General features: G+C 32.5%; 3 protein-coding genes and 3 pseudogenes across 3 annotated transcripts; 1 reads left to right on the top strand and 5 right to left on the bottom strand.

Annotated features, from left to right (window-relative positions):
* Positions 1 to 6,192: 6,192 nt before the first annotated feature.
* Positions 6,193 to 21,883, bottom strand: LOC123206146 (annotated as a pseudogene).
* Positions 21,884 to 32,773: 10,890 nt separating this feature from the next.
* Positions 32,774 to 33,705, bottom strand: LOC123206153 (annotated as a pseudogene).
* Positions 33,686 to 38,252, bottom strand: LOC123206152 (annotated as a pseudogene).
* A 3,273-nt stretch (positions 38,253 to 41,525) lies between these two features.
* LOC123206147 lies at positions 41,526 to 42,433 on the top strand. The gene is made up of 3 exons (XM_044623279.1): positions 41,526 to 41,598; positions 41,670 to 41,884; positions 41,991 to 42,433. Exons 1-3 carry the CDS (start codon positions 41,532 to 41,534, stop codon positions 42,162 to 42,164), a joined length of 456 nt encoding a protein of 151 aa, XP_044479214.1. The 5' UTR covers positions 41,526 to 41,531; the 3' UTR covers positions 42,165 to 42,433.
* A 3,605-nt stretch (positions 42,434 to 46,038) lies between these two features.
* On the bottom strand, positions 46,039 to 56,601 carry LOC123206151 (sodium/calcium exchanger NCL-like). The gene is made up of 11 exons (XM_044623284.1): positions 56,598 to 56,601; positions 55,402 to 55,752; positions 53,901 to 54,086; positions 52,915 to 53,096; positions 52,126 to 52,217; positions 50,762 to 50,822; positions 50,305 to 50,635; positions 48,367 to 48,552; positions 47,359 to 47,540; positions 46,437 to 46,775; positions 46,039 to 46,341 (listed from the first exon to the last, which is right to left on the bottom strand). The coding sequence occupies exons 1-11, from the start codon at positions 56,599 to 56,601 to the stop codon at positions 46,060 to 46,062; spliced, it is 2,196 nt and encodes a 731-aa protein (XP_044479219.1). The 3' UTR covers positions 46,039 to 46,059.
* Positions 56,602 to 58,079: 1,478 nt separating this feature from the next.
* LOC123206161 (sodium/calcium exchanger NCL-like) lies at positions 58,080 to 63,459 on the bottom strand. Its single transcript, XM_044623290.1, has 8 exons — positions 63,118 to 63,459; positions 61,334 to 61,417; positions 61,055 to 61,240; positions 60,050 to 60,231; positions 59,327 to 59,472; positions 58,898 to 59,171; positions 58,514 to 58,813; positions 58,080 to 58,419 (listed from the first exon to the last, which is right to left on the bottom strand). Exons 1-8 carry the CDS (start codon positions 63,428 to 63,430, stop codon positions 58,165 to 58,167), a joined length of 1,740 nt encoding a protein of 579 aa, XP_044479225.1. The 5' UTR covers positions 63,431 to 63,459; the 3' UTR covers positions 58,080 to 58,164.
* Between the last annotated feature and the right edge of the window lie 202 nt (positions 63,460 to 63,661).

Here is a 63,661-nt window from a genome sequence, read left to right as displayed (position 1 = left end):
GCCAAGTGGGGGCAAGTAGCGGGCGGGCGGGCGGGCGGGCGGTGTGGGGTGTGGAGGGATGCGTACGTCAAATCACTGCAAGGTTGCTTGGAAATAGGAAAGTTCTGATGGTGGATCAAGACTCAGGACTTTCACACGAAAACGGCAGTCTCTGACAACGATCTTTCTGTTTTCTTCTGCCCCTTTGTTGTTTTTTTCGCATGCTTTCTTTGGTGCGTCAAGGACTGGTGTGAATTATTATTTTTTTTCAAAAATAAAATATCATCATTAGGTTTAAAATTAATATTTATAGGTAATTATTATATTTAATTAAAAATAATATTATTTAAGTACTTATATTACTGTTACCAAATTATAAAATTAATTACTCAAATTATTTTTTAAAATAGCGGTCTTATTGTTTATATTTTTTAAATATTTTTATATTATTTATTATTTTTATTAAAAATAAAAATATTTTTTTCATAAAAATTTAATAAAAAATATTAAAATTATAACTTAATTAAGATTATAAACTTTTAATACACAAATAGTTAAGGTATTTAAATTACACTAAATCAATTAGTATACATGGATATACAAAAGAAAATAGTTAAGAAAAATACTGTTATACCAAAGGAAGTATTTAAAAAAGAATATTATAAAATAAATTGATGTGTTATAATGTAATTAAGTATTACTTTATCTTTTATTTAAAATCATCTATACACATGAAGACATATCATCTGTATCTAAATTATACATTAAAAATGTTAATGCATAGCCTTTTTGTGTGTGTGTGTGTGTATATATATGTGTATATATATATATATATATATATTAAAAAAAATATGGTTTTTAAATAAGTTGATGTATTATCATGTAATTAGGTATTACTTTATCTTCCTTCATTACTGTATAAATAGTTGTTCCTTTTAAAACCCTCTTTAGCAACACTATTTATGACCTTAGTGTTAAATGCTAGCATGCGCATAATTCGATTCTAACTGTGAAGTTGAATCAAACTATTAAAAAACTACAACTTTGTTTGATTGATAAATTATTTAAAAGCAGTTTTTAATTTGGATTTCGATTTTAGTGATTTTTAAATTGAACTAAATTATAAACTATATATTATATATATATATATATATATATATATATATATATATAGATATCTATATATAGATATATATCTATATATATATATCTATATATATCTATATTGGACAAAATTTTTTAATAAACAATTAGGTATAGAATTTGTTTTTTACATATTTATTTTATCATTTTTTTACATGTATATTTTATATATGTTTTATATTTATTTTATATATTTATATTATGTCATAAAAATTATAATTCAACTAATTTTATTAAATAATATATATTTAAAAGTGAATAATTTTAATAAATTTAAATTGTAATTCAAACCATATTTTATCAGTTTGGTTTGAACCGTAAAATAATTTGGTTTTCAAAATTTTTTTTAGTTTAATTTGAAAAAACTTTTAAATCACAACAAACCCAATCATACACACCCAAGTTTGGTATCTTTTATGTTACTAAGTACTTAGGTAGCAAGATCTTTCCTCTTCCTTTAAGCTTTTTTATATTTTACTAGTTACCACTCTTAAGAAATTTTGTACTTCATCCAAGTTAGTGCAAAGCACACGCAGCTGATACCTAAAATTTTAAAGCATCAAAGAGCAGCTACCAGCTTCCTTAATTGGGCCCTTTACCATTCCTTTTGTCCCATCAAAATAGAATAAGATAAATGTTTATTCCAATTGGGCAAGACTTGTCCCCACCCAAGGTAGATAGTGTGAAATGCTAAAATTTGTATATTTCAACTTTTAAAAATTTAAATATCTATCATAAAATAATTTTTATTCAAATTTTCCTTTTATAAAATTCAATACTCCACTGGTTTTGTTAACATTTGATGTAGATGAAAATTAATTTATGAAAAATTTTTTAACACAAAAAAGTAGAAGTCAATATGTGAAAGTGAAGCTACTACAACAACAACAAGTGAAGATGAAACAATAACCATAAAAATTTTTTACCTTCGATATTTTCAAAATTTATTTAAAAAATACAAAAAGAAAATAATAAATTTCAAGTTGCTTACAATTATTGTAAGCAAATTTATAAATTTAAGCAAAGAGGTGAATATGAGACATTCAAAAAGCACTTAGAGTCGAAGCATCAAAAAAAAAAAAAAAAGGACAAAATCGAGGCCAATCGATGTTGAATAAAATTTGGGGGAGGAAGAACTTCGCCGAAAAGACTGTAAAAATTTATATCACTTTCTATCCAAATTTTATCCTAATTTCAAAAACACACTTACGATAGATAAAAAACTCAAACACTTACCTATGAACTAACTTCTGTTATAATTTTTCATTAGAGGTAAAGGTAAAATCGTTATTTCACCCTTAAACCCTAAAAATTTATATCATTTTTCACCTTAATTTAGAAAATTAACATTTCCCCCAATTATTAGACTTTAAAAAATTGCAATTCACCCCCCTAAGGGTAATTTCTTCCATCTCTAATGATTAAAAAATTATAAGTTTTTTTTAAATTAAGAGAGAAAAATAATAGAAATGTTTAATGTTTTATAGTTTAATAGTAAAATAACTATTTTACTTTTTACTCTAACGAAAAATTCTAACTGAAATTACTCAATGGATAGGTATTCAGAGTTTCAATTAATATGAATATACTTTTGAGATTAGATTAAAACTTAAGTGAAAAGTACTCTTTTACTCTCCATGTATGTGTGCATATATATATATATATATATATATATATATATATATATATATACACACATAGAGAGAGAGAGAGAGAGAGAGAGAGAGCCGTCACACGAACCCTTGGTTTATTTAATGCCATTCAAATCATTAACTTCTCAAATGGGAAAAGATCGTACGACGGTTCAATCAATCAAAATTAGTTGTTTTACCTGTCATTGATGTTGATTGCTCCGTTATAATTATGGCACCCTGTTTCTTTAAGAGCAATACTATGTATATTTATTTTGGGTACACAAATATATACACACTCATATGTGTCATAATATGATTGGTTATTGTTTTATTCTTAATTCAAAATCATCCAATCACATGATGACACATATAAATATGTACACATTTGTGTATCCAAAGTGGGTACACATAGTTTTATTGTTTCTTTAATGCCTAGTCACCTGTAATTCTTCCTTCGTTGCTTTATTAATAGTTGTTCCTTTTAAAACCCTCTTTGATAGTATTGTTTCTGCCCTAAGCGTTAAATGCGATCACGTGGATAATTCAATTCAAATTATAAAGTTAAATCAAATTATTAAAAAATTATAATTTTATTTAATTTGATTTAGAAACATTTTTAAAAAGTAATTTTTAATTTAGATTTCAATTTTAGTGATTTTTCTACCAAACTAAATCGTAACTATATTTTTTGAAAATGCGTATATATAATTATTTTTGACAAAATTTTTCAATAAATAATTAAGTGTATAACTTGTTTTTTATATATTTATTTTGTTATTTCTTTATATGTATATTATATATATATACTCTATATTTATTTTATATATTTATATTATATTATAAAAAATTATAATTTTATTAAATAATATATTTTTAAAAATAAATAATTTTAATAGGTTTAAATCATAATTCAAAAAATATTTTTTTAATTTGATTTAAACCTTAAAATAGTTTGATTTTCAAACTTTTTTTAAGTCTCATTTGAAAAATAACCAACGAATAAGACACACCCAAATTTGGTATCTTCTTTGTTGCTATGTACTCAGTAGCAACGAATAATACATCTTTTAACAAATTCTGTACTTACTTCATTCAAGTTAGTGCAAAGCGCACGCACCTGACTACTGAAATTTGGAAGCATCCAAGACCAGCACCAGCTAACTTTATTGGCCAACCTTGACCAGTCCTTTTTGCCCCTTCAAAATAGGATAAGATAAACGGTTATTCCAATTGACCAAAAGGCTTGTTCCCACCCAAGACACAGAGTGTGAAATGTCAAAAGTTCAAAAGTTGTAATCTCTAACTTTAAATTTAAGTATTTATTCATAAAATAATTTCAATTAAATATTTCAGTTAGAATTAGGATAAAACCATTGTTTATTAAAAAATTTAAAAAATTAAAGTTTTATCATATTTTTTTTCTCAGGTTTAAAAATCTTATAATTTCTCTTTATCCAAAGTTTAAAAAACGATAATTTTTCTATAAAATTTTTTTCTCTTTTTTCTAACAATGATTTATCATCTCTAACCATCGATTGTTTTCCCTTTTGATTTCTTTATCTTTTTTCTCTGTCCACAAATTGACAAAAAAGTTTGAAAATCCATGATTATGTTACTCTATGTTATGTTTCAGTCAACATTAGTTTTGGGATCAATCACTAATTAAACCAAGATTTGGATTTAGTTAAGGAGATTGTATTCAAGTTAAACTATATGCTTGGATATAAAGGAAAATAAAGTAATCGAATTAAAATGCAACTAATTAAAAGTTGAGTAAATAAACTTTTAATCGAATTAGTTTTGTGATAACAAAATAATTGCTACTCGTTGTGAGCTGTAATTCTAATTACTCTACAAAGAGATAACTTATCTCTAGTGTCAATTATCCAAGTTGAAGGAATACATGCATTAACTTAGTATCTATCTTTCGATAGTTTACATGAGCCTACAATCATGTGCAAAGACTGATCCAAATTTTTATCACAAACATAAAATAACTATTAGTAATTTGGTAATCAGAATTTTGGAATATAACTATTTCTTCGTATGTAAGGGAATTCAGTTGTATTTAAATAGCTTATGATATAACTTTAGCATTAGGGCTTAACTTATTATATATTATGAAACATACTATATATTCATGAATAATATTAAATATATATATTTTTTATACATAAATTAGAGACATAAAATATGTATTATTATATAATTTGATATTATTTTATTTTTAATTTAAATTATTTAATCATATAATAATATATTATTTATATATATAAATTATATAAAAAAATAAATACAAATAGTTTTACTGAATATTTATATAAAACTTAATGTGACATGGAAATCTTGTTGCATGTATTATTTTCTAATCGCCTTTTTAAAAAATACCAGATAATTTCGCCGTAATTTGAAAGTCGTTGGCAGTAGGCACCCACTTAATTCATTATTTCATCTGATTCTTGCAAAACCCACCACTTTCCATAGCAAATTACCCTCTTTTTTTTTTTTAATGTGATCCTATTGTTTATATATATATATATATATATATATATATATTTATATTTTTTGTGTTTCAATTAAAAATAAAAATATTTTTATAATAAAATTTTAATAAAAAATATTAAAATTATATTTATAAATTTTTAATACATAAGTAAATAAGATATCTAAATTATGATAAAATAATGATACAAATGGATATATGAATAAAATGATTTTAATTATGTGGTTTTAATCGTTTGATCGAACCAACTAAACCAACCGAACATGAAACCAACGGCTTAAGTAACTTCTACTGCAAAATTTCTGAAAAATTTTTCCAGCACACCAAACCCAGGTTGCCCAGCAACCGTAAACAACTAAACCCATTCACATTCTTCAGAAAATTGAAGAACCATACGCATTGGGTTTTATTTCAGAAATTAAATTCAAATAAGAGTTTGGCACTTACCCCAAAAAAAAAAAAATTAAGAGATTGATGTGAGGAGAAGGGAGACTCAGTCTCACACCACAGCTGGCCTTGGCCCTTCTCTCTCTTCAAATAAAACAACTTGAGTCAGGTTTGGGTTTAGATGCACTGCATTTTGTTTACCAAATGAAATTACCCTAAAATTCAATGCAAATGCAATTTCTGGATCACCAGCTGTACGCAGCACCTTCCGATTTCGATCGTTTCACCACAGATTTTTTTTTTTTTAAGGCTTCCAAGACGAGACTTGTGTGCGATATCAACGTCGTTGAATAAAGAAAATGGTGAGGACTTATACGGCTCCGCTTTACGGTCTCTGCTCCAGTTCAGCTGATGAAGATTTTGCTGGAGTCACCACGCACCGGTCCGTGCGATTGATCGCCGATTTAATAATTTCTTTTTACTCCTATTATTTTAGGTGACTTAAAAGGTTTGACAACTTTCATTTTTCATAAAATTAAAACGGCGTCGTTCCATTAAGAAAGTAGCTTCATCATAAAAAATACATGTTTGCATTAAAATCAAAAACGATATTTTCACAAATGTAATGCATCTTCTTAACTATGCCCAACCTAAGACGTAATCAAGAACATAAACCAGTGCCAAGGAGAAAGGATGAAGCATGCAAGCAAGCAAACAAGTCCAAAGGGGGAAAGTGGTACGAAAACTGACAAAGCCACCCACCAGAATGCATACAACAGCAATAGCCAGCACTTCTGCTGAAAAATCCCAACTCAATCCTCTGATGTAGACGATAGCTAAGAAAACTGATAGATAAATCACGTTATCCGTTGACACAGTTGTGTATAACTGCGGCAGAAAACATCAGGAAAGCAAAATAATATAAGACCCTTTAATTACCTCAAGTTGCTTATGGAAAAATAGATAGAAATGAGTAACAAACCTCGATAAATGTTGATGAGGCGGTTCTCCTCCTCTTCTGACTGGCATAAATGAGCAATTGCACCACTGCACTAAACTTAGTTGCCATAGGGAGTGCAATGAATGAAACGAAGAATGGAGGGACACTTGTTGCATTGGAAAAGTTAGTGATAGCATCCACTAGAGGATGAGCGAATGCAGCAGCAATAATGGTTCCAATAAACAACCTTGATACTGCTTTCAAGTAGATCAACTGCAGGTTTTTAACAACGTCGGAATTTTCCTCTTCCTCTCCCAACAAATCATGCTCCCTCTTTGTTTTCTGAACATGATTTGCAATATGTCACAACCTTATAGCAATAAGCCATCCTGGACATAGATGCAGGGTCATCTTGTGCAACCTTACCTCGTAAAAGTCACTTATAAGTTTCGCTGACTCAGAACCAGGATTACCACATCTATTTCCTCGGAAGTACTTCATTGAGCCATTTTTCTATAGCTTTGATGAATTCATCCGAACCAATTTGATTGTCCAAATTTGTCTCCATCTGTATCAGTAACTTGTCAGCAGCATCACCCTTATCCAAGTTTATCTCGTCAAACTTAATTCCCATGATCAGTGCTTTGAATTCACCGACTGAAAGTTGTCCATCTTTGTTCTCATCAATCGAATCAAACGGTCTGTCAGATGAAGTCAGTGCCAATAAGAATATACTATGAGTGGCAGGAATTATTAATTGAAAAAAACATTTATCTTATTCTATTGTCATGGGAGAAAAGTAAATGGGTAAGTAGATCAGTTTTTGAGTTAAAAAAAAAACTGACCTCTTGATTGCTTCTTTGTTTAGTTCAAAAGCCTTCCCAAAGCATGCATTCTCAGATGTCTCAAAATTCTTGCTGTCACATACCTGTGCCTTGCATAAGCAAGACGCCGCTTCTGAATCCAAGGCCGAAAGACCTACATGACATGAACGAAAGGGAAGCCAAGTATCAATAACTACATAGAAAATTTGTTAAAAGCAGTAACCAGTAAAATAGAAAAAAGGTTAAAGAAAGAGGAAAGATCTTACCAGCTAACTAAAAGACACTGGCATTTAACACCAAGGTAAGAAACAATGCTGCTTAATACGGTTTTAAAAGGAACAACTATTGATAAGGCAATGAAAGAAGAAAATGTCCTCCAGCTATCAACATGATGACGCCTTCATAACTCATTTCTCCTAGATCAAGAATAACAGATTCTCAAGATTTGTATTTACACCATGCAAGAAAGCTTCACTTATATGGCCTTTTAAGATGAGATTCACTTGATTAATTTAATCTTCCAAACAAGTTATTACAAGAACCAAATAATATATCCTCACAGAATTTTCACTATGTCAACAAAAAGATTGGTGTGCCTCAATGGCATTAGTGCTTACATAAGATGGACGCATGAAATTCGCCACAGGTATCAAAGAATTCACAGGATGCTATAATTGTTGCGTAGAAGAATGGTTACCTGATAAAGGCAATAAGCAATGAACATTCAATACAGATACAATTAGAGCAATCAAAACAGCTAAGTTTCTTCCTGAAGTTGAATGGAGTATCTGTGGTATTTGAACAACAATAAATGGGATGACAGATATAGCCATTATCCTTGCAGTATAGCAAGTCCAAATATCCGTACTAACACCGGTTTCTGCAATCAAAGAGAATTTCTTTTTTCAATTTAGAAAATTTTAAATGGAATTTAATAAAAAAATCTCCACACTTAAAATAAAGCAGCAGGCATAGTTATATTAAGTCTGATTTCCCCACGAAAATTGAAACTAACTCACCCTAAGCACCATGCCCACCATTACCAGACCTCAACCTCTCCAGCCCTTACTCTCTGAACCTATATAGAGTATGAAGGTTTTACAGCCATTGGGACCTAGTTTCTTTCCTTGTAAAAATAACTATCGTCTCTTGTTGCTTAAATCAAATGTACATGAAGATATAGTCAATGTAATGTTTCAGTCCAAAATGCATGCACATAGTATCTATCCTGCTCATGAAAATTAAATTAATTTTAAGCAACTATCATTCAATTTCTGCGTTATAAATAGATGTGACTTTTCCTATACAGATACAGATTAAATTCCAAATTCATGTTTTTTTTTTAGGTGCATGTTCACCAGCCACTCCTCAAATCCTCATAAAAAGCTATAACGTACTGATTATGTCTTAAATTTCATCTCTCTTTCCCCTCCCTACCCCATCCTTCTCTTCCACTCTGTAGCTACTGCATTGCAGGCTCATAGCTTCTACAACATAAAGGGTTTCTATAATTTTAATAGAAACCCTTAGACTAGACCAAACTTTGAGGCAAGTCTTCTACAAATAAGAAATAGAATTCAAACATGCTACTGACTTGGCATATTCCAAGTTAACTGCTTAATCCAAACTAGATCAGTTATTCAGTCCATCAGTAAAGGACAATTCTGAGTAGACTTGCATACCAGTTAAGTTAAGTCCTTTTGTATTTTGACCATCTTTAGCAACTGAATGCTCAATGTCACATTTTCCAACTACAATACAGGATCCCCATATTACAGTAAGAAGCATGACAGTTGATCCAGCTAGCAATCCCATTCCCACCGAGACCTGACTTTGAGCAGATTCCTTAGTTCAAGAAAGTCCAGACACTGTAAAAAACAAGAGAATTAATCAGATGCAATCAACACATCAATCACCAGGTAAAAATGCAATATTTGAAAAGAATAATATTAAAAAGGGCACCCACAATACTTGAGCTGGCTAGTAATTCCATTCCTACTGATATCTGACGTTGAGATATTTCCTTTTTTTCACAGTCCAGAAGCTGCAACAAGCAAGAGAATTGACCATATGGAATCAAAAGATTAATCATAATTTTTTTTTTTTTGAGATTTCTCAGCTAAATATGCACTAACATTCCACATCAAATATTTCTACTACTTGATGCCATGTACAAAGTCTAACGTATCCTTATCAGTATTAAAAAGGAGGAGGTTGACATTGAAGTTCAATTTTTTGAGTTTCCGACGGGTGTATATGTTAATTACCCTATATATGTATATATGGATAACATTGTATGTATAAACAATGATATGACATTATGTGATTGAGTGTTATTTTGTCTCTATTTCAAAATCACTCAATTACATGAATGATATGTCACTGTTTGTATATAAAATTGTACACATTGTTTGTATATATAGTTTTTATGTTATGATGTTTTAGTAATGATAAATTGTGAAATAATTTTATATTGCTAACTTAGTATTACAATAAATATATATTTATTTTTTTTGTTCAATTGCACCATAAATATTTTTTATTTCATCACATTTTTCATATATTTAAATAAAATAATTAAAGAAAAGAGAGTTCAAAGTCTTGTACTGCTGGAGGTTGACCACCACTCTCTCAAGAGTTTGCACCATAAAACTCAGAACAAAGGAAAAGGTTACAAAAATCTCGCTCTTGTTAAGACCAATAACAAAGGAGAAGAAGAGGGTAATAGTGATTTAGACACTTGGAAATTTAGTAAAAAAATCTAGAAGTATACTTGCTAAGATGATAATTGTTGATGAGCAACCATTTTCATTGGTACAAAGACAAGATTTTAGAGTTTATATTAAAGCAATGCAACCATTATGGAACCGTATTTGGTGGTTCATGGTGGTTAGAAATTGTATGAAGATTTTCGTGAGTGAGAAGTTAATGCAGAAAGTTGAGATATTATTTGGGTACTTGATAAATGTGTTAGAACTTATGTTTGAATTTTATAAGCAAGTTTCTTCAAGTATGCAAATATAAGAAGATGAAGCTTCGAGCTCCTCTCAAGCCTTGGTTGTTATTGATTAGTCTAGTGTTGTTAGTTGTGAAGACAACATATCTATGTGTAGCATGGATCCTCACTGACCTCCTATCGGCCAACAATTCATCCTTGTTCAGGAGATAGGAGGGTAGGGTAGAGATTGGTAGACTCCAGTCATCAAAGAAGTGGCAAAAGAGAATTTGCAAATCCTAGGAGAAAAATAATCAATTTTCAAACTTTGGGTAAAGGGAAGGTGAGGAAAAAATTGTTAATTTTTAAAGATATGGGGAAAAATGTAATGAATTTATAATTTTTTCTAAATATTTTTATTAAATGACGATTTTAACTCTGACAATAACAATAAAATTTAACAAAAAAATAGACATTTAGATTTTCAATAGTTAACAGATGGAAAGTTGAGTTTGCACCAAACCATGGGTGAGACATAATCATTTGGCTATAAAACTATATACATAAATTTATATATAAATAATAATATATTATCATGTAATTAAGTAATTTTAAATTAAATATAAAACAATAATCAACCACATGATAATATATTATTATTTATATATAAATTTGTAAATATTATTTGCATATAATATTACTCTTTAATTTTGAAAGTTGATCATGTTTAGTCTTCTGTAATGTATCACAATTTTCTTTTGATTTTTTTTTGAAGTTATGATTTAGACAAAAAGAAAAAAGTGTGATTCCTATGTTTTCAATAGACTTACACCTAATCAGCACCATAAAACTCAAAATAGAGGATAAGGTTACAAAAATCTACCTGTTAATCATAAAAGAATAAAATTATATATAAATAATAAATAAAAATTAATTAAATTTTATATCAATTTTAAATTAAAAATAGAATAATATTTAATAATACGATTATTTATACAGAAATATGTACGCGTCATTCTCAAGCACAATTTTACTCAGCACAAAATCTAAACAGGTTAGTCAAGCAAGAGATTTTACCAATTATGGCGCTGGGAAGCGCGTCAAGCTTGGGAAGAACAATTTTTCCAAAACGGCTGGGACCAAGAATCTTCAACATCTCACTCCCGTCAAAAACACACTTGGATGCCACGAAAATGAGGTATCCATAAACGATAATCAAAAACAAGTTCCCCAATGCAGATGTTGAGCAGGGTATGAAGCCGTACGTCTGTTTACAGAGGAGCTCCGCCTCAAGGTATTGGGAATCACGGCTAGGGCTGACCCCACTGACGGCGGCTGCGGTGGAGAGAGGAGAGAACGATAGGAAGAGAAGGGAGAGGTGAAGCGTGTTGATGGTAGCCATCTTAGTTGACTTGATGCGAATTCTAAAGACTGAAGGCCGGCTTGTGCTTCTCGATATTTTGTCATAAAGGACAGATTAGATTATTATTTGACTTAAAAAATCTTCTTTTTACTATCAGGATAAATTAATTAAAATCTATTTTGAGAAATAAAATTATATGTATAAATAAATTGTATAAATTTATTTATATAAATTAAAATGAATCCTTGTAATTGAGTTTTTTTTCTTATTTCAAAATCACCAAATGAGATGTTACCATATCAATTTTTATAAATAATTTTATATAATTTTTTTAGGTCAAAGGACTTATTCCCATCCAAAGATTATTGTTTTCTCAAGTTCTCACGCTTTAACTTTGAAAAACTTTTATTCACTCATACGCTATTAAAATTAATCGAATCTATCAATTTTAAAATTGTATATTATTTTCCCTGGAACCCTAAAAAGTAATAGTTTCCCTCTTAGGTCAAGTTTTAAAAAATCACATTTTCTCCCTTGAGTTTATATTTCGATATTTGGCCACTCCCTTAGGCACCATCTTCAGCGATCTCTCTCTTTTTCTATGGCAGTCTCCCTTAGCGTCTTTCCTCCCTCCAGTGATATCTGAAACTTGTTTAGGAAGACAAGTGGTTTGGAAAAAAGAAGACGAGTCATTTGGGAAGAAGGAGACTACTCCTCTTCTTTTGGGAAGACAATTTGTCTTCCCGAACGAGAGTTGCACATTGTTGGAGGGAGGAGAGAAGCTGAGGGAGACCGCCAAAGGAAGAGAAACAGTCGAGAGAGAGAGATCGTCGATGATGGCATCAGAGAGACTGACCAGATTTGAAGTTAAACCCTAGGGAGAAATGTGATTTTTTAAAACTTGGTCTAATAGACAAATTATTAGTTTTTAAAGTTTAAAAGATAAAATAAAATAAAATTTTGATTTATTTTAATATTACAAGTAAAATAAAAATTTTACTCTTAAAACTAACAAACTTAACAACTCATGAGTGGGTAAAAAAGTTTTTCAAAATTAAATAGTAAAAACTTGAGAAAATAGCCATCCTCTACACCATTTATTTATAGATATAATACGTAGGGATGACAACGAGAACGGGTGGAAAGAGGATTGATATCCCAATTTTCATCTTCGTCCCTGGTCAGTCTCTATTATGAGGATGACAAATATTCTCAATTCTCTCCCCTCGAAAAAAAAAAAAAAAACTCTTCCACTAATAACAGTAATAACTTCCAACGGAGATTGGTAATGTTGGCTCATTAAATATAAATGTATTTTGAGTTTTGACTATTTTTTTTTCAATATTTTATCATGTAAAGTGTGTTAAAGGGTTAAGAGTGGCGTGGTTCAGTCTGATAGAGATTAGCCAGGCCCAAAAAACTCTTCATATGCTACCCTTCAAAGTCATTCAATGCTTTTCTGTTTGGCTTTCAAATCTGTTCCTAACATTTTAGTGCCATTCCAAGAAAAACTTATCAAAAGAGAAAGTTTTGTGCACAATTTCATACATAAAAAACGATATATTATCATGTAATTAGATAATTAAAAATTAAAAATAAAATAACATTCAATTACATTGTAATACATCATGTCACCATATCAAGTGATTCTACACTGTTGTCATACCTATTATACTGTATCATATGTGTGAGTGAACAATTGTATACCTATGTGGACAGAGGAGGAAAAGCTATGTTCAATTTAGCTTCCATCTTGTTTCTTAATAAAAATTATATCTTGTACTTGAGTAACCTGAAAAGTTTTGTAATGAGTTCTAGTAGCTTTAGTCTGAATTTATGTATATTCTATTTAGACTGAGAGATCTAACAAGTAGATTGGTTCAATTTGGTTAAAATTTAGTACAGATGGTTGGCATGAAGAGGTCATATCCCTTTCCTCTAGACAATCCACCAGGCATCTCATCTTTCCACTGCAAATTTCCTCCAATTGTTCATCCCAGAATCAGCCGATCAGATGACCCAGCTTCTTGTGGCAGTGCTGGTCAAACACTCAATTTGGAACCCTTTGGCACACTTTCCAGGTTAGCTTGACTTTGTTCCTAGATTGGGCCCTTATGTTTTTGTCGTAAATGTTGATTGCTTCCAAACTTGCCAAAGAAGGCTCTTCATGCTCAACTTTCATGTTGGAGCCTAATGATTCAAAGAAAAGCATCAGAGAAAATGGACTTTTTCTCACATTAGCTCCTCCCACAACAATTTCAATGTCTCCAGGTTCAAAATTAAGGCACTCACAACCTTATCTAGCTTTCCATAGCACTGAATTCTGTGATTTTGAATCACTACCTTATCAAGTGAGTCTAACTTAAAACGAGAACCCATTTACATTCTACTAATTTCACTTCTTTTCTAATTAAATTGAACTTAACTTTCTTGTTTCTTATATCATTTGTGAAAAAAGACCAAGCCACAGGCTGAGTGAATAATTGTAACGATGGTGAAGTAGGCGGAAGTGTTGATCTCAATTTGAAACTATAAATGTTTCTAACCTGTATCCATTTCTTTGGTAGGCCACTTTGTTATCTCTCTGAGATCATACCAAGTAAGACTTGTTTTCCTTTTTCTAAAACAATTTGACAAATGGGGTGGTATGGAAATTCTATAAATTTGCTTATGCAAGCTTGTGTGTAAAGGTAAAAAACCAAATCTTGGCCATGTGAGGGCAGAGAGAAGAGAAAGATGGGGAGATGTAGATTGGTTTATATATGCTTTTGTCTTCTCTTTGTTTTGGTGGGGTATCTAAATCTGACCCTTCAATAAAGTTATGATGGAAGTAGAAGGCCCCCATTGAAGTAGATAAGAGAACAAAAGTGGGAAAGTATCACAGAAAAAAAATGTTTATTTGGGTTGCAGAAATCCTGTTGAATAACTGTGAAATCATGCAACTATGTGTTATTTTCATCTTTCAACTAAATCCCCTAGTTATTAGTTCAATATCATAACAAGAGGCCTTCAAGATAACTCAATTTGAGATTTTAATTAAAATCTATTTATTTGTCTTTCAAAACATGATTTCCGGAGGAAGTTCATGATCATAAACTTGCTCAAAAAGGGTGTCTCAAAAGAGTAATGTTATGCATACATATTTTTTAGTACATAAATAGGTATATAGATGATGCATCATTATTTGATTAAATGTTACTTTATCTTTATATGAAAATCATCTAATCACATGATAAAATATCATCTATTTACTTATTTGTATACTCAAATATGTATATACATTCTTTTATTGATCTCAAAATCCCAACATTCCAGCTTATAAAAATCCTGAGGTTGCAATTAATCATTAGATATCAATCAAACACCCATATGGAGAAGTGGAGAAGGAACGAACCTCAATTTATGAACAAACAATGTTACGTGTACACACTTTTGAGTATATAATTGGGTTTGATTCAAAAAATTTTAATCATTTAATGACATATCATCTGTATACATAATTGTATATTAAAAAATGTTTATACAAAGCTATGACCAACCAAAAGCAAAATCAAGAACATAAACCAGCGCTAAGGAAAAGGGATAAAGGGCATTTGCAATTGAAGATTCCCGGAGAGGGAAGACCGGGGAAACTCCCAAAAGCACCCATCAAAATGCAAACATAAGTCCCATGTCAATCCTCTGATATAGACAAGAGCTAAGAAAACTGATAGGCAAAGGACATTATTCATTGCCACCGTTCCCTACAACTGCATAGGAAAAACTCGGAAATGGGAAAAAACTATAATGGCTTTTACGGCAATACAAAACTAATTTCTTCATGAACTAGTTAATCATGTAAAGGCCAAAGCTCTTGCAATAGTTGAAATTTTATAAATTTGCTTATGCAAGCTTGTGTGTGAAAGTAAAAAGCCAAATCTTGGCCATGTGAGGGCAGAGAGAAGAGAAAGATAGGGAGATGTAGATTGGTTTGTTTTGATGTTGAAATTTGATGGAAGCTAAGTTTGGTCGGTTATGCAAAGTGGGTTTGTTTATATTTTTGGTGTTGGTTATTGGTTGGCAACAATGAGAGTTTGTGGGGATGTTTATATATGCTTTTGTCTCTTTGTTTTTGTGGGGTATCTAAATCTGACCCTTCATTATAGTTATGATGGAAGTAGAAGGCCTCCATTGAATATGAGTAGATAAGAGAGAAAAAGTGGGAAAGTATCACAGAAAAAAAAAATGTTTATTTGGGTTGCGGAAATCCTGTTATGCAATTTTGTGTTATTTTCATCTTTCAACTAAATCCCCTAGTTATCAGTCATTAGATATCAATCAAAAACCTATATGGAGAAGTGCAGAAGGAAGGAATCACAATTTATGAATAAGCAATGTTATGTGCATATACTTTTGAGTGTATAATCGGGTTTGATTCAAGATTACTCAATTATTTAATGACACATTATCTGTATATTTAGATGTATACTAAAAAATGTGTATATAAAGCTATGACCAACGAAAAGCATAATCAAGAACATAACCAGTGCCAAGGGATAAAGGGCATTTGCAATTGAAGATCCCCAGAGAGGGAAGACTAGGAAACTCCCAAAAGCACCCATCAAAATGCAAACATAAGTCCCATGTCAATCCTCTAAGATAGACGAGCTAAGAAAACTGATAGGCATAGGACATTATTCATTGCCACTGCTCCATACAACTGCATAGGAAAACTTGGAAATGGGAAAAAACTATAATGGCATTTACAGCAATACAAAACTAGTTTCTTCATGAACTAGTTAAATCATGTAAAGGCTAAAACTCTTGCAATAGCTGAATGCGTAATGTTTTATGTCTAATTAAAAAGTTTGTAGCAAAAATGGCATGTGGGAATTGAGAGAAATGAGAAACAAACCTTGGAAAATGTTAATGAGGCAGTTCTGTTCTTCTTACCCTTGGCAAAAATGCTTGCTGATACTGCTTCACTTGAGTTGGTTGCCAAAGGCAATGCAATGCAATAAGTGAGATGAAGAATGAGGGTATAGTTGTTGCATCTGAAAAGTTGTCAACGTCATCTACAAGAGGGTCAGCAAAGCCTATAACAATCATTAAGCGCTCAAAGGTAATTTGGATGATAAAATATGTAGAATCCCAAAGGTTTTGGTTTGAAACTCATTGATATCATAATAAAATCAAAATTTTAATTTATTTGGTGTAGTAATTGTACGATCAATTACTAAACTTAAAGTTTTATCTGTTTGATATGGTTGATTTATCTTCAAAAAGATTTCTCATCAGTAAAATAAAAAGAAAAGAAAAAAACTTGAGGGTGTGCAAAATTATCTGAAAACTGAATCGAATCAGTTTCCAAATTAAAGAAATAATAAAAATATTTTATGTAAAAATTTCATGACAAAAAAAAGTGTACTCTTGTCGCAAATTCATTTTCATTCCTCATTACTAATGCCACTGATAGACAAAAAAAATAAGTTATTGCAAAAAAAAAAAAGTCTCTTTATAGTTCTATTTAATGAGATTTGCAGTAATCACATTAATATTAGCAAACCTAAGGTTGTAATAGAAAATGCATACTCTGTTTAATATCTTATAATTGTAATATTAATTTAAAAATCGGTTCAAAACCAAGTAATTGAAAAATCGGTTTGATTATTTGATAAATTCGGTTCAATTATCAACTGGTTAATGTGTAAATTTATATTAGTTTTGGTTTGCATTCTTCACCAAACCAAAAATTCGGTTTTGTTTATAAATCCGGTTAATCAGTTCGTTTATCCAAACTTGCACACCTCTAAAAAAAAGCATCAGCACTGCTTTAATAGAGGTCCACTAGGGGATTTCATGAGAACCAGGATCACCATATCTATTTCCTCCATGCACTTCATTGAGCCAATTTTCTATGCTTTTGGTGAATTCACCAAAATCAATTTGATTATCATTAGATATATTAAAATCTCTCAGTAATTTGTCAGCAGCATCATCCTCACCCATATTTATCTCATTGAACTTAAATCCTATAATCAGTGCTTCTGATTCCCTAGACTGAAAGTTTTGCATCTTTATTCTCATCAATCCGATTTAGAGACATTAATAGGATCAAATCGGTCCGAAACCCAACATAGAAAAGCCCGACCTGCTACTATAGTGGACCAGATGCATGGACTGTTCAAGCCGGGTTGAACTGTTGATGATTTAAAAAAAAATTAAATTTAAAAGATAAAAACATAAAATTAAGGTTAATCTACCGGTTAGACCTATTATTGTGAAACCCAATCCAACTCTATGTATATAAGACTGAACCGTAAACCTCATTCTTTCGTTACATCAGTTCAGTGTATATAATCTGTTATTGTGCAGGCCTTAGATCTGGTCCAGTGGGCTACACCAGCACCAACATACCCTATTAGAGCCTCTAATCCAATTATAAAAACTTGCCTTAAGAAGTCAGTGCAGATAAGAATATATTTTAAGTGGCAGGAATTATTAATTGGAAAAAAACATTTATCTGATTCGATTTTAAGGTGAGAAAATGGGAGTTGGAAAATGCAAACAGCCCTTTACACTTTACGTTAAAATCTAAAAAGATCTTTGTATAATGAGTCATGCTATATTCATAATATATATATCACTATGCAATGAAATATTATTACATCACATGGTTTTATTGTTTTATAATTATAATACATCTTCTTAACTATGCCCACCCCAAGACGTAATCAAGAACATAGACCAGTGCCAACGAGAAAGGATACAGCATGTAAGCAAGTAAACAAGTCCAAAGGGGGAAAGTGGTACGGACACTGGCAAAGACTCCCACCAGAATGCATACAACAGCAATTGCCAGCACTTCTGCTGAAAAATCCCAACTCAATCCTCTGATGTATACGATAGCTAAGAAGACTGATAGATAAATCACATTATCCGTTGACACAGTTGTGTATAACTGCAGCAGAATAATATAAGACCCTTTAATTACCTCAAGTTGCGTATGGAAAAATAGATAGAAATGAGTAACAAACCTTGATAAATGTTGATGAGGCGGTTCTGTTCCTATGGCTGGCATCAATGAGCAATGGTACCACTACGCTTAACTTTGTTGCCATAGGCAGTGCAATGAATGAAACGAAGAATGGAGGGATACTTGTTGCATTGGAAAAGTTAGTAACAGCATCCACTAGAGGATGAGCAAATGCAGCAGGAAGAATGGTGCTAATAATCAACATTGGTACTGCTTTAAAGTAGATCGACTTAGGATTTTCAACATCGCAGGTTTGATTCTCCTGATTTGTCTCCGCGCCTTCTAGTAACCAGCCAGCAGCACCATCTTCAACAGAACTCGACCCCTGATTCGAGCGCTGAACGACCTACACAACATGAATGAAAGGGAAGTCAAGCATCAGTAAATACATAGAAAATTTGGTAGAAGCAGTATCCAGTAAAATAGAAAAAGGGTTAAAGAAAGAAGGCTAAGTATATAGAAGATACCAAAACTATTATCTTTCCTTCTAAATATACCAATCAAGACATTAGCATTTAACACTAAGGTCAGAAACAATGCTGCTAAATAGGGTTTTAGAAGGAACAAATATTGATAAGGCAATGAAAGAAGAAAATGTCCTCCAGCTATCAACATGTTGATGCCTTCATAACTCATTTCTCCTAGATCAAGAATAACAGATTCTCAAGATTTGTCTTTACACCATGAAGAAAGCTTCATTTTTATGGCCTTATCAGATGAGATTCACTTCATTAATTTAATCTTTCTAACAAGTTATTACAAGAACCAAATAAAATATCATCACAGAATATACACTATGTCAACAAAAAGATTGGTGCACCTCAATGTCACCAGTTCTTACATAAGATGGACTCACGGAATTTGCCACAGGTATCAAAGAATTCACAGGATGCTATAATTGTTGCATAAAAGAATGGTTACCTGATAAAGGCAATAAGCAATGAACATCAATACAGATAGAATTAGAGCAATCAAAACTGCAAAGTCTCTTCCTGAAGTTGAATGGAGTATCTGTGGTATTTGAACAACAATAAATGGGATGACAGATACAACCATTATCCTTGCAGTATAGCACGTCCAGATATCCGTACTAACACCAGTTTCTGCAATCAAAGAGAATTTCTTTTTTCAATTTAGAAAATCTTCAATGGAATTTAATTAAAAAAAATCTCCACACTTAAAATAAAGCAGCAATCATAGTCATATCAAGTCTGTTTTCCCCACGAAAATTGAAACTAACTCACCCTAAGCACCATGACCAACATTACCAGCCCTCAACTTCTCCAGCCCTAACACCTGAAACTATATACAGTAAGAGGGCTCTACAGCCATGTTGGACCTTGTCTCTTTCCCTGTAAAAATAACTATCACTTTCTTGTTGCTTACAACCAATGTACATGAAGATATAGTCAATGTAATGTTCCGGTCCAGGATGTATCTATATAGGATCTCTCTGCCTCATGAAAATTATATTAGTTTCAAGCAACTATTTATTCAATTTCTGTGTTAAAAATGGATGTGGCTTTTTCTATACAGATATTATTTAAATTCCACATTCATTTGTGTTTTTTAGGTGCATGCTCATAAGCGACTCCTCAAATCCTCACAAACAACTATAACACACTGGTTGTGTCTTAAATTTCATCTCTCTTTCCCCTCCCTACCCCGTCCTTCTCCCCCACTTTGCAGCTACTGCATTGCAGGCTCATAGCTTCTACAACATAAAGAGTTTCTATAATTTTAATTGAAACCCTTAGACAAGAACAAACTTTGTGACAATTCTACCACAAATTAAAAATAGAATACAAAGATGCTACTGCCTTGGCATATTCCAAGTTAAGAGCCGGAGAACTGCTTAATCCAAACTAGATTGGTTATTCAGTCCATCAGTGAAGACTAGTAAAGGACAATTCTGAGTAAAGTTGTATACCAGTTAAGCTAAATCCTTTTGTATTTTGACCATCTTCAGCAACTGAACGCTCAATGTCATGTTTTCCAACTATGATACAGGATGCCCATATTACAGTAAGAAGCATGACAGTTGATCCTGCTAGCAACCCCATTCCCACCAAGACCCGACTTTGAGCAGATTCCTTAGTTCCAGAAAGTCCAGACACTGTAAAAAACAAGAGAATTAATCAGATGCAATCAACACATCAATCACCAGGTAAAAATGCAATATTTGAGAAGGAATATTATCTAAATACATTAGCTGGCTAGTAACCCCATTCCTACAAATATCTGACTTGAGATATTTCCGTCTTTTCGGAAAGTCGAGAGGCTGTAAAAATTTATGAGATTAATACTGCTAATCAAGGTTTGGGGTAGGGTGGGAGAACTCCTTTTTTTTTTTTTTTTTTCAATTGAAAGAATATTAACTAGGTAACAAAGAAACAGAAACGCCAAAACATCAAAACGTAGAAACAAAAACATTGAAACGTATTTTTTTAAAAATATAAGAACAGAAACAAGAGAAAATATACAAATATAAAAAATACAAGGGTTTTTTATAAATTCAATTTTTTTTTAAAAATATATTGTATCCTGTATTTAACTTTTTCCACTTCTTCCAAGAAGTATTTACAAACCTTCATTAATATAAATAAAATCAAAACCGATTAACATTATAAAAAATATATTCAACTTTTAAATTGAAAAGAAACATGACCATAAATCAATTAACTGCTTAAAATTAAATAAATAAAATTATAAACCAATGAGGTAGTACAAAAACTGCTTAAGTGTTTTCCCTATCTAGTAAAGTAATTTCAACAATAAAATCAATCACTTATTAGAAAGCTCCCATGTAGTTTGAAGCTCAGAGTCACAAAATGCAGAATAAACAAAGGCTTCTAAAGCACAACACAAATTCACAACTTTCAAAATCCAAATCTCATAAACAAGCCAAGAGTAACAACTCAATAACTCATCAGATCACAAAGATATAAACTTTGAAGCATAGCCACCAAGCAATTCTGCAATTGAGGTCTGTCACACTACACTAGAGCTGCTCGGCAAAATTCTGAATCGACAAGACAGAAAATGAAACACTATTCTAAATTAATGGCTAAATTAGCTAGGAACTCAATAAATGTTCTTGGTTGAAATTAAGCAGATGGAGACAACTGTTCTTAATTAATGGCGAACTAGATTAAGTGCACTGATGAAGATGGCTGTTCTAGACTTCGCCGAGATTTCGCGACGCCGGAGACGGAGAGGAGGTGGTTAGGTTTATGGTACTGTGAAATTGCAGAGTGAAAGGGGAACGAATTCTGCTCCCTTTTTTAGCTCAGGAAACGCGTTTCATGGTTTTATAAATAACCGAAACGGCCCCGAAACGCCAGAAACCGAAACTTTCCGCCAACCATGCAGTACCTGCTTCCTTGCTGATGACTATGCTCCAGTCAGCACCATAAAACTCAAAACAGATGATAAACAGATAACAAGGTTTCAAAAATGTAACCCTTAATCACAAAATCCAAACAAGTTAGCAAGACTCAAGTAAGAGTTTTTACCGAGAATGAGTATGGCGCTGGGAAGCGCATCCAGCTTGGGAAGAGCAATTTGTCCAAAACAACCAGGCCCAAGAACCTTCAACATCTCACTCCCGTAAAAAATACACTTGCATGCCACGAAAGTCAGGTATCCATAAACGCTGATCAAACACAAGTTCCCCAATGCAGTTGTGGAGCAGGGCATGAAGCCGTACGCCTGTTTGCAGAGGAGCGCCTCCTCAAGGTATTGGGAATCACGGCTAGGGCTGACCCCATTGACGGTGGTGGCGCAGAGAACAGAGAACGACATGAAGAAGAACGAGAAGTGACACCCGTAAGTGGCCATTTGTAGCTATTTTTCGAGTTGATATTTAATTAGCAAAGTTGCAAATCTATGGAAGTAATAGAACGACAAAAACGAAAATGTTAAAGAGTATGGTGTGAGGAGAAAGGAGATCGGTGTCAGTCTTCCTTGTTACCTCGGTGGTTTCTTGATTTGTGATTTGGCTTACAGACACCGTGTTCAAGGAGTATGACACCCTTTAGAAAAAGAAGTGACTACGATAGGTAGCACCATCCGTGTGCAAATAAAGATAACGTTCATGGCCCCGCATCATTCGAAATTCTCTGGTCACTATCGCCGATTTAGTAATTTCCTTGTACACCTATGGCTTTTAGGTAAATTAAAGGTTTACAACTTTTATGTTTTCATAAAATTAAAATTTTCATTTTTAAGAATTGAAGTTAAATGCGTATTGTTCTTCAATTTTTAATTTCCATAAATAAGAAAAATATACTATCAACTGATTGTTTCACTTAAGCAAGATCGTTTAGATTAAAAAAAAAATTTACATCATTTTATGTTAGAGAAACAGTATTGATTACTTAAGAAAATTTGGGATTTGATCAAACTTTCGGTGAGAATAATTTTTTGGCCTTTCATTTTACCTTAAAAAAAGTCTTCTTTTCACTAAGAAAAAAATTAATTTAAAATATCATATTTTGGAGATATTACTAAAACAACCGTATTTTAATGAAATCATGTCTACAAATTAATTACAGGAGTTTATCAATACAAATTGAGATAAAAATTTGTGATTAGATAATATAAATATTTATGTTTTTATATCACTTTAAAAGTACTTAATTAAATATTATCATATCAATCTATAATAATGAATTTATAAAATTTGTTCATATATATAATACAAAAGATTAAACTAAAATAAGTAATATTAAACTTTTTACTTAAACAATATCATTTAACCCATTTTTTTTCTTATCCTTAAACATTTAACAAAACACTAAAATCTTTTTAACCTTGGTTGTCATTTTCTCTTACTCACAAGTTTATATCTAAAATTTTACACAAAAATCATAAATTTAATAAAAAAGATTGTTAAATCAATATAAGAAAATCGATATTTACTTTTTTTTTGTCATCTTTAGTTGAAGAATTTTGTACTATTTTCATGAGTTCTAGACACATTCAAAAACTTTATGCATAAGCCAAGTGGGGGCAAATAGCGGGCGGGCGGGCGGTGTGGGGTGTGGAGGGATGCGTACGTCAAATCACTGCAAGGTTGCTGGAAATAGGAAAGTCTCTGATGGTGGATCAAGACTCAGGACTTTCACACGAAAACGGCAGTCTCTGACAAGGATCTTTCTGTTTTCTTCTTGCCCCTCTGTTGTTTTTTTGCATGCTTTCTTCGGTGCGTCAAGGACTGGTGTGAATTATTATTTTTTTTTCAAAAATAAAATATCATCATTAGGTTTAAAATTAATATTTATAGGTAATTATTATATTTAATTAAAAATAATATTATTTGAGTACTTATATTACTGTTACCAAATTATAAAATTAATTACTCAAATTATTTTTTTAAATAGCGGTCTTATTGTTTATATTTTTTAAATATTTTTATTAAAAATAAAAATATTTTTTTCATAAAAATCTAATAAAAAATATTAAAATTATAACATAATTAAGATTATAAACTTTTAATACACAAATAGATAAGGTATTTAAATTACACTAAATCAATTAGTATAAATGGATACACAAAAGAAAGTAGTTAAGAAAAAATACTGATCTACCAAAGGAAGTAGTTAAAGAAGAATTTTGTAAGATAAATTGATGTGTTATCATGTAATTGAATGTTACTTTATCTTTTATTTAAAATCATCTAAACACATGAAGACACATCATCTGAAATAACTATTAGTAAGTTGGTAATTTGGAATATAACTATTTCCTAGCAAGTTAGTGAATTCAGTTGCATTTAAGTAGCTTATGATATAATTCTAGCATTAGAGCTTAACTTATTATATTTTATGGAATGTATTATATATTTATGCATAATATTATATTTACATATTTTTAATACATAAATTAAATACATAAAAAATATATCATCATATAATTAGATGTTATTTTATTTTAATTTAAAATTATTTAATCATATAATAATATATTATCTATGCATATAAATTATATATAAAAAAAATACACTTATAATTTTATTGTATATTTATATAGAGCTTAATCTGATCTGGAAAATCTTGTTATATAGATTATTTTCTAATCGTCTTTTATAAAAATTCTAGATAATTTTGCCGTGATTTTAAAGTCGCTGGTAGAAGGCACCCACACTTAATTCATTACTTCATCTAATTCTTGCAAAAGCTACCACTTTCCGTAGCAAATTACCTTTATTTTTTTTTAATTGTGATCTCATTGTTTATATATATATATATATATATATATATATATATATATATATTATTTTAATTAAAAATAAAAATATTTTTCTCATAAAAATTTAATTAAAAATATTGAAATGATAACAAAATTAAGATTATATTTTAATACATAGTTAGAAGAGTGGTTTAAATTACAATAAAATTATGTGTATAAATAAATATATAAATAAAATGATTTTGATTATGTGATTTTAATAATCGGACCATAAACCAATAAGTCTGTAATATAATAAAATAATTAGGCCAAATGACTATTTCCCACCCAAGGTTTGCCGTTTTCTTAAATATCCACCTATAACTATGAAAACACCAAAAGCTCATCCACCAGTGGTTAACTTTAACACTTTCCGTCAGAGAATGATTAAAATGACTGTTTTACCCTTTTCAATTGAAATGACATAAATATCCTACATGCCAAAAGACTATATTACCTTTTTTATTAAAATGACCTAAAAACCTTTAAATAAAAAGACCAAAATGACCTCTTAATTAAATAACCAATTTTTCATATTCCAAAATTTAACCAGTAACTTCTATGGCCTGATAACAATGCAGTATTTGGGTTTGAATTACAGATTTTTGCTTAGAACTGCCTTGGATTATGATGGAATAAAATGCAAAGGATAATACTGGCCTGTTTGGAAACCTAGAAATGCAAAGAGCTGTGTTTTGGGATGCATGCAATTACAGACAATTTAGATTCATAAATCAACACTCTTAAACACAAAATACTTTAGTGAGCACTAATCCAGAAAATAGATCTGCAAAAAACATTTCACTGAGTTATCCAACAAATTTACATGCATAGAATATTTCACTGAGTTATCCAAAAAATTTGCATTAACAGAATATTTCATTGAACTATACAAAAAATTTACATGCACAGAATATTAAACTGAGCAATAATCCAAAAAATTTACATAACCCAACAACTTTATATGGTGTAATTATCCACCTCCCATATAGTTCAAAATCCTCAGTTTCATATATCCAACAAAACCCTTAGTATTCATTGCATCTGTGATTGTGGATGCTGTGAGGAAGAAGATGAAGCAAATTGACTTTTAGTTGACTGGCTTTCCATGGTTGGGATTATTCTCTGATACAAGGGAAAAAAATGATTAGGTTTAATAAAACAGCAGCAAACAAAATATTATCATATAAACAGAAGCAATACCCTTTTTTTGGGTCTTCTTGCATTGTTTGGATTGTGTTGGCAGGACCTTTTATTGTGCCTCAACTCATGGTAGTGACTACACCTAAGTGTAGACACATGTTTTCTCTTTCTCTCTTCAGTGGGGTATTTCCTTCTAACCTTTCTGGGTCTGTCAGCTTTGCCATGCCTAACAGATGGCTGTAGCTTCTCTTCACAATCCTCTGACCAGGTTCTCTAATCTGGAATAGGATGAATAATTTCAGCATATGTTCTCATATATACTGAAATTTGTAACCTGTCATCTACAAACTCATCAAAGGTGGGGAAATTCGTGTGCAATATTGAACAGATTGCATGTTGGCAAGGAATCCCAAACAGCTACTACATCCCACAATCACATATTTTTTTGTCTAAATTCAAGGTGTATGTTCTGCTTGGAATATCATTCATATCAATCACCTCGAACTCTTGCAGTCCAGCATATGCAATAGAGACATTTCGAGCTGTCTTAATACTTCTGTTTAACTTTTTAACAACCAATGGGGGCAGTGTAGTAACCCATTCAGTACCTGCCTTCAGCCTACTATGAAGTCTCTTCATTATTATTTTTCGATACAACTCTAACAGACTGGGAATAGGCAGCTCCCGATCTTTTTCAAGCCAACTATTAAATGTTTCAGACATATTATTTGTGATATGGTCATATTTGGCTTCAGTGTCAAAGCCAAATCTAGACCATTGATCTAACTCATTGTCAATTACCCACTTATAAGTTGTTTTGTCTACTGCCTTCATTTTATTTAATGTTTTATGAAAATCCACTTTATTTGATGCTCTAGAAATAACCCAAAACAAATTTCGAAGGTGTACCCTAGGGAAAGTTTTCCTGAAATTCGCATATACATGTCTTACATAAAATCGACTCTTTGCATTAGGCCACTAAGTTTGCGAGGCATGTATTATTCTATTTTGCCTATCACTCATGAAAGTGATAGGCAAGACATCCTCCATGAATTCTTTCAACATCCCTAGAAAATAACCTCAACAATCATTGTTTTCTACTTCACAAACATAGATTGCCAATGGGAATATCCCACTATTCGCATCAATTGCTACAACAGACAACATGACTCTCTCAAAATGCCCCTTCAGATGGCATCTATCAACCTCTATGAAACAACGACAACCCTCTAAAAAGCCTTTCTTCTGTGCAGCAAAACTTAGAAAAAAGCTATGAAAACGCGGTGTCGAGGGAATTTCATCCCTAATTACCTTTAGGGCAGCTTTTGATCCTGCATTGGTCATCAACATAATATGACAATATTTAAACAGCCAGTTATACGACTCTGCATGCTCATTTGCTGACAAACCAGTGACAATTTTCTTAGCCCTATACAATTTTCTATGATTTATTCGTAAAAAATGCTCCTGATCCAATTGAGCAACTAGAGGCTTAATGCTACTCCCTTGTTGTGACCTTATAAACCTGTCAAATTTATCTACTATCCATGATGCACTCGCATCTGGGTTATCATGAACCCTTAGGCAAGTGTGCGTATGCTCATACTAACGTATTTGATAAGAATGACTATCTACCATAAGAGTTGCATAGAGATGGAACGAGTAGCTTTCAGATCTATACATAACTTTTATTCTTCTCTTCTCATTGCATATTTTTTTGGTAACAAACTCACGATCGATCGTGTAATCTTTGAGCACACGTCTGAAATGGTCAACACTCTTGAAAACATGTCTAACCTCAAAATAAATCTTCACATCTGTACCTTTCTTAAAAGTCGTTCCCCTCATATGCCTAGCTAATCTGCTAGCACCATAATCTTCTTCCTCATCACTTTCCCCATCACCATTGTTAGATTCATAATTAAGTCCCCGTGTCTCTTCATCATCCTCAACATATTCATCTTCATGCGATGCATCACTCCAATGAAAGTCATCATCATGTTGGGTAAATACTTCATCCTCATCAGAACTTTCAGGTAAGCTTGTTGTTATAGGTACTGTGAAGGTGTTGGGTGAGTTAGGATCTGTTGGTTGGGTGTTGGGTTGACTGTCTGGAGGTAATAGAGGTGGAAAAGATCTACTCTATACTAGAATAAATTCAATATACATTTGAATAATTTGTTGACCTACTTTATAATACTCTTCAAAGACATATATCATGTCCTCATCATTGTCAATTATGTAATTATACTCTCCATTAGCTGATCTAGTTTCTACTTTTATCTGTTCACCAGGATAAAGTTGCACCTCCTCATTTTCATTTGCAATACAGTGTTTCATATCCTTGATGAACACAATTAAGCTATACTCTTCTAGATCAACATTTCTTATTTCAGATGGTATGCCACAAGCTCAAATTTAATAGTGAACAACTTTATAGAACTCATCCTAACATAACAAAGAATTAGTTAAAACAATAACAATTAATTTGAGAATGAAGGTGGACTGATTTTGCTTAACAATTAGAACAATGAAAGTGGTCTCTCAGCTTATGTAACAATGATGCAACTTATCCAATCACACAGAAGAATATCACAGAAGAAACATGGCATGACAGTATGCAACATTAGAAGATGATCAACATGTATGCAATATTATAGAAGAATATCACTCATGCAGAGGCATTCAAAACAACAAGCAAATGGGTAATCCATTGATAGAGAGTATGCTACATTATTTCTGAATCATTGTTGCAACTTGCAACACTGTTACACAACCTTGTTACATCAGAGAGAAATAAGGTTTTAGCAAACTTTCTCTTTCGTGCCAGTAGCATTGCATTATCGGGTTTCCCAACTTATGTAACAATGATGCATCTTATCTAATGATACAACAACACCCTCATACACAAAAACATGACATAGCAGTATGCAACATTAGGAGATGATCAACATGTTACCAATATCATAGAAGAATATCACTCATACAGAGGCACTCAAAATAGCAAGCAAATGGGTAATCCATTGATAGAGAGTATGTTACATTATTGCTGAGTCATTGTTGCAACTTGCAACACTGTTACACAACCTTGTTACACTAGAGAGAAATAAAGTTTTAGCAAACTTTCTTTTTAACGCCAATAGCACTGCACTCTCGAGTTTCCTAGCTTATGTAACAATGATGCATTTTACCCAATGACACAACAACACTCCTCATACATAGAAACATGACATGACAGTATGCAACACTAGAAGATGATCAACATGTATGCAATATCACATAAGAATATCACTCATGCAGAAGCACTCAAAATAGCAAGCAAATGGGTAATCCATTGACAGAGAGTATGCTACATTATTGCTGAATCATTGTTGCAACTTGCAATACTATTACAAAACCTTGTTACACTAGAGAGAAATAAGGTTTTAGCAAACCTTTTCTTTCGCGTCAGTAGCACTGTACTCTCGAGTTTTCCAGCTTATGTAACAATGATGCATCTTACCCAATGACACAACAATAACACTCCTCATACACAGAAACATGGTATAGCAGTATGCAATACTAGGAGATGATCAACATGTTACCAATATCACAGATGAATACTTAAAAACAGTATGTTACATTATGAAACAAAAACTGATCATGCCCTAACTCATACACAGAAACTGATACATAATACTTAAAAACAAAAACTGATCATGTCTTAACTCATACACAGAAATTGAACATAATACTTAAAAACAGAAACTGATCATGCCCTAACTCATACACAGAAATTGAACATATAACTCATACATAGAACTCAACGTAACCGAAAATACTCATACACAAGCCCAACAAAAGCAGTTAATACTCATACACATAATTGAATGCCCACCAAAATATAACTCAACCCTAAATGATATGTTAACAGTACACATGCAAAACCCCTACGTTAATTTTTTTTTTACACTCAAATATACATATAATGCATAACCCTAACATTACAAAGACCATTATAACACCCAAATACCCTAAAAAACCAAAATCTGTTACAAACTTTAGCTTCATAATATTCACACACAGAACTGAAAACTCATGAAAATAGAAATCATACACAGAAACTTACGTAAACAGTGCACATGCAAAACCCCCACGTTAATTTTTTTTTTTGCCTTGCCCTAAAATATACATATAATGCTAACCCTAACATAACACAAACTATAATAGTGCCCAAAATATACATATAATGCTAACTCTAACATTACACAGACTATTATAGTACTCGACAACATCGATATACAAGGTATCCGAAAGACTAAACCTCAACGACACAAAATATTTTCTGAAGGCCTCATTTAGAGCACACTTTCTCGTTGTTGCTGTTTAACTCACCACAAAAAGCCACTATGCTTGTCGTTGGAATTGTTGGTGATCAACGAAGCTGTACCCAGCCAAACAGGTTGTACCTTCTCATCTTCGTTGGTACTACACTACTTCGTCCACCCTTGGTAACATCGAACGATGTCTTGTCGTGGTCGTCTTTGTCGTCACCGTTAAAGGTTTACCGTTGATCACACTGGAGTACAATAAAACAAGGCAGCCGAAAGACTAACGCGAATGGAATGTCGAACGAAAGAATGAAGGCTAAAGGGTGTTGCCTTGGTTTTGTTCAAATTTGAATTCTGACGTTGGCTGAACAGGTGTTGCTCGTTCGTTGGTGAAAGAGAAAAATCTTTTTTCAAATTGGAGTGAAATGACACAACGACCGCTCACGTGTCGCATGTTTATTCGTTCACTTTCCCTAGACTAATCCATTGTCGTCGATTTGTGCCCCAAAAATTCCTACCGTTGATTTCAAAATAATCATACTGTATTTAATACCGATTGCAGCACGTCCTTTGAGCGTACAATATTCGGCGGCTGATTCATTTTATGTGCGTTCGATTTTGTCCTGTTTTCGACAGGTGTCTTCCTTACGTACTGCCACGCCAACCACAAAGATTTGAAAACCGTGAATCGCCGAATAATCATTCTGCCTGGAAAATGACAACGCCACGTGTCAGCTGTCTATGCGTTGCGTGTGCACGCGTCCCCTACAGTATTAAATGTTGCAGATTTTTTTTTTTAAAGATCGTTTATATTGATTTTAAAATGGATAACCAGATTTGCCATATTACCTTTTTTCCTAACAGAAAGTGTTAAAGTTAACCGCTGGTGGGTGGACTTTTGGTATTTTCATAGTTAAAGGGTGGATATTTGAGAAAACGGCAAACCTTGGGTGGGACATAGTTGTTTGGCCAAATGATTACCATAATCAAGGTATTATAGTCAATTAGATACCTTAAATTAATCCAGTTCCCTTTGCAAGATTTGACTAAACATGCGGCTCCTGGATAAATCTACTTTCGTGGTAACTTAACCGATGCTACTCATGATGTGCTATAATTCTAATTCCTTTGCGAGGAGATAATTTCGCCGTGATTTGAAAGTCGTTGGGAGTAGTTGGCTTGGCACCTACGTAATTCAGTATTTCATCTAATTCTTGCAAAGCCCACCACTTTCCAGGGCAAATTACTTTTTTTTTTTTTTAATGTGATCTTATTGTTTATATATATTTTTAAATATTTTTTATATTATTTGTGTTTTAATTAAAAATAAAAATATTTTTATTATAAAAATTTAATAAAAATATTAAAATTATATTTATAATCTTTTTAACACATAAATAGATGAGGTATCTGAATTATAATAAAATTATGTGTATAAATAGATATATAAATAAAATGATTTTGATTATGTGGTTTTAAATTTAATAATCAGAGTAGACCGGTTGATTAAACTGATCGAACAATAAAGCAGTGACTTAAGCTTAAGTGGCTTTTAGTGCAAAATTTCTGAAAAAAATTTCCAGCACACGAAACCCAGGTTACCAAGCAACCCTAAACAACTAAACCCATTCACATTCTTCAGAAAATTGAAGAACGATACGCATTGGGTTTTATTTCAGAAATAAAATTCAAATAAGAGTTTGGCACTTACCAAAAAAAAAAATTAAGAGATTGATGTGAGGAGAAGGGAGACCCAGTTTCACACCACAGGTGGCCTGGGCACTGCAATTTGTTGACCAAATGAAATTACCCTAAAATTCAATGCAAATGCAATTTCTGGATCACCAGCTGTACCCAGCACCTTCCGATTTCGATCGTTTCATCACAGATATTTTTTTTTCAGGCTTCCAAGACGAGACTCTGTGCGATATGAACGTTGAATAAAGAAAATGGTAAGGGCTTAGACGGCTCTGCTTTTACGGGCTCCGCTCCATTTCAGCTGATGAAGATTTTGCTGGAGTCACAACGCCCTGGTCCGTGCGATTAATTGCCGATTTAATATATTTTTTTTACTCCTATTATTTTAGGTGAATTAGGTAAGGCTTCACAATTTTTATTTTTTCACAAAATTAAAATTTTCATTTTTAAGATTTATAGATTTCCCTAAATAAGAAAAATAAAAATGGATGTGTAAACTGCTTGCTAATTGATCTACTTAACCGAAATTGTTTACATAAGAGAAATGACACCGTTTTATATTAGTAAAACGGCACCGTTTGATTAAAAAAATAGCTTCATCATAAAAAAATGCATATTTGCATTAAAATCTAAAACGATATTTTCACAAATGTAATGCATCTTCTTAACTATGCCCAACCTAAGACGTAATGAAGAACATAAACCAGTGCCAAGCATAAAGGATAAAGCATGTACGCAAGTAAACAAGTCCAAAGGGGGAAAGTGGTACGAAAACTGGCAAAGCCACCCACCAGAATGCATACAACAGCAATAGCCAACACTTCTGCTGAATAATCCCAACTCAATCCTCTAATGTAGACGATAGCTAAGAAAACTGATAGATAAATCACATTATCCGTTAACACAGTTGTGTATAACTGCAGCAGACAACATCAGGAAAGCAAAATAATATAAGACCCTTTAATTACCTCAAGTTGCATATGGAAAAATAGATAGAAATGAGTAACAAACTTCGATAAATGTTGATGAGGCGGTTCTCCTCCTCTTCTGGCTGGCATAAATGAGCAATTGTACCATACACTAAACTTAGTTGCCATAGGTAGTGCAATGAATGAAACAAAGAATGGAGGGACACTTGTTGCATTGGAAAAGTTAGTGATAGCATCCACTAGAGGATGAACGAATGCAGCAGCAATAATGGTTCCAAAAAACAACTTTGATACTGCTTTCAAGTAGATCAACTGCGGGTTTTTAACAACGTTGAAATTTTCCTCTTCCTCTCCCAACAAATCATGCTTCCTCTTTGTTTTCTGAACATGATAGGCAATATGTCACAATGTTATAGCAATAAGCCATCCTGGACCTAGATGCAGGGTTATATTGTGCAACCTTACCTCGTAAAAGTCACATATAAGTTTTGCTGACTCAGAACCAGGATCACCACATCTATTTCCTCGAAGTACTTCATTGAGCCATTTTTCTATAGCTTTGATGAATTCATCTGAATCAATTTGATTGTCCAGATTTGTCTCATGTCTTTTAGTAACTTGTCAGCAGCATTATCCTTATCCAAGTTTATCTCGTCAAACTTAATTCCCATGATCAGTGCTTTGAATTCACTGACTGAAAGTTGTCCATCTTTGTTCTCATCAATCGAATCAAACAGTCTGTCATAAGAAGTCAGTGCTAACAAGAATATATTATGAGTGGCAGGAATTATTAATTGAAAAAAACATTTATCTTATTCTATTGTCATGGGAGAAAAGTGAATGGGTAAGGGGATCAGTTTTTGAGTTAAAAAAAAAAAAAAGATTTTTTAAAACTTCTTTGTTGGGTTTTCCTCTATCATTCAAGAGCCTTCCCACAGCATGCCGACTCGGATGTTTCATAATTCTTGATGTCACACGCCTGTGCCATGCATAAGCAATACGCCGCCTCTGAATCCAGGGCTGAGAGACCTAAATGACATGAATGAAAGGGAAGTCGAGCATCAGTAAATACATAGAAAATTTGTTAAAAGCAGTATCCAGCAAAATAGAAAAAAGGTTAAAGATAGAGGAAAGATCTTACTAGCTATGTATATGGAAGATACCAAACCATCTTAATATACCATTCAAGACACTAGCATTTAACACTAAGGTCAGAAACAATGCTGCTAAATAGGGTTTTAAAAGGAACAACTACTGATAAGGCAATGAAAGAAGAAAATGTCCTCCAGCTATCAACATGTTGACGCCTTCATAACTCATTTCTCCTAGATCAAGAAAAACAGATTCTCAAGATTTGTATTTACACCACGGAAGAAAGCTTCACTTATATGGCCTTTTAAGATGAGATTCGCTTGATTAATTTAATCTTTCTAACAAGTTATTACAAGAACCAAATAATATATCCTCACAGAATTTTCACCATGTCAACAAAAAGATTGGTGTGCCACAATATCATTAGTGCTTACATGAGATGGACTCGTGGAATTTGCCACAGGTATCAAAGAATTCACAGGATGCTATAATTGTTGCATAAAAGAATGGTTACCTGATAAAGGCAATAAGCAATGAACATCAATACAGATACAATTAGAGCAATCAAAACAGCTAAGTTTCTTCCTGAAGTTGAATGAAGTATCTGTGGTATTTGAACAACAATAAATGGGATGACAGATATAGCCATTATCCTTGCAGTATAGCAAGTCTAAATATCCGTACTAACACCGGTTTCTGCAATCAAAGAGAATTTCTTTTTTCAATTTAGAAAATCGTCAATGGAATTTAATAAAAAAATCTCCACACTTAAAATAAAGCAGCAGGCATAGTTATATTAAGTCTGATTTCCCCATGAAAATTGAAACTAACTCACCCTAAGCACCATGACCACCATTACCGGTCCTTACTCTCTGAACCTATATAGAGTAAGAGGGTTTTACAGCCATTGGGACCTAGTTTCTTTCCTTGAAAAAATAACTATCGTCTCTTGTTGCTTAAATCAAATGTACATGAAGATATAGTCAATGTAATGTTTCAGTCCAAAATGCGTGTACATAGGATCTATCTTGCTCATGAAAATTAAATTAATTTTAAGCAACTATCATTCAATTTCTGCGTTATAAATAGATGTGGCTTTTCCTATACAGATACAGATTAAATTCCAAATTCATCTGTTTTTTCTAGGTGCATGTTCATCAGCCACTCCACAAATCCTCATAAATAGCTATAACGCACTGATTATGTCTTAAATTTCATCTCTCTTTCCACTCCCTACCCCATCCTTCTCTTCCACTCTGTAGCTACTGCATTGCAGGCTCATAGCTTCTACAACATAAAGGGTTTCTATAATTTTAATAGAAACCCTTAGACTAGACCAAACTTTGAGGTAAGTCTTCTACAAATAAGAAATATAATTCAAACATGCTACTGCCTTGGCATATTCCAAGTTAACTGCTTAATCCAAACTAGATCAGTTATTCAGTCCATCAGTAAAAGACAATTCTGAGTAGACTTGCATACCAGTTAAGCTATGTCCTTTTGTATTTTGACCATCTTTAGCAACTGAATGCTCAATGTCACATTTTCCAACTACAATACAGGATCCCCATATTACAGTAAGAAGCATGACAGTTGATCCAGCCAGCAATCCCATTCCCACCGAGACCTGACTTTGAGCAGATTCCTTAGTTCAAGAAAGTCCAGACACTGTAAAAAACAAGAGAATTAATCAGATGCAATCAACACATCAATCACCAGGTAAAAATGCAATATTTGAAAAGAATAATATTAAAAAGGGCACCTACAATACTTGAGCTGGCTAGTAATCCCAGTCCTACTGATATCTGACGTTGAGATATTTCCTTTTTTTCAGAGTCCAGAAGCTGTAACAAGCAAGAGAATTGATCATATGGAATCAAAAGATTAATCATAATTTTTTTTTTTTTGAGATTTCTCAGCTAAATATGCACTAACATTCCACATCAAATATTTCTACTACTTGATGCCATGTACAAAGTCTAACGTATCCTTATCAGTATTAAAAAGGAGGAGGTTGACATTGAAGTTCAATTTTTTGAGTTTCCAGACGGGTGTATATGTTAATTACCCTATATATGTATATATGAATAACATTGTATGCATAAACGATGATATGTCATTATGTGATTGAGTGTTATTTTGTCTCTATTTTAAAATCACTCAATTACATGAAAGACATGTCATTGTTTGTATATAAAATTGTACACATTGTTTATATATATAGTTTTTATGTTATGATGTTTTAGTAATGATAAATTGTGAAATAATTTTATATTGCTAACTTAGTATTACAATAAATATACATTTATTTTTTTTGTTCAATTGCACCATAAATATTTTTTATTTCATCACATTTTTCATATATTTAAATGAAATAATTAAAGAAAAGAGAGTTCAAAGTCTTGTACTGCTGGAGGTTGACCACCACTCTCTCAAGAGTTTGCACCATAAATCTCAGAACAAAGGAAAAGGTTACAAAAATCTCGCTCTTGTTAAGACCGCTAACAAAGGAGAAGAAGAGGGTAATAAATTTAGACACTTGGAAATTTAGTAAAAAAATCTAGGAGTATACTTGCTAAGATGATAATTGTTGATGAGCAACCATTTTCATTGGTACAAATACAAGATTTTAGAGTTTATATTAAAGCAATGCAACCATTATGGAATCGTATTTGGTGGTTCATGGTGGCTACAAATTGCATGAAGATTTTCATGAGTGAGAAGTTAATGCAGAAAGTTGAGATACTATTTGGGTACTTAATAAATGTGCTAGAACTTATGTTTGAATTTTATAAGCAAGTTTCTTCAAGTATGCAAATATAAGAAGATGAAGCTTCGAGTTCCTCTCAAGCCTTGGTTGTTATTGATTAGTCTAGTGTTGCTAGTTGTGAAGATAACAAATTTGTGTGTCGCATGGATCCTCACCGACCTTATATCGGTCGACAATTCGTCCTTGTTCAGGAGATAAGAAGGTAGAGATTGGCCAACTCCTGTCATTGAAGAAGTGGCAAGGGAGAAATTGCAAATCCTAAGGGAGAAATAGTTATTTTTCAAACTTTGGGTGAGAGAAAGATGAGGGAAAAATTGTTAGTTTTTAAACTTGGGAGGAAAAATGTGATAAATTTATAATTTTTTTTCAAATATTTTTATTAAATGATGATTTTAGTTCTAAAAATAACAGTAAAATTTAACAGAAAAATAGATATTTAGATTTTCAATAGTTAACGGATGGAAAATTGAGTTTGTACCAAACCCTGGATGGAAAATAGTCATTTGGCTATAAAACTATATACATAAATTTATATACAAATAATGATATATTACCATGTGATTGAATAATTTTAAATTAAATATAAAACAATAGTATATCATATGATAACATGTTATTATTTATACATAAATTTGTAAATATTATTTGTTTATCATGTTTAATTTTGAAAGTTGATCATGTTTAGTCTTCTATAATGTATCATATTTTCCTTTTAATTTTTTTTTTTTAAGTTATGACTTAGACCAAAAAAAAAGTGTGATTCCTATGTTTTCAATAGCCTCACACCTGATCAGGACCATAAAACTCAAAATAGAGGATAAAATTACAAAAATCTAACTATTAATCATAAAGGAATAAAATTATATATAAATAATAAATACAAATTTATTAAATTTTATATCAATTTTAAATTTAAAATAAAATAATATTTAATAATACCATTATTTATACAGGAATATGTACGCGTCATTCTCAAGCACAATACCACTCAGCACAAAATCCAAACAGGTTAGTCAAGCAAGAGATTTTACCAATTATGGTGCTGGGAAACACGTCAAGCTTGGGAAGAACAATTTTTCCAAAACGGCTGGGACCAAGAATCTTCAACATCTCACTCCCGTCAAAAACACACTTGGATGCCACGAAAATGAGGTATCCATAAACGATAAGAAAAAACAAGTTCCCCAATGCCGATGTTGAGCAGGGCATGAAGCCGTACGTCTGTTTACAGAGAAGCTCCGCCTCAAGGTATTGGGAATCACGGCTAGGGCTGACCCCACTAGCGGCGGCTGCAGTGGAGAGAGGAGAGAACGATAGGAAGAGAAGGGAGAGGTGAAGCCTGTTGATGGCAGCCATCTTAGTTGACTTGTGCGAATTCTAAGGGCTGAAGGCCAACTTGTGCTTCTCGATATTTTGTCATAAAGGACAGATTAGATTATTATTTTACTACAAAAATCTTCTCTTTTGAGAATAAAATTATGTATATAAATAAATTGTATAAATTTATCTATATAAATTATAATGAAAACTTATAATTAAGTTTTTTCTCTTACTTCAAAATCACTAAATAAGATATTATCATATCAATTTATATAAATAATTTTATATAATTTTTTTAGTCAAAGGACTTATTCTAATATAAAGATTACTGTTTTCTCAAGTTTCCACAATCAATTTTAAAAATTTTTACTCACTCATAGACCATTAAAATTACTCGAATCTATTAATTTTAAAATTTTATATTATTTTCTCCCAAACTCTAACAAATAATAATTTCTCCTTTTGGAGAAGTTTTAAAAAATTACATTTTCCTCCTTGAGTTTATATTTCCATATCTGGCCACTCCTTTAGGCACCATCTCTGGCGATCTCTTTCTCTCGATGGTTCCTCTTTCTATGATAGTCTCCCTTAACGTCTTTCCTCTCTCCAGTGATATCCGACACTTGTCTAGGAAGACAAAGAAAACAAGTGGTTCAGAAAGAAGAAGACAAGCCGTTTGGGAAGAATAAGACTACTCCTCTTCTTTTGGGAAGATAAATTTATCTTCCTAGACAAGAGTTGCATGTTGTTGGAGGGAGGAGAGATGGTAAGGGAGACTGCCAAAGGAAGAGAAACTGTTAGGAGAGAGAGATCAGTGATAATGACACTAGAGAGACTAGTCGGTTATTAAAGTTAAACCCAGGGGGAAATGTGATTTTTTAAAACTTGCTCAAAGGGATAAATTGTTATTTTTTAAGATTTAAAAGGGAAAATAAAATAAATTTTTAATTTATTTTAATATTACAAGTAAAATGAAGATTTTGCTGTTAAAACTAACAGACTTAATAACTTGTGAGTAAGTAAAAAAACTATTTAAAATTAAATAGTGAAAACTTGAGAAAATAGCCATCCCCTAGACCATTTATTTATAGATATAGTACATAATGATGATAATGTGGACGGGTGAAAAACCTCTTCTACTAACAACAATGATAGCTTCCAACGGAGATTGGTAATGTTGACTCGTTAAATATAAATGTATTTTGAGTTTTGACTATTTTTTTTCAATATGTTATCATATGAAGTGTGTTAAAGGGTTAAGAGTGGGGTCGTCCACTCTGATAGAGATTAGCCGGGCCCAAAAAACTCTTCATATGCTACCCGTCGAAGTCATTCAATACCATCCGGTCTGACTTTCAAATCTGTTCCTAACATTTTAGTGTCATTCCAACAAAAACTTATCAAATGGGAAAGTTTTGTATATTAACTTTATATACAAATAACGATATATTATTATATAATTAGATAATTAAAAATTAAAAATAAAATAATATTCAATCACATAGTGATATATCACGTCATTATATCTAATGATTTCATACCTATTATACTGTATCATATGTGTGGGTGAACAATTGCATACCTATGTGGACAGAGGAGGAAAAGGTATGTTCAATTTAGCTTTCATCTTGTTTCTTAATAAAAATTATATCTTGTACTTCAGTAACCTGAAAAGTTTTGTAATGAGTTCTATTAGCTTTAGTCTGAAATTTATGTTTATTCTATTTAGACTGAGAGATCTAACAAGTAGTTTGGTTCAATTTGGTTAAAATTTAGTATAGATGGTTGGCATGAAGAGGTCACATCCCTTTCCTCTAGACAATCCACCAGGCATCTCATCTTTCCACTGCAAATTTCCTCCAATTGTTCATCCAAGAATCAGCCGATCAGATGACTCAGCTTCTTGTGGCAGTGCTGGTCAAACACTCAATTTTGAAACTTTTGGCACACTTTCCAGGTTAGCTTGACTTTGTTTCTAGATTGGGCCCTTATCTTTTTGTCGTAATAAATGTTGATTGCTTCCAAACTTGCCAGAGAAGGCTTTTCATGCTCAACTTTCATGTTGGAGCCTAATAATTCAAAGAAAAGCATCAGAGAAAATGGACTTTTTCTCACATTAGCTCCTCCCACAACAATTTCAATGTCTCCAGGTTCAAAATTAAGGCACTCTCGACCTTATCTAGCTTTCCATAGCACTGAATTCTCTGATTTTGAATCACTACCGTATCAAGTGAATCTAACTTAAAACAAGAGCCCATTTACATTCTACTAATTTCACTTCTTTTCTAATTAAATTGAACTTAACTTTCTTGTTTCTTATATCATTTGTGAAAAAAGACCAAGCCGCAGGCAGAGTGAATAATTGTAACAATGGTGAAGTAGGCGGAAGTGTTGATCTCAATTTGAAGGTATAAATGTTTCCAACCTGTATCCATTTCTTTGGTAGGCCACTTTGTCATTTCTTTGGTAGGCCACTTCTGCAATTCCATTTCTAGCCGATATTTCATCTCCAAATTTGGGGTTTAGGCCCTCTTCATCATCAAATCAAAATATTGAAACTTTGAATTCCAACAATGTTCCATTGACAAATCCCGTAGGGTTGTCAACTGTTTCACTTCAAGGCCACCAAAATGTTCAAAAATTGTGGGAATCTTATGAGTTTAACCTTGAAAAAGAGAGTTCTGGGGTTAATCCAGGATCAACTTTTTGCTCAACTTTGAATCATTTGTCTCATGAATCAATTCCCATGTGGCCTCTCCCTAGTTTGATGGAAAGAGCACAACAATTCCAGCATCATCCTTCTTTAGTGGTATGCCATTCAAAGAGTTTTCTTCATTTTTTAAGTCATCTTTATTGAGTTTATTTAAATTTTTGTTATGTGTTATTGTTTAATTTCTTGATAAATCTAACTTGTATAGGTGAATGAATCATCAGCAACTTCATCATCATCTGCACTAAATTTTCAGATGGAGCCCCCTTCAAACCAAAGCTATTATGGCAATTATATACCTATGTGGACAGAGGAGGAAAAGGTATGTTCGGTTTAGCTTCCATCTTTTTTCTTAAAAACACTAGATCTTGTACTTGAGTAACCTGAAAGTTCTGTAATGAGTTCTAGTAAATTTAGTCTTAAATTTATGTTTATTCTATTTAGACTGTGAGATCTAACAAGTAGATTGGTTTAATTTGGTTAAAATTTAGTATAGATGGTCGGCATGAAGAGGTCATATCCCTTTCCTCTGGACAATCCACCAGGCATTTCATCTTTCCACTGCAAATTTCCTCCAATTCTTCAGCCCAGAACCAGCCGATCAGATGACTCAGCTTCTTGTGGCAGTGGTGGTCACACACTCAATTTTGAACCTGTTGGCACACTTTCCAGGTTAGCTTGACTTTGTTTCTAGATTGGTTCCTTAACGTTTTTGTGGTAATAAATGTTGATTGCTTATTTAGTTGTTTCCAAACTTGCCAGAGGAGGTTCTTCATGCTCAACTTTCATGTTGGAGCCTAATAATTCAAAGAAAAGCATCAAAGAAAATGGACTTTTTCTGACATTAGCTCCTCCCACAACAATTTCAATGTCTCAAGGTTCAAAATTAAGGCACTCTCAACCTCATCTGGCTTGCCATAGCACTGAATTCTCTGATTTTGAATCACTACCTTATCAAGTGAGTCTAACTTAAAACAAGAACCCATTTACATTCTACTAATTTCACTTCTTTTCTAATTAAATTGAACCTAACTTTCTTGTTTCTTTATACCATTTGTGAAAAGGGAAATGTTGAAGATCCAATTCTTTGGCCAGAACTCAGCGGACCAAGTCATCAGCAACCTTACTACAGCTTCTTCCCACAAGCAGTGGCAAAAAAAGACCAAGCCATAGGCAGAGTGAATAATTGTAACAATGGTGAAGCAGGCGGAAGTGTTGAACTCAATTTGAGGCTATAAATGTTTCTAACCTGTATCCATTTCTTTGGTAGGCCACTTTGTCATCTCTCTGAGATCATACCAAGTAAGACTTGTTTTCCTTTTTTCTAAAACAATTTGACAAATGGGATGGCATGGAAATTTTATAAATTTGCTTATGCAAGCTTGTGTGTGAAAGTAAAAAACCAAATCTTGGCCATGTGAGGGCAGAGAGAAGAGAAAGATAGGGAGATGTAGATTGGTTTGTTTTGATGTTGAAATTTGATGAAAGCTAAGTTTGGTCGGTTATGTAAAGTGGGTTTGTTTATATTTTTGGTGTTGGTTATTGGTTGGTGACAATGAGAGTTTGTGGGGATGTTTATATATGCTTTTGTCTTCTCTTTGTTTTGGTGGGGTATCTAAATCTGACCCTTCATTATAGTTATGATGGAAGTAGAAGGCCTCCATTGAATATGAGTAGATAAGAGAGAAAAAGTGGGAAAGTATCACAGAAAAAAAATGTTTATTTGGGTTGCAGAAATCCTGTTGAATAACTGTGAAATCATGCAATTTTTGTGTTGTTTTCATCTTTCAACTAAATCCCCTAGTTATCAGTCATTAGATATCAATCAAAAACCCATATGGAGAAGTACAGAAGGAATAAACCACAATTTATGAATAAACAATGTTATGTGTGTACATTTTTAAGTGCATAATCGGGTTTAATTCAAAATTACTCAATTATTTATGACACATTATCTGTATACTTAGTTGTGTACTAAAAAATGTGTATACAAAGCTATGACCAGCCAAAAGCATAATCAAGAGCATAAACCAGTGCCAAGGGATAAAGGGCATTTGCAATTGAAGATTCCCAGAGAGGGAAGACTGGGAAACTCCCAAAAGCACCCATCAAAATGCAAACATAAGTCCCATGTCAATCCTCTGAGATAGACAAGAGCTAAGAAAACTGATAGGCATAGGACATTATTCATTGCCACTGCTCCATACAACTGCATAGGAAAAACCTGGAAATGGGAAAAAACTATAATGGCATTTACAGCAATACAAAACTAGTTTCTTCATGAACTAGTTAAATCATGTAAAGGCTAAAACTCTTGCAATAGCTGAATGCGTAATGTTTTATGTCTAATTAACAAGTTTGTAGCAAAAATGGCATGTGGAAATTGAGAGAAATGAGAAACAAACCTTGGAAAATGTTAATGACGCAGTTCTAATCTTCTTACCCTCGGCAAAAAATGCTTGTTGATACTGCTTCACTTGAGTTGGTTGCCAAAGGCAATGCAATAAGTGAGATGAAGAATGAGGGTATAGCTGTTGCATCTGAAAAGTTGTCAACGGCATCTAAAAGAGGGTCAGCAAAGCCTATAACAATCAATAAGCGCTCAAAGGTAGCTTGGATGGTAAAATATGTCGAATCCCAAAGGTTTTGGATTGAAACTCATTGACATCATATTAAAATCAAAATTATAATTTATCCAATGTAGTAATTATACGATCAGTTACTAAACTTAAAGTTTCACTTATTTAATGTGGTTGGATTGTCTTCAAAAAGATTTCTCATCAGTAAAATAAAAACAAAAGAAAAAAAGTTGAGGGTGTGCAAAATTATCTGAAAACCGAATCGAATCGGTTCCCAAATTAAATAAATAATAAAAATATTTAATGTAAAAATTTCATGACAAAAAAAAGTGTACTCTTGCCGCAAATTCATTTTCATTCCTCATTACTAATACCACTCAGAAAAAATAATTTATTACCAAAAAAAATAGTCTCTTTAAAGTTCTATTTCATAAGATTTTCAGTAATCACATTAATATTAGCAAACCTAAGATTGTAATAGAAAATGCATATTCTAGTATGGTAAAATATGATGATTAGATTGATAGATTAGTTCCATTTTTATTCTCCAATCTTTTCACATTTATATGACCTACAATTTAGTTTGCATTTAAGAGGATGTCAAAAATCAACATAGTCATCCCTTCTACAAGCATAGCCGACGAAAACAAAAATACAATTATTTGCTTAAAAATCAACTAGCTTCAATTGGCAAAGTAATTATAGATTGAAGTCTAAATGTTCATAATGAAATATGGTTATAATTGTAATATTAATTTAAAATCGGTTCAAAATTAGGTAATCGAAAATTCTGTTCGGTTTGCAAATCCGGTTAATTAGTTTGTTTAACCGAATTTGCACACCCCTAAGAAAAAGCATCAGCACTGCTTTAATGGAGGTCCATTTGGGGATTTCAGGAGAACCAGGATCACCATATCTATTTCCTCCATGTACTTCGTTGAGCCAATTTTCTATACTCCTGGTGAATTCACCAAAATCAATTTGATTGTCATTAGATATATTACAATCTCTCAGTAATTTGTCAGCGCTTTTGATTCACTAACTGAGTTTTTCATCTTTATTCTCATCAATCCAATTTTGAGGCATTAATTGGGTCAAACCGGTCCGAAACCCAACATAAAAAGGCTTGCCCTGCTACTATAGTGGGCCGGATGTATAGACTGTTCAAACCAAGCCAGATTGTTAATGATTTAAAAAAATAATAAATTTGAGAGGTAGAAGCCTAAAATTAACTGGTCAACCCTCCAGTCAGACCCACTTCTGTGAGACCCGAACCAACCCTACGTATATAAGATTAGAATGGAAGCCTCATGATCTCATCAGATCAGTTCAGTGTGTATGATCTGTTATTGTACAGGTCTTAAACCTAACCCAGTGGGCTACGCCGGCGTCGATTCACCCCACTGCAGCCTCTAATCCAATTATACAATCTGTCTGTTAAGAAATCCGTGTAAATAGGGGTATTTGATTTGAGTTTTTTAAAATTATCTTGATAATTTATTTTTTATTTTTTTATTTGATTTATCATTAATAAAATATTATAGTAATTTTTCATTATCAATGCTGACTTAAGAGATAATATATGTGATAATCTGATTACTACTTTCTCCTTAGGTGTTTAAAGATTATCGAGGTAATCTTGATTTTATTATAATTATATTATTATTTATTAATTTTTGAGACAAAAATAAATTCATTTTTAATTAATATGACAAATAATATAAAAAATATTTAAAAATAATTATATTCAAGGGTATTTAAGTAAAATAATTTATTAGTACTCTTTTATTATCTTTAACCAAACACAATAATTATTTATATAAACTAAATTTTATTAAACATAGTAATAATTTATATTCAATAATCTTTTAAGTACTCTATCTTCAAGGTAATCTTTCTATTTTGATAATAAAATATTACCCAAACCAAAAGCCCCTTAAGTAGGGTTGGATTCGAGCCGAGCTGAGCTCGGCTCGCCCTCAACTCGAGCTCGGCTCGGTTCAAATATGGATAGCTTGAGTTCGGCTAGAGCTCGACTCGAGCTCGGTTAAGGTCGACTTGTTTCGGGCTGGCGTTCAGCTCGACTCAGTTTGGTTTGGTTCATTTTTTATTATCAAAACGACATCGTTTTTAATATATATTAATCAAAACGACATCGTTTTATATAAAGAAATTTAAAAAAAAAATCTACCTAATCAATTCGAACCAACTCAAGCTCGGCTCGAACTTAATCGAGCTGAGCCAAGCCCAACTCATTGGACAAAAAACATTTATCTTATTCGATTTTAGGTGAGAAAATGGAACGGGTATGGGAATTGGAAAATTCAAACAGCCCTTTACACTTTACGTTAAAATCTAAAAAGATGATTATATGATGAGTAATGTTGTGTTCATAATCATTTATAATAAACAATTATATATCACAATATAATTATATATAACTATATAATTAAATAACAATAATATATAATTACATCACATAGTTCTGTTGTTTTATAATTATAATACATCTTCTTAACTCTGCCCACCCCAAGACTCAATCAAACACATAGTTTTATAGTTTTATAATTATAATACATCTTCTTAACCATGCCCAACCAAAGACGTAATCAAGAACATAAACCAGTGCTAAGGACAAAGGATACAGCATGTAAGCAAGTAAACAACTCCAAAGGGGGAAAGTGGTGCGGACACTGGCAAAGCCACCCACCAGAATGCATACAACAGCAATAGCCAGCACTTCTGCTGAATAATCCCAACTCAATCCTCTGATGTAGACAATAGCCAAGAGAGCTGATAGATAAATCACATTATCCGTTGACACAGTTGCGTATAGCTGCAGCAGAAAACATCAGAAAAGCAAAATAATGTAAGACCCTTTAAATACCTCAAGTCGCATATGGAAAAAATAGATAGAAATCAGTGACAAACCTTGGTGAATGCTAATGAGGAGGATCTGATCCTCTTATGGCTGGCATAAGTGAGCAATGGTACCGCTACACTTAACTTTGTTGTCATCGGTAGTGCAATGAATGAAACGAAGAATGGAGGGATACTTGTTGCATTGGAAAAGTTGGTAACAGCGTCCTCTAGAGGATGAGCAAATGCAGCAGCAATAATGGTGCCAATAATCAACATTGGTACCGCTTTAAAGTAGATCGACTTAGGATTTTCAACATCGCAGGTTTGATTCTCCTGATTTGTCTCCATGCCTTCTGGTAACCTGCCACCAGCAGCATCTTCAATGGAACTCGGCCCCTCATTTGAGGGCTGAAAGACCAACACGACATGAATGAAAGGGAAGTAAGCATCAGTAAATACATAGAACATTTGTTAAAAGCAGTATCCAGTAAAATAGAAAAAGGTTTAAAGAAAGAAGGCTAAGTATATAGAACATACCAAAACTATAATCTTTCCTTCTAAATATACCAGTCAAGACATTAGCATTTAACACTAGGGTCAGAAACAATGCTGCTAAATAGGGTTTTAGAAGGAACAACTATTGATAAGGCAATGAAAGAAGAAAATGTCCTCCAGCTATCAACATGTTGATGCCTTCATAACTCATTTCTCCTAGATCAAGAATAACAGATTCTCAAGATTTGTCTTTACACCATGAAGAAAGCCTCATTTATATGGCCTTCTCAGATGAGATTCACTTGATTAATTTAATCTTTCTAACAATTTATTACAAGAACCAAATAAAATATCATCACAGAATATACACTATGTCAACAAAAAGATTGGTGCGCCTCAATGTCACCAGTTCTTACATAAGATGGACTCACGGAATTTGCCACAAGTATCAAAGAATTCACAGGATGCTATAATTGTTGCATAAAAGAATGGTTACCTGATAAAGGCAATAAGCAATGAACATCAATACAGATAGAATTAGAGCAATCAAAACTGCAAAGTCTCTTCCTGAAGTTGAATGGAGTTTCTGTGGTATTTGAACAACAATAAATGGGATGACAGATACAGCCATTATCCTTGCAGTATAGCACGTCCAGATATCCGTACTAACACCGGTTTCTGCAATCAAAGAGAATTTCTTTTTTCAATTTAGAAAATCTTCAATGGAATTTAATTAAAAAAAGTCTCCACACTTAAAATAAAGCAGCAATCATAGTCATATCAAGTCTGTTTTCCCCACGAAAATTGAAACTAACACCCTAAGCACCATGACCAACATTACCAGCCCTCAATTTCTCCAGCCCTAACACTCTGAAACTATATACAGTGAGAGGGCTCTACAGCCATGTTGGACCTTGTCTCTTTCCTTGTAAAAATAACTATCACTTTCTTGTTGCTTACAACCAATGTACATGAAGATATAGTCAATGTAATGTTCCGGTCCAGGATGTATCTATATAGGATCTCTCTGCCTCATGAAAATTATGTTAGTTTCAAGCAACTATTTATTCAATTTCTAAGTTAAAAATGGATGTGGCTTTTTCTATACAGATACAATTTAAATTCCACATTCATTTGTGCTTTTTAGGTGCATGTTCATAAGCAACTCCTCAAATCCTCACAAACAACTATAGCACACTGGTTGTGCCTTAAATTTCATCTCTCTTTCCCCTCCCTACCCCGTCCTTCTCCCCCACTTTGCAGCTACTGCATTGCAGGCTCATAGCTTCTACAACATAAAGAGTTTCTATAATTTTAATTGAAACCCTTAGACAAGAACAAACTTTGAGACAATTCTACCACAAATTAAAAATAGAATACAAAGATGCCACTGCCTTGGCATATTCCAAGTTAAGAGCCGGAGAACTGCTTAATCCAAACTAGATTGGTTATTCAGTCCATCAGTGAAGACTAGTAAAGGACAATTCTGAGTAAAGTTGCATACCAGTTAAGCTAAATCCTTTTGTATTTTGACCATCTTTAGCAACGGAATGCTCAATGTCACATTTTCCAACTACGATACAGGATCCCCATACTACAGTAAGAAGCATGACAGTTGATCCGGCTAGGAATCCCATTCCCACCAAGACCTGACTTTGAGCAGATTCCTTAGTTCCAGAAAGTCCAGACACTGTAAAAAACAAGAGAATTAATCAGATTCAATCAACACATCAATCACCAGGTAAAAATGCAACATTTGAGAAGGAATATTATCTAAATACTTGAACTGGCTAGTAACCCCATTCCTACAAATATCTGACTTGAGATATTTCCCTTTTTACAGAAAGTCCAGAGGCTGTACAAATTTTTGAGATTAATACTGCTAATCAACGTTTGGGGTATGGTGGGAGAACTCCTTTTTTTTTTTTTTTTTTTAATTGAAAGAATATTAACTAGGTAGCAAAGGAACAGAAATGCGAAAAAATCAAGACACAAAAACGAAAACATTGAAACATATTCTTTCAAAAAATATAGGAAATAGAAACAAAAGAAAATATACAAATATTAAATATATAGGGGGTTTTTAATAAATATAAATTTTTTAATAAAAAAATATAGTATCCTCTAATTAAAAAAATATATAACAATTACATATTTTTTTCCACTTCTTCCAAGAAGTATTTACAAACCCACATTAATATAAATAAAATCAAAACCAATTAACATTATAAAAAATATATTCAACTTTTAAATTGAAATTGAAAAGAAACATGACTATAAATCAATTAACTGCTTAAAATTAAATAAGTAAAATTATAAGCCAATGAAGAGTGTTTTCCCGACCTAGTAAAGTAATTTCAACAATAAAATCAATCACTTATTAAAAAGCTCCCATGTAGTTTGAAGCTCAAAGTCACAAAATGCAGAATAAACAAAGGCTTCTAAAGCACAACACAAATTCACAACTTTCGAAATCCAAATCTCATAAACAAGCCAAGAGTAACAACTCAATAACTCGTCAGATCACAAAGATATAAACTTTGAAGCATAGCCACCAAGCGATTCTGCAATTGAGGTCTGTCACACTACACTAGAGCTGCTCAGCAAAATTCCGAATAGACAAGACAGATAATGAAACATTATTCTAAGGGGATAAGACTTTTTCCTACCCATTTCTTAGCCGTATCTCAAAAACATACTCCTGTCAGATGAAAAATTCAAACACCCACTCATTTTTAAACTGTTGTTAAATTTTTTGTTAGATAGAGGGGTAAAACCATCATTTTACTGTTTATGTTCCAGTGATATAATTTTCTCATATTTTTTTCTTTTGATTTTTACCCCTATTCCTAAACTTTGAAAAGAGACATTTTTACCCCCCCCCCCCCCCCCCCCAAAATCCCTTTTTTTTTTTTTTTTTCACTTTCCCTCCGGCCACCGGCGACGACCTGCTGGAGGGAGAGTGATGAGCGCTCGTGCCTTCTCTGGACGACGAAACGTCTTCCAAAGATCTGGAGAGGACTGTTCTAAATTAATGGCTAAATTAGCTAGGAATTCAATAAATTTTCTTGGTTGAAATTAAGCAGATGGAGACAACTGTTCTAAATTAGTGGCGAAATAGATTAAGTGCACTGATGAAGATGGCTATTCTAGACTTCGCCAAGATTTGGCGTCGCCGGAGACGGAGAGGATTCGTGACGACAACGGAGAGGAGATGGTTCGGTTCCTTTTTTACCCCACGATGCGTTTCTGTTGTAGAAACGCGTTTCAATTTCTATGAATCATCGAAACGGTCTCGAAACGCCAACCATGCAGTGCGTGCTTCCCAGGTGATGACTACGAAACTCAAAACAGATGATAAACAGATAACAAGGTTTCAAAAATGAAACCCTTAATCACAACATCCAAACAAGTTAGTAAAGACTCAAGCAAGAGTTTTTACCAAGAATAAGTACGGCGCTGGTAAGCGCATCCAGCTTGGGAAGAACAATTTGTCCAAAACAACCAGGACCAAGAACCTTCAACATCTCACTCCCGTCAAAAAAACACTTGCATGCCACGAAAGTCAGGTATCCATAAACGCTGATCAAAAACAGGTTCCCCAATGCAGTTGTGGAGCAAGGCATGAAGCCGTAGGCCTGTTTGCAGAGAAGCGCCTCCTCAAGGTATTGGGAATCACGGCTAGGGCTGACCCCACTGACGGTGGTGGCACAGAGAAGAGAGAACGACATGAAGAAGAACGAGAAGTGACACCAGTAAGTGGCCATTTGTAGCTACTTTTCGAGTTGATATTTAATTAGCAAAGTTGCAAATCTATGGCAGTAATATAACGACAAAAAGGAAAATGCTAAGAGTTTGGTGTGAGGAGAAAGGAGATCGATGTCAGTCTTCCTTGTTACCTCGGTGGTTTCTTGCTCTGTGGTTTGGCTTACAGACACCGTATTCAAGCAGTATGACACCCTTCAAAAAGAGAAGGAAGAAACAGCGAAGGGAGATCAATGATCCGACGGCTTAGAAGCTCCCATCTAATAAAACACGTGTTCATGGCCCCACTTGGATGATGATAATAATTTTCTTTTACGACTTTTTTTGTGGGTGAATTAAGAGTTTTGCAACCTTTCTCTTTTTCATGCACTGTGGCTTCCCAGCTGAAGACTATGAATAAGGCTGGCTTGAGTTCGAGCTCGGTTTGGATGGGCCCGAAATGAGTTTTCTTTATCTGAGTTTGAGCTATTTATTAGATTTTTTAATTAAAATAATATCATTTTAATAATAAAAAAAATTAACCAAATTCGATTTGAATTTAAACTTAACTATATGTAAATCAAACTAAACTGAACCGAGTCGAGCTCAGCTCAACTAAGATCAAGAATAACATATTCTCAAGATCTGTTATTTACACCATGGAAGAATTTTGTATTATAAAAAAATAGGTAAGATTGTAGGATTTTCATGAGTTTAGATACATTCCACAAAAGTTTATGTAAAAGCTAAACCTAAAACCAAAACGCTTACCTTTAATTTGGGGGTAAGTGATACTTTTAAAATAATGCGTACGTCACTGCAAGGGAGACAGGAAAGTCCAATGGTGGCTCAAGACACAGGGCTTTCACACGTAAAACTTCTGTTTTCCTCACGTCCCATTTTTGTTTTGTTTTCACATGCTTTGGTGGGCCAAGAAATCTGGGCTAGTGGGGACAATTTTTTATTTGCAAAAACAAAATATTATTATAAAAATAAAATATTACCATTAGGTTTAAAATTAATATTTATAAATAATTATTATATTTAATTAAAAATAATATTATTTAAGTACTTATATTACTGTTACCAAATTATAAAATTAATTACTCAAATTATTTTTTAAAATAGTGATCTTATTGTTTATATTTTTTAAATACTTTTTATATTATCTATTATTTTTATTAAAAATAAAAATATTTTTTTATATAAAAATTTAATAAAAAATATTAAAATTATAACATAATTAAGATTATAAACTTTTAATACATAAATAGATAAGTTATTTAAATTACACTAAATCAATTAGTATAAATAAGTATACAAAAGAAAGTAGTTAGGAAAGATATTGCTCTACCAAAGGAAGTAGTTAAAAAGAATTTTCTAAGATAAGTTGACGTGTTATCATTTCTGAGTAGACTTGCATGCCAGTTAAGTTAAGTCCTTTTGTATTTTGACCATCTTTAGCAACTGAATGCTCAATGTCACATTTTCCAAATACAATACAGGATCCCCATATTACAGTAAGAAGCATGACAGTTGATCCAGCTGGCAATCCCATTCCCACCGAGACCTGACTTTGAGCAGATTCCTTAGTTCAAGAAAGTCCAAACACTGTAAAAAACAAGAGAATTAATCAGGTGCAATCAACACATCAATCACCAGGTAAAAATGCAATATTTGAAAAGAATAATATTAAAAAGGGCACCTACAATACTTGAGCTGGCTAGTAATCGCATTCCTACTGAAATCTGACGTTGAGATATTTCCTTTTTTTCAGAAATTGTATGAAGATTTTCATGAGTGAGAATTTAATGCAGAAAGTTGAGATATTATTTGGGTACTTGATAAATGTGTTAGAACTTATGTTTGAATTTTATAAGCAAGTTTCTTCAAGCATGCAAATACAAGAAGATGAAGCTTCGAGTTCCTCTCAAGCCTTGGTTGTTATTGATTAGTCTAGTGTTGCTAGTTGTGAAGACAACATATCTTTGTGTAGCAACATGTTAATGCCTTCATAACTCATTTCTCTTAGATCAAGAATAACAGATTCTCAAGATTTGTCTTTACACCATGAAGAAAGCTTCATTTTTATGGCCTTCTAAGATGAGATTCACTTGATTAATTAAATCTTTCTAACAAGTTATTACAAGAACCAAATAAAATATCCTCACAGAATTTTCACTAAGTCAACGAAAAGATTGGTGTGCCTCAATGTCACCAGTGCTTACATAAGATGGATTCATGGAATTTGTCACAGGTATCAAAGAATTCACAGGATGCTATAATTGTTGCATAAAAGAATGGTTACCTGATAAAGGCAATAAGCAATGAACATCGATACAGATACAATTAGAGCAATCAAAACAGCCAAGTTTCTTCCTGAAGTTGAATGGAGTATCCGTGGTAGTTGAACAACAATAAATGGGATGACAGATATAGCCATTATCCTTGCAGTATAGCAAGTCGAAATATCAGTACAAACACCGGTTTCTGTAATCAAAGAGAATTTCTATTTTCAGTTTAGAAAATCTTCAATGGAATTTAATAAGAAATTTCCACACTTAAAAAGAAGCAGCAGGCATAGTTATATCAAGTTTGATCTCCCCACGACAATTGAAGCTAACTCACCCTAAGCACCATGACCAACATTACCAGCCCTAACACTCCGAACCTATATACAGTAAGAGGGTTCTAAAGCCATGTTGGACCTTGTCTCTTTCCCTGTAAAAATAACTATCACTTTCTTGTTGCTTTCAACCAATGTACATGAAGATATTGTCATTCGGTCCAAGGTGTATCTATATAGGATATCTCTGCCTCATGAAAATTATATTAGTTTCAGGCAACTATTTATTCAATTTCTGTGTTAAGAATGGATGTGACTTTTTCTATACAGATACAATTTAAATTCCAAATTCATTTGTATTTTCTAGGTGCATGTTCATCAGCGACTCCTCAAATCCTCACAAACAACTATAACACAGCTGAATATGTCTTAAATTTTATCTCTCTTTCCCCTCCCTACCCCATCCTTCTCGTCCACTTTGCAGCTACTGCATTGCAGGCTCATAGCTTCTACAGCATAAAGGGTTTCTATAATTTTAATAGAAAACCTTAGACTAGACCAAACTTTGAAACAGTTCTTCCACAAATAAGAAATGGTTGAATACAAAGATGCTACTGCGTTGGCATATTCCAAGTTAAGAGCCGGAGAACTGCTTAATCCAAACTAGATTGGTTATTCAGTCCATCAGTGAAGACTAGTAAAGGACAATTCTGAGTAAAGTGGCATACCAGTTAAGCTAAATCCTTTTGCATTTTGACCATCTTCGGCAACTGAATGCTCAATGTCATGTTTTCCAACTATGATACAGGATGCCCATATTACAGTAAGAAGCATGACAGTTGATCCGGCTAGCAATCCCATTCCCACAAAGACCTGACTTTGAGCAGATTCCTTAGGTCCAGAAAGTCCAGACACTGTAAAAAGCAAGAGAATTAATCAGATGCAATCAACACATCAATCACCAGGTAAAAATGCAATATTTGAGAAGGAATATTATCTAAATACTTGAACTGGCTAGTAACCCCATTCCTACAAATATCTGAGTTGAGATATTTCCGTTTTTACAGAAAGTCCAGAGGCTGTAAAAATTTATGAGATTAATACTGCTAATCAAGGTTTGGGTTATGGTGGGAGAACTCCTCTTTTTTTTTTCAATTGAAAGAATATTAACTAGATAGCAAAGAAACAGAAACGTGGAAACATCAAAGCGCAGAAACGAAAATATTGAAATGTATTTTCTTAAAAAATATAAGAAACAAAAACTTGGGAGAATGTACAAATATTGAAAACATAGGGGGTTTTTCATAAATAAAACTTTTTAATAAAAAAATACAGTATCCTGTATTTAAAAAAATATGCAACAATTACATACTTTTTCCACTTCTTCCAAGAAGTATTTACAAACCTACATTAATATAAATCAAATCAAATCCAATTAACATTATAAAAATTATATTCAACTTTTAAATTGAAAAGAAACATGACTATAAATCAATTAACTGCTTAAAATTAAATAAATAAATAAAATTATAAACCAATGAAGAGTGTTTTCCCTGTCTAGTAAAGTAATTTCAACAATAAAATCAATCACTTATTAAAGCTCAAAGTAACAACTTTCAAAATCCAAATCTCCTAAACAAGCCAAGAGTAACAACTCAATAACTCATCAGATCACAAAGATATAAACTTTGAAGCATAGCCACCAAGCAATTCTGCAATTGAGGTCTATCACACTACACTAGAGCTGCTCGGCAAAATTCTGAATTGACAAGACAGAAAATGAAACACTATTCTAAATTAATGGCTAAATTAGCTAGGAACTCAATATATGTTCTTGGTTGAAATTAAGCAGATGGAGACGACTGTTCTTAATTAATGGCGAACTAGATTAAGTGCAATGATGAAGATGGCTGTTCTAGACTTCGCCGAGATTTCGCGACGCCGGAGACGGAGAGGATTCGTGGCGACAACGGAGAGGAGATGGTTAGGTTTATGGTACTGTGAAATTGCAGTGTAAAAGGGGAACGAATTCTGTTCGTTTTCTGTTGCAGAAACGCGTTTCATATTTTATAAATAACCGAAACGGAAGCGAAACGTTCGAAACCAAAACGTTTCTTCCTGCCATGCAGAGCCTCCAACACTTCTGCCACCAGTAACAAGGTTTCAAAAATGAAACCCTTAATGACAAAATCCAAACAAGTTAGTCAAGACTCAAGCAAGAGTTTTTACCAAGAATAAGTATGGCGCTGGGAAGCGCATCCAGCTTGGGAAGAGCGATTTGTCCAAAACAACCGGGACCAAGAACCCTCAACATCTCACTGCCGTCAAAAATACACTTGCATGCCACGAAAGTCAGGTATCCATAAACGATGATCAAAAACAAGTTCCCCAATGCAGTTGTGGAGCAGGGCATGAAGCCGTACGTCTGTTTGCAGAGGAGCGCCTCCCCAAGGTATTGGGAATCACGGCTAGGGCCGACCCCACTGACGGTGGTGTGGTGGTGGAGAGAAGAGATAGCGACAGGAATAAAAACGAGAGGTGACGCCTGTTCATAACCATTGTAGTTGCTCGGGTGGAATTCTGATCAGCAAATTTAAATGATAGATAAGAGCTCGGATGCTTCTCGATTTGTTGTACTAAAAGGATAGATCAGAGTTGAAATAAAATATCATGTAATAAGATGGCGAAAGTTGCTTCGGAGGATTGTATTCATTTATGTCACAACTTCTTATAGGCACTTTGGTGTGAATAATTTTTTATTTTTAAAAATAAAATATCATCATAAAAATAAAATATATTTAATAAAATTGATATATGAATAATTATTATATTTAATTGATAATAATAAAATAATATTACTGTCATTAAAGTATAAAAATAATTAATTAAATTACTTTTTTAAAATTGTGATCTTATTGTTTATATATTTTTTCTAAAATATTTTTATATTACTTATTATTTTAATTTAAAAAATTATATTTTTATGATAAAATTTAAATAAAAAATATGAAAATTATAACAAAATTAAGAGTATATTTGTAATCTTTTAATATATAAGTGGATGAAGTATTTAAACTTCAATGAAACAACTTGTGTAAGTGGGTATACAAATGAGATGATTTTGAATATGGTTTTAATAATCGGATTAGACCCGTTGATCAAGCTGTGAATAAAAAAATTGTTTTGTTTAATTTTAGTGTATATGTGCGTATATATATATATATATACTAAAATTATATATATATTTTTAATATATTATTTAAATAGATAAATAATATAATTTTATATAATTAAATAATTTTAAATAAAAAATAAAATAGTATATATTCCCACCATGTAACATTAAGAATCCTTCTTAAATGTCCTTGGTTGGACTATAACCACGAGTTCTGTTGATAAAAGTGATAGCTTGCAAAGAATTATACCCATAAACATTTAAGTAAAATAATCTCTTAATATTTTTTTTATTATCTCTAACTAAACATAATCATTATTTATATTTATTATTTTTTTACTAAATTTTATCAAATATAATAATTATTTATATATAATAATATCTATCTTAAGATAATAACTACGTTGTTTCTAACCCTAGTGTCAAGCATGTGCATAATTTAGTTCAAATTATAAAATTGAATTAAACTATTAAAAAGCTATAGTTTCGTTTGATTTGGTTGATAAATTTTTAAAAAATAGTTTTTAATTTGGATTTCAGTTTTAATGATTTATAAATTGAACTAAATCATAAACCATATTTTTTTAAATACATATATAAACATATTTGATAAAACATTTTAATAAACGGTTAGGTGTACAATTTGTTTTTTACATATTTATTCTGTCAATTTTTTTTTACATGTGTGTTGTATATATATTTTATATTTACTTTATATGTTTATATTATGTTCTAAAAAATTATAATTTTATTAATTTTATTAAATAATATATATTTTAATAGATTTAAATTGTAATTCAAATCATATTTTTTTAGTTTGGTTTAAATTTTAAAATAATTTGATTTTCAAACTTTTCTTCAATTTGATTAGGAAAAACTTTCAAATTATAATAAACCGAATCATGCACACCCAAGTTTGGTATCTTCTATGTTACTACTACTAAAATATAAATACCAAGATAATTTTAATTAAAATTAAAGATTCAATTATTATTTATTAAAAAATTAAAATTTTATCACATTTTTCATTCTAGATTTAAAAATTTTATAATTTCTCTTCATCTAAAATTTAAAAAGTGATAACTTTTTTATAAGGTTTTTTTTTCTTGAGCAATAATATGTCGTCTCTAATCATCAGTTGTCTTCCCTTCTAGTCTCTATATCTTTCTTCTTTGCCCACAGATTAACGAAAAAAGTTTGGAAATCCATGATTATGTTATTCCATGTTATGTTTCAGTCAATATTAGTTTTGGGAAACCAATCACTAATTAAACCAAGATTTGGATTTAGCTAATGAGGTTTTCAAGTTCAACTATATGCTTGGATATAAAGGAGAAAAAAATAATCAAATTAAATTGCAACTAATTAAAAGCTAAGTAAATAAACAATTAAAATAATCGAGATAGTTTACATGACCCTACAATCTTGTGCAAAGACAGACTCAAATCTTTATCACAAACATGGAATAACTATTATTTTTTTCAGGCTTCGAAGACGAGACTCTGCGATATGAACGTTGAATAAAGAAAATGTTAAGGGTTTATACGGCTCCGCTCCAATAAAGAAAATGTTAAGGGTTTATAATTAATCGCCGATTTAATCATTTATTTGTACTCCTATTATTTTAGGTGAATTAGGCAAGGTTTTACAACTTTCATTTTTTCATAAAATTAAAATTTTCATTTTTAATATTTAACGATTTCCATAAATAAGAAAAATAAAAACCAATGTGTAAACTGCCAACTAATTGTTCACTTAACTGAGATTGTTTAGATAAGAGAAATGACATACGATATTTTCACAAATATAATACATCTTCATAAGTATGCCCAACCTAAGACGTAATCAAGAACATAAACCAGTGCCAAGGAGAGAGGATAGAGCATGTAAGCAAGTAAACATGTCCAAAGGGGGAAAGTGGTAAGAAAACTGGCAAAGCCACCCACCAGAATGCATACAACAGCAATAGCCAGCACTTCTGCTGAATAATCCCAACTCAGTCCTCTGATGTAGACGATAGCTAAGAAAACTGATAGATAAATCACATTATCCGTTGACACAGTTGTGTATAACTGCAGCAGAAAACATCAGGAAAGCAAAATAATATAAGACCCTTTAATTACCTCAAGTTGCATATGGAAAAACAGATAGAAGTGAGTAACAAACCTCGATAAATGTTGATGAGGCGGTTCTCCTCCTCTTCTGGCTGGCATAAATGAGCAATGGTACCACTGCACTAAACTTAGTTGCCATAGGTAGTGCAATGAATGAAACGAAGAATGGAGGGACACTTGTTGCATTGGAAAAGTTAGTGATAGCATCCACTAGAGGATGAGCGAATGCAGCAGCAATAATGGTTCCAAAAAACAACTTTGATACTGCTTTCAAGTAGATCAACTGCGGGTTTTTAACAACGTCGAAATTTTCCTCTTCCTCTCCCAACAAATCATGCTTCCTCTTTGTTTTCTGAACATGATTTGCAATATGTCACAATGTTATAGCAATAAGACATCCTGGACCTAGATGCAGGGTTATATTGTGCAACCTTACCTCGTAAAAGTCACTTATAAGTTTTGCTGACTCAGAACCAGGATCACCACATCTATTTCCTCGAAGTACTTCATTGAGCCATTTTTCTATAGCTTTGATGAATTCATCTGAATCAATTTGATTGTCCAGATTTGTCTCCATGTCTTCTAGTAACTTGTCAGCAGCATTATCCTTATCCAAGTTTATCTCGTCAAACTTAATTCCCATGATCAGTGCTTTGAATTCACTGACTGAAAGTTGTCCATCTTTGTTCTCATCAATCGAATCAAACAGTCTGTCATAAGAAGTCAGTGCTAACAAGAATATATTATGAGTGGCAGGGATTATTAATTGAAAATAACATTTATCTTATTCTATTGTCATGGGAGAAAAGTGAATGGGTAAAGTAAGGGGATCAGTTTTTGAGTTAAAAAAAAAAAAAAAACTGACTTTTTTAAAACTTCTTTGTTGGGTTCTCCTCTATCATTCAAGAGCCTTCCCACAGCATGCTGACTCGGATGTTTCATAATTCTTGATGTCACACGCCTGTGCCTTGCATAAGCAATACGCCGCCTCTGAATCCAGGGCTGAGAGACCTAAATGACATGAATGAAAGGGAAGTCGAGCATCATTAAATACATAGAAAATTTGTTAAAAGCAGTACCCAGCAAAATAGAAAAAAGGTTAAAGAAAGAGGAAAGATCTTACTAGCTATGTATCTTGAAGATACCAAACCTTCTTAATATACCATTCAAGACACTAGCATTTAACACTAAAGTCAGAAACAATGCTGCTAAATAGGGTTTTAAAAGGAACAACTACTGATAAGGCAATGAAAGAAGAAAATGTCCTCCGGCTATCAACATGTTGATGCCTTCATAACTCATTTCTCATAGATCAAGAATAACAGATTCTCAAGATTTGTATTTACACCATGGAAGAAAGCTTCACTTATATGGCCTTTTAAGATGAGATTCGCTTGATTAATTTAATCTTTCTAACAAGTTATTACAAGAACCAAATAATATATCCTCACAGAATTTTCACTATGTCAACAAAAAGATAAGTGTGCCTCAATGTCATTAGTGCTTACATAAGATGGACTCGTGGAATTTGCCACAGGTATCAAAGAATTCACAGGATGCTATAATTGTTGCATAAAAGAATGGTTACCTGATAAAGGCAATAAGCAATGAACATCAATCCAGATACAATTAGAGCAATCAAAATAGCTAAGTTTCTTCCTGAAGTTGAATGGAGTATCTGTGGTATTTGAACAACAATAAATGGGATGACAGATATAGCCATTATCCTTGCAGTATAGCAAGTCCAAATATCCGTACTAACACCGGTTTCTGCAATCAAAGAGAATTTCCTTTTTCAATTTAGAAAATCTTCAATGGAATTTAATATAAAAAATCTCCACACTTAAAATAAAGCAGCAGGCATGGTTATATCAAGTCTGATTTCCCCACGAAAATTGAGACTAACCCTAAGCACCATGACCAACATTACCAGCCCTCAACTTCTCCAGCCCTAACTCTCTGAAACTATATACAGTAAGAGGGTTCCACAGCCATGTTGGACCTTGTCTCTTTCCTTGTAAAAATAACTATCACTTTCTTGTTGCTTACAACCAATGTGCATGAAGATATGGTCAATGTAATGTTTCAGTCCAAGATGTATCTATATAGGATCTCTCTGCCTCATGAAGATTAAATTAGTTTCAAGCAACTATTTATTCAATTTCTGTGTTAAAAATAGATGTGGCTTTTTCTATACAGATACAATTTAAATTCCAAATTCATTTGTGTTTTCTAGGTGCATGTTCATCAGTGACTCCTCAAATCCTCACAAACAACTATAACACGCTGGTTATTTCTTAAATTTTATCTCTCTTTCCGCTCCTTACCCCATCCTTCTCTTGCACTTTGCAGCTACTGCATTGCAGGCTCATAGCTTCTACAACATACAGGGTTTCTATAATTTTAATAGAAACCCTTAGACTAGACCAAACTTTGAGACAATTCTTCTACAAATAAGAAATAGAATTCAAAGATGCTACTGCCTTGGCATATTCCAAGTTAAGAGCCGGAGAACTGCTGAATCCAAACTAGATTGGTTATTCAGTCTATCAGTGAAGACTAGTAAAGGACAATTCTGAGTAAAGTTGCAAACCAGTTAAGCTAAATCCTTTTGTATTTTGACCATCTTTAGCAACCGAACACTCAATGTCACATTTTCCAACTATGATACAGGATCCCCATATTACAGTAAGAAGCATGACAGTTGATCCAGCTAGCAAACCCATTCCCACTGAGACCTGACTTTGAACAGATTCCTTAGTTCCAGAAAGTCCAGACACTGTATAAAACAAGAGAATTAATCGGATGCAATCAGCGAATTAATCACCGGGTAAAAATGCAATTTTGAGAAGAAGAATATTTAAAAGGGTACCCATAATAATTGAGCTGGCTAGTAATCCCAATCCTTCTGATTTCTGAGGTTGAGACATTTCCTTTTTATCAGACAGTCCAGAGGCTGTAAAAAACGAGAGAATTGATCATATGGAATCAAAAGATTAATCATAATATAGTTTTCCTTTTTTTCAGATTGCTCAGCTAAATATGCACTAACATTCCACATCAAATATTTCTACTACTTGATGCCATGTACAAAGTCTAATGTAAAAATTAAAAAGGAGGAGGTTATATACTACTTGATGCTCAGCTAAATATGCACTAACCTCCTCCAAAAGTTTATGATTCAGGTAACTTTTATTGTTTATAAAGTAACCATAGTATCAATCTATATTATCAATGCATGAGAAAGGCCTCTAAGTGGTTTTTTCATTCCTATGCTGGATAGTTTTGTGATCTTATATATTTTATTTTTCATATGTTGGCTATGATTTATATTAATGCACGATCAAACTTTTTAATTGGTTCTCAAGTGTAAATTTGTTCTCAAGTTGTTGGAACTTGGAATTGGGCAAAACAGTCTCGCTTCTCTTTCTATTTGAGTGGCACTTCTATTATCTTACATACAGCAAAAATGTTTATATATGGTTGCCTTTACCATTTTAAGGTCTCTTGCTTTATATCCCCTGTATATTTTCACAATTGGAATGATTAATAAAATAATCACTACAAGCTCACTGTATTTATGATAAAATCTTAAATGGGTTGCTATTAAAGATTCATTTTTAAATGAAATTAGGTATTTGTTGTTTGTTTGTAATATATTTCCAGACTAGTTTTGTTGAGGAATGATGCTTTCTTAATTTTTGGGTAGTTCTGTTTGATGTTGAGTTCAGCAGGTTGAGGTTCAAAATCAAGTTTGAACCTTAATTTAAATCACTAAAACTAGATGTACACATATTTTACTACACAATTGAGTATACATAATATGTTATTATGTGATTTAATGATTTTGAATTAAAGATAAAATAATACTCAATCTTATAATGACACATCACTTATATACTCAAAAGTGTGTACACGTAACATTGGTTAATTTAAATTTTCAGGTGTTTATTTGAGTTTTTGGATTCCTTTTTATTGTACCAGTAAATTTTTGTGTTGACAAATGGCTTTGTAGGCTTTTGTTTAAGCCTTTTCTCAAACTTTTAATCAATGAATACTGGGGTGTTTTAATTTTAAAAGTTCATTATTTTTAGTCTTCTGTGGAAGGAATTGTTCCTTTCTTAATGTATTATCTCTTCCTTTTGATGTTTTTTTTAAAGTTATGATTGAGAAATAAAATGTGTGACTCCCATGGTTTAAAAATTTAGATTTCTTATTTTATGAGATTAATACTGCTAATCAAGGTGTTGGGTGTTGAACTATGATAGGAGAACTCGGTTTTTTTTTTTTTTAAATTGAAAGAATATTAAAATAAAAAAAGAATGGACAGTGTCAATTCCCAGTTGATTCCAGTTTGGATTTCTTGTTTTTGAATAGAGTACCCAAAACCGCTAACCCTGGTCAACACCATAAAACTCAAAACAGAGGATAAGGTTACAAAAATCTAACTTTTAGTCAAAAAATAAATAAAATTATATACATAAATAATAAAAACAAACTTGTGACATATTATTATAATTGATTGATTTTAAATTAACGACGAAATAAAACCCACTTGCGTGATAATATATAATCAATTGTGCACAATTTTGTATTTGTACCCATAATACTACTCATCACAAAATCCAAACAAGTTAGTCAAGCAAGAGATTTTACCAAGAATAAGTATGGCGCCGGGAAGGGCGTCAAGCTTGGGAAGAACAGTTTTTCCAAGGCGACCGGGACCAAGAATCTTCAACAGCTCACTCCCGTCAAAAACATACTTGGATCCCACGAAAATGAGGTATCCATAAACGATGATCAAAAACAAGTTCCCCAATGCAGTTGTGGAGCAGGGCATAAAGCCGTACGTCTGTTTACAGAGGAGCTCCACCTCAAGGTATTGGGAATCACTGACGGCGGTGGCGGTGGAGAGAAGAGGGAACGACAGGAAGAGAAGGCAGAGGTGAAGCCTGTTGATCGGAGCCATCGTAGTTGACTTGATGCGAATTCTGAAGGCTGAAGGCCGACTTTTGCAAATTTAAATGATGAGCGCCTTCTCCATATTATTATTTGGGAAAAGCACTATTTCCCACCCAAATTTTAGCCGAATATAAATCCATACCATAGGAGATGAAAAACTTAAACTCCCATCCATGACCAAACATTTGTTAATCTTTTCTATTAATAGGAGGGGTGAAATAGTTATTTTATTATTTAT

This window comes from Mangifera indica, unplaced genomic scaffold (assembly GCF_011075055.1).
Source record: "Mangifera indica cultivar Alphonso unplaced genomic scaffold, CATAS_Mindica_2.1 Un_0026, whole genome shotgun sequence".
Classification (NCBI taxonomy): Eukaryota; Viridiplantae; Streptophyta; class Magnoliopsida; order Sapindales; family Anacardiaceae; genus Mangifera; species Mangifera indica.
Note: the sequence above shows the minus strand (reverse complement) of the source record. Positions and strands in the feature narration are given on the sequence as shown.

Excerpts from the sequence above, each read along its gene's own strand:
- LOC123206151 (XM_044623284.1), bottom strand. Across the intron at positions 52,218-52,914 it reads TTGCTTATTGCCTTTATCAG|TGTTTGGACTTTCTTGAACT; the intron begins GTAACCATTCTT and ends TGTTTTTTACAG. Across the intron at positions 48,553-50,304 it reads CAGCGCCGTACTTATTCTTG|TGTCTGGACTTTCTGGAACT; the intron begins GTAAAAACTCTT and ends TGTTTTTTACAG.
- LOC123206161 (XM_044623290.1), bottom strand. The coding sequence starts at position 63,430 with ATGGCTCCGATCAACAGGCTTCACCTCTGCCTTCTCTTCCTGTCGTTC. Across the intron at positions 60,232-61,054 it reads AAAAGGATTTAGCTTAACTG|AAACCGGTGTTAGTACGGAT; the intron begins GTTTGCAACTTT and ends CTTTGATTGCAG. Across the intron at positions 59,473-60,049 it reads TTGCTTATTGCCTTTATCAG|GTCTCTCAGCCCTGGATTCA; the intron begins GTAACCATTCTT and ends CATGTCATTTAG.
- LOC123206147 (XM_044623279.1), top strand. The coding sequence starts at position 41,532 with ATGACTCAGCTTCTTGTGGCAGTGGTGGTCACACACTCAATTTTGAAC. Across the intron at positions 41,599-41,669 it reads CCTGTTGGCACACTTTCCAG|TTGTTTCCAAACTTGCCAGA; the intron begins GTTAGCTTGACT and ends TTGCTTATTTAG. Across the intron at positions 41,885-41,990 it reads TTGAATCACTACCTTATCAA|GGAAATGTTGAAGATCCAAT; the intron begins GTGAGTCTAACT and ends ATTTGTGAAAAG.